The 69,648-nt window shown below is 48.5% G+C and overlaps 3 protein-coding genes across 19 annotated transcripts in view; all 3 read left to right on the forward strand.

Moving 5' to 3' along the window:
* Nucleotides 1-3,752: 3,752 nt before the first annotated feature.
* On the forward strand, nt 3,753-16,491 carry PIANP (PILR alpha associated neural protein). 6 transcript variants are annotated; one of them, XM_088052263.1, is made up of 7 exons: nt 3,753-3,852; nt 4,173-4,331; nt 10,658-10,754; nt 10,867-11,456; nt 11,603-11,684; nt 11,924-12,151; nt 12,302-16,491. In XM_088052263.1, the coding sequence occupies exons 4-7, from the start codon at nt 10,871-10,873 to the stop codon at nt 12,321-12,323; spliced, it is 918 nt and encodes a 305-aa protein (XP_087908389.1). In that variant the 5' UTR covers nt 3,753-3,852; nt 4,173-4,331; nt 10,658-10,754; nt 10,867-10,870; the 3' UTR covers nt 12,324-16,491. The 6 variants fall into 6 exon arrangements, with proteins under 6 accessions (XP_087908389.1, XP_087908390.1, XP_087908387.1 ...); XM_088052264.1 differs by having other exon boundaries at nt 10,870-11,456; XM_088052261.1 differs by having other exon boundaries at nt 10,658-10,726.
* Nucleotides 16,492-34,974: 18,483 nt separating this feature from the next.
* On the forward strand, nt 34,975-58,968 carry ZNF384 (zinc finger protein 384). 9 transcript variants are annotated; one of them, XM_088050978.1, is made up of 11 exons: nt 35,288-35,341; nt 35,674-35,722; nt 36,638-36,827; nt 39,485-39,555; nt 39,701-39,941; nt 40,268-40,583; nt 52,580-52,804; nt 53,453-53,635; nt 54,434-54,512; nt 55,337-55,495; nt 55,662-58,967. In XM_088050978.1, exons 4-11 carry the CDS (start codon nt 39,490-39,492, stop codon nt 55,935-55,937), a joined length of 1,545 nt encoding a protein of 514 aa, XP_087907104.1. In that variant the 5' UTR covers nt 35,288-35,341; nt 35,674-35,722; nt 36,638-36,827; nt 39,485-39,489; the 3' UTR covers nt 55,938-58,967. The 9 variants fall into 9 exon arrangements, with proteins under 9 accessions (XP_014108904.1, XP_014108907.1, XP_014108903.1 ...); XM_088050977.1 differs by having other exon boundaries at nt 39,489-39,555; XM_014253429.2 differs by lacking the exons at nt 35,288-35,341; nt 36,638-36,827 and adding an exon at nt 34,975-35,064.
* Nucleotides 58,969-65,246: 6,278 nt separating this feature from the next.
* The window catches only part of ING4 (inhibitor of growth family member 4), a 14,300-nt gene continuing 9,898 nt past the window's right edge, over nt 65,247-69,648 (forward strand). For all 4 annotated transcript variants that reach the window (XR_001331526.2, XR_015771961.1, XR_001331527.2 and 1 more), the window contains exon 1: nt 65,247-65,322. Coding sequence is in view for 1 of the 4 variants with exons in the window: in XM_005523842.2 (XP_005523899.1) it covers nt 65,286-65,322 (37 nt within the window). In the remaining 3 variants the exon portion in view is untranslated. The remainder of the gene's footprint in view (nt 65,323-69,648) is intronic.

Here is a 69,648-nt window from a genome sequence, read left to right on the forward strand (position 1 = left end):
TCTGTGATTAATCACTCTCCAGTGACTGGCTCTTGTTATTCTCTGCCAGAATATTTGGTAGACTTTTCTCCAGGAAAGAACTGATACTGCAAGCAAGTCATGTCTCATTCTGCTTTTTGATATATTAAACAGGTTGACCTCTTTAAATTACTGAGATCTCCAGTCTTCAGATCACCTTTGATTCAAAGTTATTTTTAAAATATGGAGCATAAAGCACTGTGCGGTTTTCCAGCATGAGAGTTACTCAGACACAGAGAGAGGTTTAATCGTCTCCTCGCTTCCCATCCTTACTTCTGTCTTTACACAGACAGGGATCACTTCAGACTCATTGCTGCAGCCTGGACCACTGAGTCTGTGTTCAGTTTTCTGCCTGTTATAATCCCCACATTTTTTCCAGAGCACCTCTTTTCAGGACTGGAAGTTGTTTCCTGTAGACACAGGCATTTTTTCCTGTTTGTAGCTGTACAATTTGCTCTCAACAGTCTTATAAGAAGTTTTATGAGAATGACCACCTTAATGAAAGGGGCAGGTCACTCTGTACTGGTCCTATCCTCATTATTTTTAACACTCTAACAATATTTGTGCCCTCAGTAAACTGTGTCAGAATGAACTATATCTGCTCACCAAGCACTGAATAAAATGGTGAGTCATACCTGACCCGGGACTCATTCCTGGGCATCCACGTAAGAAACACTGCCACTCAATGGTGGGCTTCCAGGGATGACCTCCTTTGTGTTTACAGGGCGTTAAATGGAGTTAACCAGCTCACTTAACCTCCTGCTCTGTTAATGTTGCATAATGCTTTTTTTTCTTATCAGCATGCTTTGGGAAATTAACACTTCCAGAAGCCTGGATAGATCTAAGCCATCACCTTTCCCAAACAAACCTGTAGTCACATCAAAGACTGACAAGAACAAAACAAGTTTATGCAGCAAGATCAGTTTCCTCCAAACCAGGCTGATTGGCATTAACTGGAAAATCTCATATCAGCTCTTTGTTGCTTTGCCTAGAATTTTTCAGGTCTTCTGTTTGCTCTTTACAAATATTCACAGGGCACAGTTCTCTTCCAGTCTTCTGGGATGTCTCTGATATTCCAAAGCTTATTAACCCCTTGTTTGGTGAGCAATAGGGCAGAGGAAACTGGCTTCCTTGTGGACTTCTTTCCTGTATGTTCTGTACTTTCCACTACCATACCTTCAGCCGGGGTCTCTTGATGGCACCCTTTCCACAGCTTGCCACATCTGTGAGGGGCAATTTCTCCTACAGTCTACATCACAGGGCTCCCCCACTCTCTAACATTACATAGCTCATAGCTTTTTGTTATGTTTCTAAAATAACACAGCTTTCCCAATATTTTCTGCTCAATTCTTTTGGCCTGCTGAATGGACTGCTCTGACCTGTGGGGCTTTGCCCAGCAGCATGGCTACAGGCTCTGTTCCAGCACAGGCATCTCTTTCCTCTGTCAGGCTGCTGGTTTTCATACAATTTGTTGGAGCTTATGTACCTTTTAGAATCTGGTCATTTTGTCAAATCCATGGCAACTAACAGACAGACAGACAGGATTCTGCAGGTAGCAAGGCAACAACATGGGTCTCTCTTCTCTTAGGAAACAACAGTAAAACCAGTAGCAGTGGCCTGCCTGGGCTCAGGACTCATGGGTGTAAATGATCTGTACGTGATCACTGCCAGACAGAAATAACAGCCAGTAACCCCTGATTCCATCTCTCCCCTCAAAATTCCATGTAGTTTTACATTAGCTTTCCTAAGAAAAGGAAACCAAACAAGCCACTCCATTTATATCACGTCAGAGCGAGGTACAAGTGACATCAGCCCTTGAGCTCCCTGTTCCCATCATCTCGACGGCTTTCCTGACTCCCCACACCACATCTTCCAAGGTTTCCTTGGTCCCTACAAAATCCTGCTCCTTGTCCTCTCTCATATTTCTGACTCCTTTTGCTGCCTTCTGTAGTTTTACTCTTCAGGGGGATTTTCAGTGTTTGCGTCATTTGGATTTTCACCCTTTAGCTGACCTTTCCCTGGTTGAAATTTCTCCTCTGTTTTGTGCTTCCCAATTATACTAAACACATTCGTCAGGATTTGAAAAGGTCAGAGAGAGCCTGTGTGCCTGATGTAGCCCCTTCCAGAGCTTTCTACCCTCTGCTACTCTCAGGTGAGAAAGCAGGAAAAGAAGCACAGAAAGCGAGACAAGCTGAACGCTGACTTGTGCTGCTCCACCATGTCGGTACAGGGGGTTTCTTGGGATGAGAGTGTGAAGGATCACTGAGCAAGGTTTGCGCAGATGATTTGTACAAGTCCTGTGAGAGCTAGAGATGAAAAGGCTGGAGTGTGACAGGAGCCTGGATAATCTCTGACATAAAGCCCCATGTACATGAAAGGGACAAAAGCCGGGGGGGTTCAGCGTGTGCATGGCCGATGACACGCAGTGGCGCAGCATCTCACACACACACACCCCAGCTGTGACACCGCTGCCTGCAGTGCCCTCCTCCCACACCACGACCCCCTGGTGACAGTAAGCCTTAACACAACCCCATCCCCGTGCTGATCCTCCAAACACACACCGACATCACTGCCAAACATGTGAAAAACCTGTTGACTCTCCTAAAGATGCTCACAAATGTACACACAAGACTCAAATATCCTGGCATGGCAAAGCTTGGAGCAGCCTGGTTCTTTAGCACGGGAGCTCGCAGGAGCCCTGCTGAAGAACAGACTCAGACCCTTCAGATATCTGTCCAAAGTTGGCACGACCTGTTCTGGCCAGCCTGCCGTGCTCAGGCTTGGTACTGTGTGTCCATTTGTCACCTGCGTCCATCCCTGATGCAGTGGCAGGTTGCCTTATGGCTCAGTGCTGTCTCTACTATTTCTTTCTGGTATTTTTTTTTTCTCCCAGGGTCAGTCACAGTCTTTCCTCATCGCTTTATGATGAAAAGTTTGATTGTTTTTGAGGATCTGAGGAAATTACTTTCTTGCTTCCTCATATTTCAGGCCCTGGAGTGGAAACTGTCTCTCTGTCATTGACTTTCTTCTCTCGCCCGTTGGTTGTTCAGCTGCTCCCTTCTGATTTGGTCTGTGCTTTCTGTTTGGTTCTTGATGGTGGAGGGAGATGTTCCCTGTGAAACACTCGGCCCCTCAAAGGCACATCAGCTCCTTTCTTTAATTTTGCTGTCACATCCCTACCATTTCCAGACGCATCCCATCGATCCCTGGCAGAAACGCGCTTGGGGACACGCTCAAAAGACCTGGGTGATCCCTCAACGGGTAAAACCCACCTCGGACGGATCCCCCTCCTCCCCCCACCCTCCCTTCCCCATCGCTCCTACCTCTCCCATGTGTCCCACGGGCTCTGCCCGTGGGGCTCGACCGAACCCCGCCGCCTGCCCCGCCGGGGCTGCGCCTCGCCGGGGCCGCCCGTCTGCAGCTCCCCCCCGCCCGGTACCGCGGCGGCCACGGGGTCCCGGGGGGCCGAAGCCCAGGGATGATGGATGCGGGAACGGGGGACGGGGGGCGGGACCGAGGGGTGGCATCTCCCCGAGGGCACTGCTGCGGGGCGGAAAGGCGAGGGTCGGCGGGGATGAGCCCCGGGGGGCGGCCCGGGGGAGGGGGATCCCGGGGGGCCTCCGCCCGCCCCCAAGGACGGACCGGTCCGGGGGTGGCATTCGCCGGAGCGAGCTGGAGCGACGGGTCCCTTGGAGACACCTCTCTCCATGGCAACCTAATCGCTTCCTGTGAAGATCCCGAAATAACCGACGAGACGGGGGAGCGGAGCCGAGCGGAGCGGAGCCGAGCGGAGCCGAGCCGTGCGGGCAGCGGCGGGGAGGCGGCGGGGGGCAGGTCCGGCGGGCGCGGGGCTGCGGGAGCGCGGCGCGGGCGGGCAGGGAGCGGGAGGAGCCTTCGCGCCCGGCCGCCGGGGCAGGGGGCTCCGGGCCGGGGGGACGCGCCGCCCCCCCCCGGCCGCTGCCCTCGCCCGGCCGCCCCGGCGCCCCCCGGGGGCTGCAGAAGGGGCCACGGTGCCGGGCGCGCCCGAGCCAGCAGCCATGGGGTTAACGGGAGGCAGCGAGCGAGAGAGACAGAGACAGAGAGAGAGAAAGAGGGGCTGGACCAGTCCTCGGCAGCTGTTTATTTCAAGGCATCTCTCGCTCCCTCTCCCTCAGCCAAGGCTCAGCCTCAGCAAACCTTCCTCCTCCTCTTCCTCCTCCTCCTCCTCCTCTCCTTCCTTCGTCCTGGCCATGAGAGGCACGGGCAGCAGCAGCTGTGCTCCCCCAGCCCTCTGCTCCGCCGCCCCGGCTGCGCCCCACTCGTCTCCCCGCAAGGTAAGTTCATCCTCTCGGCCCGGGCTTGGGGGACAGAGTGGGGACGGGGCTGCAGGGGCGGGGGGGAGGGGGGCTGCACGCCCGTCTCCAAGTCATCTCTCCCCGTCTCCTTCCCTGTGTCCTTTCTTCCCCCTTTTTCTTTTCCCTTTCCCGATCTAGTTGCTCTGTCTTCTTCTAGCCGGCTGTCTCCTTCCTCCCCCCTCCTTTTCCTCCTCTTTTCGTCAGGGGCAGGGGATGCCTGAGGGGCCGGGAGGGAGAGGGCACAGCCGAGGGATCGCTGCCTCTTACCCTCCAGCTCCGGGCTCCATCACAGACCTGTTGTGCTGGAGCGCTGGAGCCTGCGCTGAGGAAGGCGACTTCAGCCAAATTGGCGCAGCTGGAGAAAGGAAACAGAGGGGTCAGTCCCACCTCCTGCCTGGCCAAGGGTGCACCATGCAAGAGAGAGCAATTCAGATGTGGAGACTCAGCACTTGAAGCACTTGGATGCCCGGGAACAGTAGGAAACTGGGAGGCAGAAGATTGTCAGACTCATGACATGTATTGCAGGCAGGCACTAGATGGCAGGGGACCAGCATCCTAGAGTGCTGCTTGGAATGGGGCCACACTCACAGTTCCCAAATGCAGGGAGACTTAAGCTCAGAGGACCATTGATGGGCTTCACACGCCCATTCCCCTGCTATGAAAACGTCCAAATGCAGCATCACCCTTCCGAGCCCTGCATTCTGCCCCAGCCTAGGATTGCCATACCCAGCCCATAAGTACTCACCCTGGCAGCCTGGCACTGGAATTCCTATCGGCAAGTCACTGAACGCTGCAGGACTTGCACTGACTCAGGGCGAGCAGTGTCAGCCCCTCTGGGATCCTGCTGGATCCTCCTGGGTGCTGCCACCAACCCTCAGCCTCAGATATCAGGTAGAGCAGCCTGACGTGAGCCACTGCATTCCAACTGCCAGCCCCCAAATCCAGCCAGCTTTGGGAGGTGCTGCCCCCAGCCCCAGGCTTAGCAGGAACTCTTTCCCTGGATGGGCTTGGCATCACCACCCCCGGGCGCCGGCATTGGGATTCACAGTCCCAGCTGCCAAAACTCCTCCGAGTGCAGCAGAATTGTCACCCTGGAGCATCTGCTCTGGGATTCCTCCCTTTCCCTGTCCCCACCCAGCCGAATACAGCAGGGCATATACATAACCCCTTTCCACCAACACCCGGGGTTCGTGCTTCCTGCTGCCAAACCAGTAATGACTGCATCTCTGCCTCTTGGACCGTGAACTCTGGGGTGTTCATGGCCACTGAGAAAAATACAGGTGTGGTGTGCCCAGGGCATCACGCAGTGGGGAGGCGAGGGGGAAGGGGACTCTCGCTTCCAGTGCCTGAACTCGCTCTGCTCAGTGCTTGGAGATAGCTGCTAGCTAGTTCCGTGGTCCCAGATCACAGTCTCGTATCAGTAGCTGTCACCACAGCCCTTAGTGCTGGCTGGGAGATTAAAAAATGACAGCAAACCTAGCATTCCTTCTCTGCAAGGAGGGCTGGGTCCTCCTCGGGTTTGTTTTGATTTTTTCATCACTATTTCGAGTGGAATTGTTGCAGTGGGGGAGCTGGGCGAAGCAAGGATTTGCATGAAGCTCTCGGTGCTGCGGGGTTGCTAATGGTGAGCGTTATTTCAGCCAGCAGTAAGTTTCATAATCTTGGCCCAGCTCTTGTGAATGTTCCATTTTTCAGGGTCATGAGCCTCTTTACCCTTCTTCCATCCCTTCCCCCTCTCCCCAAACTGGTTGGCAATTTCATTGTTCCAGTGGAATATATCCGTCATGTGAGGTCATCGCTGCATAAGGAGAGGTGATTGATTGCTTAGGTCACTGGGGCCTGTCCCATGCTGGGCTTTGAATGCTGTTTTGGAGACCTTGAACCGGACTGTGTGCTCAAAGGCGAGGCGATGTGGGGTGCAGAGGGGCACGGTGATGCATTCCCGGCAGCTTGAGTCGCCGAGCAAACAGACTGCTGCATTCTGAACTAGCTGGAGCGCTCTGAGAGCAGACAGCTTCATTCCTAGAGGCACAGTATCACAGCAGTCAAGCTCTAGATGTTACAAAAATACAGATAGATCATCATCTGCCAGCTGAGCCAGACAGAATCGGGTGCAACTCTTTTCCCATCCCCGAATGGAAGGAGCCTCTACCCGCTCCTCGCTAACACGGCTTGTGTGCACTTGGCTTCATCCAACTGCTCTCCAGTCAGAGCTGATCTCGGCTAGGCATTGAGAAAGCTGTGAGATTCTCAGATTTTAGGGCCAGAGGGACCATTTTGATCATCGAGACTGACCTACAGCAGAGCACAGGCCAGAGAATTTCACCAATTTAATTTCCTGTGCCAAGCCCATAACTTCTGATTGAACTGTAGCATCTCTTTCAGGAATACAGCCAGGCAATGGCTGCAGGCAGTAGGGAACACACCACCTGCCTAGGTGAATTGTGCTGGTGTGTGACCCTCTTTATTAATAGTATTGTTCCTCATTTGAATTTGTCAAACTTCAGCATTTTGTAACAGAAGGTTACAGATTGCACTTGATGCGAGGCAGCTACGGCACACGGCTTGCACCTTGATTCTTTTATTCCTGTGATGCCTTTTTTATTTGGATAGGATTTATCTATGGCATTAAGGTATACAAGAATCCTGAACACGGAGAAGGAGTTATCGTAAGTGAATCCTAGGGCTTTCCTGGGGCACAGTATCTGAACTCCAGAGCTCAGGGTGTCACATTCAGGGTTTAGTCAGAGCTCCCTGCTCTGAGCAGGAGTGCAGCAGGCTCTGCTCCTTAGCCATTAGGTAGGATGTCAATTCCCAGCTGCCCTTGGTGAAACGCTACATATGCTTTGGGGCATGGCTACTGAGATCTGCTCTCTCATGTCCCAGCAGCGGCGGGTCCGTGCTGCAGGAGACTTACAAAGAGGGAAGAAGCACAGATGGGTGTGGGGAACAGCAGCAGGATTCCTGCTTCCAGTCTGCAAATGCATGAGAGCAGCTCCTAACAGATTAGCCCCAGTCTGGAGTGATGGTGGGGTCCATATGCAGTAGCAAAGAACAGTGTAATTCTTACTTGCTGCTTTCGAGCACCAAGATTCACAAACTGAGCTCAATGAAGTGCCCCAGGGAAATAGCTTTGTCATTCACACTCTGTCATCTGTGCATCACAGGACTGGAACGCTGAGATGAAGGCTCTGTACCTAGAGTGAAAGTATGCAGGTTTCTTGATCAGACTCTGGGAGCAGCCCTGTCCAGTTTTATTGCCATTAGACCTGGGAAACACGTATGAAAGCAAGAGCCTTGCCATGAGGTACTGGTACAGAAATCCAGTCTCCCTGCTCTGGCACACAATGGCTTCTTGAATGGTATGAGGTGGGATTTATACTCCCAAGTAGTAAGAGCACTGGCATCCCCTCCTCTGCTCTGAAGGTCTACCAGTTTATTCAGGATCCACACTGGGACCTGCATCCAGAGCTGAACGAAGGGCATGTGTTACTCCTGCCCTCCAACACAGCAGGGTCGGTTCCCAGGACACAATCCCGCTGCTGGTGGCTGACCACAGAGTGCCCAAGATATGCTTTGTCTGCTGTTTAGTCAATAATCCACAGGGATATTTCAAACATAAACACTCCAAGCATGGTGGAATTCAGCCTGCACTGCCTGGTATTTTCACTGGAGACCATCCTTTGGCCTCACACCTTCCATGCCGTGGGAGATACCTCTGTCCTGCTCCCAGCTGCTCCACAATCAGTCCTGGGTGTGCCAGTGCAGGACACATTCTCAGTCTTTGGCCACGATCTCATTAACAAATCAGTATCTGTTTATGGAGACCAACCAACTTTGCATCATTCCTGCACTCACCTGGAGCCACCTTTGGAGTGGGGGCATCCAGAATCACCAGCTCTTCACTCTGGGCAGCAGAACCCATGCACAACAGTGTCCTCAGTCCAAGGCTTGCACCCTCATGTATGGGCTGTCCTCTCCTCAGCACCATGTGCACGTGAGGCGGTCGGTGCTGCAGCTCACCCTTCCTCAGCTCATTCCATACGTTATCTGCTCCATAGGGCTGAAATTTAGACTACCGTGTGTGAAAGCCATCCAGGATTTGGCTCTGTAGGGTTTCTTATTCCCAGGTTTTCAACCCTGGATGTCCATAGACCAGGATGTCATTCCCGAAGCTCACAATCTCAGCTTAGAAGAACAGTGATGTCTCCATTATGAGACCTCCCAACAAGCGAGGAGAGCACAGCAACCCCACATTCCTACCCCCAGGCACACTTCTGAGGGTAGAGCCATTGCAGTTAGGAGTGCTAGAGGTTATACGTGCACCACTGCTGTACCACACTTCACCTTGGGACTGGCACTGAGGTCTACCTGTACCTGGAGAAGGCTGCCCCTGCTGGCATGGCACAGTCCAGCCCCACATCTCTCCTGCTTCCCAATGCAGAACAGCCCCCAGCCCCCGAAGACTTGTGCTGACTGAGAGTGCCATGCCACAAGCAGGCTCTTCATCCCAGGGAACTGCTGTCCCTGTGGTGAGTCCTAGGCATGGCCCCAGGCACTCCAAGCCACCTTGAAACCTCTCCTGCAACTTGTGTGTGCTCTAGCCTGGGGATTCACACGCGGAGGTCCTCCATGCTTGGAATTCTCTCCCTTTCAAAGTCCAGAATAAATTCTGTCATGGATTTGTGTTGCCAGACATGATCTTCCACGGCATCGTGATCATAATCCAGATGGCCAAGATCTCGCCAGTATCTGGCTTCAGAAGAAACTTGCTCCATTCTGCTGCCTCTCTGCAGAGCCGCATTTTAATACTGAGTCCCCTCCAAGGCTTAGAGGTTCAGGAGCAAAGAACAAAGAAATGCTGAGAATAGCTGCTCTTTTCTCCTCATCTTCGTCTCAGGATCCCTCCAGAGACTGATCTTGCCCCGGAGGGAGGGGCAGGGCACATTAGCCAACAATTCTTTTTTTTCCTGTGAACTTTGTTTAAATATTTAACAGAAGGAAACTAAAAATATCCCCAGTTAATGCAGCAGGAGCTAGATAGCTACTTAGTCTTGGGTGCCCTTCCTCCTGGCCCCTCTTCTTAGGTGTACATCACAGCAAGCCCTGGGCTCTTCCCTCAGGAAGAGGAAGCCTCCCACCCAGGAGGGGCTGCAGTTTTTGTTCGGGATGGGGCGCACAGGGTTGGATGGTGGAAGCCGGGAGGTGCAGCACAGCTGGCTCGGGGCTGGAGGGGCAGGGTTGGCCTCTGCATTCACTCTCTCAGCCAAGCATCCCTGTTTCTCCATCCCGGCAGCCACGGGAGGGCATAATTGTGGGTTGTTGGCATTCACGCTTTCCCCTTCACGATGAAGGAGCAGGCTGAACATCTCGCATGATTTTTTTTTTTTTGTCCTGTGTGTGCGTGCGGCTGCAGAGAGGATCCGGGGTCAGGCACATAAGAGCTCACCGGGGAAGGGCAGGCACGGTGCCGTGCCCAGCCGAGGGAAGGGGTGGGCAGCGTGAAGGGCAGCCGTGCCGCCACCGGGCTGGTGCTGGAGGGTGCTGAGCGTCCAGGGCAGAAATCCAGCTGAGAGGACCTGACCTCACTCCGTGCTTTTGTTGCTCAGCCGTGGGAGGTGGGAGAGAAAAAGGAGGAATAGGGGAGAAAGGGAAGTATGGGACAGTGCAGAGGACGTTAAGACAAGGAGTGTGGGAAGGTAATTTCGTGTTAGCTAAGAGAAAAGTAAATACTAAATATTTGATAGGCATATTTTTTCTCTTAAATTCTTTAGTGAGGCTGGACTTTTTCTCGCTGATTCACTCTTTCTCAGTCGTCTTGGTTTACCATTCCCGTGCTTCCCCTCTCGCTCCCTCGCTCTGGCACACAATGAAGAGGCTCTTTTTTAATAAATGGATTACACACTCCACACTATAAATAAACACAGGAATTAAGACTCCAACTTGTTCCAGTGATAAGCAAACAAAGATGCTGAATTCCACTCTCGGCCCTCAGACAGGAGAGTCCCTGGGGAAGCTGCGCATGTGCCCGGGCACGTGTGCTCGAGAGATCACTCCTTGCTTTTGTGAGCATATGCTAACGCACGTGTTTCGGGGTGGACTTGGCATCGGGGCGGGGGATGACGATGCACCTCCATGCATGGAGGGCAAGGGAGCAGGAGAGGGTGCACATGTGTGTGCATGGACTCCCCTTATCCTGCCAGCCGGGGCTGGGAGCTCACCTGGGGTGGCAAACGCCGCCTGCAAGGAGAGAGCCGTCACCACTGTGTGAGGGGACACTGACACCCCTCCCTTTTGGTTGCCAGTGAAGAAGATGAGACAAGATCCTGACTGAGCGAAGACACTGTTGCATCTGAGATGGAGCCCAGTGCCTGGTAGGTTCACAGCTTCCCACACTGGCAGGTGAGGCGGGAAGAAAACAGGAGTGTGGGTGGTGGCTGCTCCCGGCACCTTGGCCTTTCAACGGGAGAAATGTTTAGATCAGGCTCTCTTCTTCTTCCCCCCCACCCCACAGCAGGATGCCTCCACTCCTCTCCCGCATCCACTCCCTGCAGCTGTGGCATCTCCTCCTCGTCGTCCTGGCCGTCCCTCCTCCTGCCACATGGTCTCTTCGCTCTCGGGGCCCAGCAGCCCCTCGGCCTCTTTGCACCCGCCGGAACCCCTCGGCCCCACGCTCCATTTGCATCTGGGAAAGGACCTCGCAGCCGGAGCGGGATTCCCGCTCGGATTCCCGCTCGGATTCCCGCTCGGGCCTGCCGCGCCAGCGTGGCCTGCCCGCGCGAGGAGCAGAGCTGCGGCACGTGGTGCGGCTGAGGCGCCAGGCCGCGGGGGCCCGGCCCGCCACCCCCTCCGGATTCGAGGATGGCATGCCCTCCTCCCAGTACCCCTGGGCCATCGTGTGGGGTCCCACGGTGTCGGATGAGGATGGAGGGGACACAAACTCGGCCAACCCAGGCTTCCCACCGCTGGGATACACCTTTGTCTCGCCGCACGGCATGGCGACGGCGCAGCCCAACTCCCACTCGCTCCTGCACAACGCGGGGCTCAACCTGCGCGAGACCCCAGCCACCCTCCGGCCCTTCTTGTTCGGGCCCCGGGGAGAAGGTAAATCTGCCCTTTGCTTCTTTCAGCCCTGGTCCCCTGCAGGAGCAGCTGCTTCTGCAAAAGTCGTCAGGAACCTCCCCTTTCCCTGCTGCTCTCTGGGGACCGGAGGGAGTGACCATCACAACCCCCACTCCTTTGTCTCGCAGGTGTGGATCCCCAGCTGTACGTCACCATCACCATCTCCATAATCATTGTCCTGGTTGCCACTGGAATCATATTCAAGTTCTGGTGAGTGGGGTTTGGGCCAATGGAGGCTCTCACTCCATTGGGCCGGTGTCTACAGGAGGACTGTGGGCTTGGGATCCATTTGTCCCAGGGGTGCAGATCTGGTGCTGCAATCCCTTGCAAGGTTTGGCACTCGGCCACGCTGGGCTCTAATGCTGTGTGTAGCAGGGTCCATCCCACAAACCTCTCTGTCATCAAGGGCTGGGGCTTGTCTCTTTCCTCACACTTTGCTCTCTCCACAGCTGGGACCGAAATCAGAAACGCCGGCGTCACTCGGGGCAGCAGAGCACTGGGAGGCAGCAAGAGAGCCAGCAGCCCCTCACAGACCTCTCCCCCACCACCGTCAGCATCCTGGGGCCCTATGGAGACCCCCTGACCCCCACACCTGAGGCAGAGGAGTCCAGGCAGGGCCAGGAGGGTGCAGAGAAGCTGGGCGGCCACGGGAAGAATGCAGCCTTCCAGCTCAACCGGTGAGTGGCCAGTGAGCTGGGGCAGGAGGGGCTGGCAGGGGACACAGGGACAGGCACAGTGAGGCAGGGTGAAGGTGACATTAGCTAGCGGGAGTCAGGGGTTGGGGCAGTGTAAGCGCTAATTAATTTCCAATTCCCTCTTTCTCCCAGAATCCCACTGGTGAACCTGTGAAGCTCCCAGGAGAGGCTGAGCTGGCTCCCCCACCCTCCTGTCACAGCTGGCGAGTGCGGACTCTCGCCACCTCTGCTACCCCAGGAAAAAAACAACCTCCTTGTGCCACGGCCCACCACCACCACCATTATTAACTAACCGCACCGGGATGTGCCTGGGCAAATGGACGAGCTGGGCCTCCTCAGCCTCCTGCTGGGGGAAGGTTGGGGACCCGCCCTGCCCACGCAGGACAGGGTGACCAGAGAGCAGGATGGTGGGAGGGAACCACAGCTGGTGATGGTGTAACACCTTGACCTCCCCAGCCCCTCTTCTAGCATATGTGCACAGACACACTTGGATCTCCATGACTCTCTCACCAGTGCATGCCTGACATTGGGGGTAGGCAAGGTGGAAAGGCGTACCCCTGTCCCCGTGGGCCCTCACCCTCCGTGTGTCCCTTCCCATGTTGTGTGCTTTGCAGTGAACGTCTGGAGTTCAGTGGCTGCAGGATTGCCCGCCAGGTGACTCGGATGGTGGCAACTTTGTCTGTTCCTGAGACCTGAGAGTCCCAAGGGTGGGTGAAGCTTGGGCAGAAGAGGCTCACTGAGCACCTGGGCCCTCTCAACAACCCATTTCCTTGAAGGAAACATTATCTTCCCCCTAGACAGAAGATATTCACATCTTTCCAGTTTCTTTCTGCCTAACACTCCTTTGGGTTTTTTCCTCTTCAGCTTATATCTTTCTTCCTCTCTCCATCCACAGTTTTTTCCCCTCAGTTCCCACCCCCATGCCACTTCTCCTGCCAGTTAAAGTTGGAAAAGATTCCTCTAGCTTTCCAAATGTTTTGATATGTTGAAAGCATCCTTGCTGTCCCTCTCCACCCCTTCAGCCTCCTTCAGCAAGGTTTTTCTGAATAACACCAGTCCATGAATAACAAGAGTAACACCTTTCCAGAGGTGAAGCCCTCTGCTCACCATGTTATTTAGCAAGTGTCCTGTACACAGCTAAAGCGTGGAATGCAGACATTGCTGGGCATGAGGAACTTGAATTTTTCTGAGCTCTGAAAGAGATTTGCTTTCAGATACTCCTGGCACAGGCAATGAGGCAGCAGACAGGACTCTGCGCTTGGGATGACCAGGAGCAATTTAGAGTTGATCTTGGCAACATTGGAAGGGTTGCCACGTCCTGCTGGTAGGTCTCTCCTGGATTGCAAGGTGACTGGAAGCCCACAAGGCAGTGCTCACCAAGGGCATGAGAGAGAGAGGTGTCTGGGCTCCCAGGTGAAGCTTCATTCAGTTCCCCAGCTGGTCAGAAACTGAAAGCAATGGCACAGGTATCTGTCCAGATTGGTTGCCTGCACACGTCCTTCGGAGCTGTGGTGGTCTATGGGGCTGGCAGCCACACTGTCACTTCCCTGTGTGAGCAAGATCCGTGCATCTCCACCTCTTCAGAGGCATAGACCCATGGGTGTCACTTTGAGGACGTGTGAGATGGCAAATTTCATCTTAATGACAATAGTTCCTCTTAGCTTTTATGGACACCTTCAAATTAATTAAAACCCCACACTGACAACTGCTGAGGTGAAAAGATGCACATTTAGATCAGGTTGCCCCTACAGTGTACAAACACCTTCTGGGTGTCAGCTGCTGGGCTGATGTGGCCAGAGGCAGGAAAATCACCCACAATTTGAAGGCCCTAATTCACCATACAAGGTCTCTGACAAAAGTCATCTTGGAGAGAGGGAAGTGGCCTTTCATCCTTTATCTCTGCATTAAAAGTCTGTTCTTTATAGGACAAAGCACAGGGAATCTCATAAGAGGCCTGGTTCTGCCTGTTTACCCAGCTGAACCATTAGGTGTTCTCGGGTCCCTTCTGACTCACTGTGAAGGGCATTTAAATGAGAGTGTAAATTACAATAAGCTTCCCAAAAACAGTAGAGATTTGGAGAAAATGACAGGTCAAATAAAATTACTGGCTTATTAAAAGCACAGAGTGGCTGAAAGATGTAGGTGGAAAAGGACTCTGGAGATATCTAGTCTAAGCACAGGTTGAGTCTGTGCTTACAGCAGGGGATATTAGTGCTTTACCGTAGATCGATCTGTTACTGAGCCTGTTCCTATTTAGGATCCATGCAAGGCTTTGGTGGACATTTAAGCTGCAGATGGACAGGGAAGGACCAGGTGGCGGTTCCTGCTTGCTGCCCCATTCATTGCTGCCCCTGTTCCCCCTCTCCCTGGCACCTCCCTGCTGGGGAAGGACATCTGCAGGAGGCTGCACCGATGATTGCTGGCAATTTACAATACCTTGAACTGGCTGAAGTAATCTTCCAGACCAGATTAATTAGATTGTTCTTTGATCAACAGCGTTTGTTGAAACAAGGCCAGAGTTTAGACCCTTTTACTTCAAGGGCTGTCCTTGGACTTTCTCTTTCCACATGCTGCATGGAGAGAAGGTTTGTAAGAAAGTGGCAGGGGTCCAGAGGAAGCATAGTGAAAACATTTTCTAGCACTTGATGTGGGGAAGCCCTGTGCTCTCCTGGGAAGGCTTTTGTAAATTCGGCAAACAAAACAGATTTTGGTTTAGGTTTTTTTCCTCCCCCTTTTACATGTCTCTGGTTTTGGTAAAAGTATCTCTGGGGAGTCAAACCTTTCATGGATACTGTGGAAAGGGGAAAGCTGGTGAAGCTGTGTAGAAAAAACTTACAACAACAGAGGCTTGGGTATAATGAATATCTTTTCTAAGAACAATTTTCCTAGCCAAATACATTTTTATGATAGTCATTCAATCTCTCACACAAAACAGGTTAGATACAGGGAAACAACTTCATTGTCCTGCCCAAACATTCATTGCTGTGCTTTGTCCCTGGAACAAAACACTCAGAACACATGTGGACACACAAGCTTCTTCCAGTCAATAAATAAATCTCACTGGATCTGTTTTCTCCATGACTGGAGCCTTATAAACCATCTTCCCCTACACAGACTGGAGTCAGAGCACGCCACGGGTCTCTACCCTGGCCCAGGGTAATACTTTGTAGCATGTGCAGTTGGATGGGTTGACAGCACTGAGTACCAAGCCAGGGCAGAGGACAGCACCTTATTAGTCACAGCCCATCAGGTTTCCCTGTCTTCTAGGTGAATGGAGGTGAAAGATTTTTTCTTCTTTCCATTAGAAATGGAAAGGCTTTTTCTTTAAATGAGAGAGAAGAGTGTGCAGGGAAACCAACTGGAAGTGTTCAGAATCTTGGGTTAATTCTGCCCAACATCTCTATGCTATTTAAAGGGACCATCTAGGTGGGCCGAGTGAGATGAAGTAACTGTGTCTCTGCTGAGCTCCTGGAGAGCCCTGGCTTTTTGAACACAAGGGTGGTCTCTCTGTGAACACAGTGGAAGGGAGGGAAGTTCCTGCTTTGAAGTAGCAACCGGAGTCTCCTTCTCTTTACCCAAGAGAGTGGTATGACCACAAGGCTAAATCCTGCTTGGGCTTTGCCATCTGGTTGGTTGCAACTGGTGGGCAGCAAGCAGACTTCTGGTGTGTGCTTCCACACCTCTCCTCCAGTCTAGTTTCCTGGGACTCACATCCAGCATCCCAAAATTCAGAGAGGGCTATCTACCTCTTCCTCAATGGCACCCAAGTGCCCTTGCAAATCTGGTCCCTTCATTTCTCACTCCAGTTCCCAATGAAGAAAAATATTCGGAAAGGAGTGGTTCGTTCATTCCCTGCAAGTTCTCAAACAGGACCACCTTGAGACTGTTCTGAATTAAACTGTGGTTTTGTTTTTTCACTCTGACAAACCACATCTGTGGCACAGCCTTAGAGCTGAGACCTGCAGCACAAAAATCCTGAGTCAAACTCCAGCTCCCCAGCTGCATCCCTGCTAACGTCCCACTGTAGTCCTGGCCCTACCCTGGCAGGACCATAGAGAGAGGCCCCTTCCTTCACCAGCTGCTGGCTCTCTACTCCTCTTTTCCTGTTGTTTTCCCTCTCCCACTGTTTTCCCTCTTCCCACTCTTGTCCTGTACCATGGTCTCCCTCCTGGTTCTCTCTCCCCTCCTATTGTTTCGCTCTCCCTACTCCTCTCTTGCTCTCCCTTTGCCACTCGGTCTCGTTCTGCCGCGGCTTCCATCCTCCCCTCCAGCCTCCCTCCTGCTCCTCTGCTCAGTCTCGCTCTTCCCCCTCCCCTGCCCTTGTGCGCTGTGATATATATTTTTGTAGGATTTCTCTTCTCCTTGTGGTGAAATATTCAAATCTTGTGGGATGTTAGTTTCAACATTTTTAAATAAAACTTTGCAAAATATTGAAAGCAGACCTCTTGCTTCTGTGGAAGGTGTCACACTGGAAAAGTCAGGGTGGGATGAGAGGGACTGCACCCTGGGCAGACCCCTTTGGGATGGGGGCTCAGACTGTTGGCATCCCACATTCTCTTTTTGGGAGTAGAGGGGGCAATTTGGCCCCGTGTCCATCTTACCTTGGTCTCTGCCGACCAAAGGGGCCCTTTGACCACCCTCACGCATTTCCATGGGAGGTGGCTCCCGGTGGAGGAGAAGCCCTTCTTCATCCACTTCCCCAGCCAAAGCTGCTGTCCTGCGTCTGGAGCTGCTGCCTGCCAGGCACGCCTGTCACGCTGGGGGCCAGCCTGTCCTGGAGAGGTGACAGGAGCCGAGGGGAAGGGAGGGACATGGAGCGCTGCAGGCGCAGAAGCCTCCCTCACTTTGTTCCCCGCGGCTGCCTCCGCAATTTCTATTTACAGCCCTGCTGCCTCCCCTCCTGGCCACAGTGCTGCTGCTGTTGCTGGTTTCCAGGGCTGCTCTGTAATTAAGCATCCTTGTCTCCTTCAACTCCTCCACTTCACAAGCCCAGCGGCAATCGGGGCTGGGGGCACACCAGGCTTGATGGCCACTCCAAAGGGCTGCTCCCTGGTAATGGTCGGAAGACTGCTGGGGATGGGGATGATTCCCAGCCCCTACTCCCTCTGCCCTGAATCCTTTGGGTATTGGAGCTGTCCCTGATCCTCTGCTTTGTTGGAGGAAGAAGCAGGCTTTGCAGACCAGACCTGACCTCAGGCTCTGGGGTTTTTGCCCATGGGAAGGACCCTTCCTGCTGCAGGGCCAGGCCCCTCCACATGGCACCCTGTGCCCTGGACAGGATCTCTGTGGGCTGAGGTGCCCTGGGCAGGATTGCTGTGGGTTGGTGGTGGCCCCAGGCCCATCAGAGAGCAGACACACTCCTGTGGTGGCTGTCCCGGGGTACAGACACACAAAAGGCTGAACAGCACCTCTTCCTCCCCTGTGCTGAGTGTGGGAGGGCAGAGACTTTCAGCCCTGTTGCTTTAGGTGGAAGATCATCTCTAGTCAACAGCTTTGGGGCTGGGCAAGCCAGAGAGACTTGACAGAGGTGGCAATAGGTTCTCATTGTGCTGAAATTACACTCATGTACTCATTGGTGCGGTGAGATGTTTTGCACAAACCTCATCTGCTTCCAGCCAGAGCTTCAGCCCTTCCTGCTGACCTCTCTCTGTCATCAGATGCTTTTCCTCTGGTGCCCTCTCTGCACGGGCTGGGGCTGCAGACACTCAGCCAAACATACCCTTTTTCACCAGGACTCACTCACTCTGACTCACAGGAGAAGCTCCACAAGCTACCCCTCATTCTTGTGGCTTCCTGAAACACTGACTCCCTAGTCTAGTTCCCTCCCCCTCTCATCACCACTCCCCACTACATCACTTTTACCCCCCTGCCCATGTTGACTTCACACCCTTCCAGTCTGGTCCTAGCCCTGTCTCCTTTTCCAGCATCTCCATTCCTTTCCAGTTTACAGCCTTGCCTCCTTCCCTAGCATCTCCCCCACATCCTGTTCTCCAGCAGGGAGCTAGCACAGGGAGTTGCATTCTGAACGAGGACAGCAGAGATGGGAGGAATGAATGCAATCATTTAAATCAAAGAAGAATATACAAAACCTGTACAATGACTTCAAGACACATAAAAATCACCCTAACGAGTGGTCAAAAAACAAGCATGAGGTGTTGCTGACCTCTGTGATTACCTGGGAAAGAAAGTAGTTCAGAAAAACATTTTGAAAACATCTCCAAAATCTGGGATTCCCTCCAACTGAATGCCTTCTATAACCTGCTATAAATTATCCCATTACAGGAAAAAAATCAGGCAACTATCAGCTGGAAGAGTCTGGATTGCAGGCATGTGGCAGCAACCAACAACGCTTGCTTACCTCCCCTGCTCAGGGACCTTCTCCAGAGCTGGAAGTTAGGACTTCATGGCTCTGCCCTCCTCCCCAGGCCTGTGCTGCTGGATATCATTCCTTTGTGCTCCTTTGCAGCGCACCTCGCGAGAGAGCCATCCCGACACTGTGGGCACGAGGGGAGTGGTGGGAAAGCACCTGTGGAGCTGTGGGCATCCCTGTGCTCCTCGAGGAGGGTGTGGAGTGGGCATGGCAGCACGCAAAAGCTGTGCTAACTCAAATGTGAGCCTTTGTGCAGGGGGACTCGAGAGCTTCAATCACAGGTAGCTCTGCACTCTACTAAAGGGACCTGGCTCTGTGGATGGCCATTTAATTAGGAGAAATGCACAACTTGAAACTGCCATAAAGAGTCGCCCTGAAACAAGCAACCTCTCATTTCAGCATCATGTAAAAGAGTTGAGTAGTTCCCTTGGTTCATTCCTGCTTTGATCCTTAGAGGCAGAATTGAATCTTTATTGAGGGCTGCTGTGTCTCCGAGTGCACATTGCACTCAGTGAATAATAGGCCATTCAGTGACGCATTCCACATTGATCCAAAGCCCAGCTTTCGCTGGGAGTGACCAGAATACAAGCAAAACCATCTTCAGCCTCAGATCAATCCTCACAAGGGATATGGCAGGGAAGCAAATGCCAGTCTCTGCTCCAGGGCCCTGTCCTGCCTCTCTGTGGCTTCTAGTTAGCGCTCCAGTGGCAGGAGAGCAGACGCTCTAGGGCAGCCAGTCTTGTTTGAAGCTCAGACTTTGTCGACAGCTGGACATACCACAAGGGTTGAACAAGCAAGCAAACAAACAAGCCTGGGGTGACTTGTTTTCTATCAGAGGAACATGGTGTGGTGCCTACAGCATGCGCTGGTCAAATCTGAGTTACAGCCTGGCCTGGCTAGGGAGCCAGTTGGTTTCCTTGTTAGTTTGCCTATGAAAGGATGCACCAGAATCACAGGCATCGTGATTCTCTCAGGTGCTCTCTAAGCCTTGGTAAAGTGACACCGACTGCAGAAGCTTTCTGAGCTCTTCTCAAACCAAAGGGTGCCTCTGCTGTGCCAGGGGAGACAATCTAGCCAGGTTAAGACACAGTTTTGCCTGAATGAGTTCATTCACCAAAACATGAATGAAGTGGTTAAATACACCTACAGTGGAGGTTTGTGCCCATCTTATTATGTTGATTCAGACACATTTGGCAATACCAGGATGAGTTATCTAAGCGTGAAGTGGTTTCTCTCCCATGCTTTTTCTGCTTTGCCAATTCTTTTCTTATGTGACACACTACACAAATCACAAACATCACACAAATGAGATCCGACGCTCTGTGTACCCTGCGTTGGCTGGATACACAGCAGGAACCCTAAGAGGTTTCCTTATAATGAGATTTCTCTTATACCAAGCATCAGGGCCTCCATGAAAAAACTGAAGACCAAAAATATTGTCCTGAATAAATGTGGGTTTCTTGTATCTACTCACACTGGCCAGCTTACATGTAGCTCCGTATGCAGTGCAGTAATTTTCAGCACAGGATATGGGGAAAGGACAAATTGTCCCCTTGTACCTGCAAGTTAGAGGAGGGCTGGGACAAAAGAATAACACTGCCTCTTCCAGGGTTTTGGTGACAGTTCTTTGTTGATACCCAGGCAGTCCTGCAGAGAGAAACAAGTTGCCTAACTAAAATATAAGGAGCTGAGGCTGTCAAGCAAAGGCCTAAAGAGAGGTATGAGGGAGCAGGAATATGAAGGTGGACAGGAAAAGGCAGGGTGCGGAGAGAGTGGGCAGAACCAGAAATTGTGGTTGGGATTAAATGATGGGGCTGGAAGGAGAAGTAGGATGAAAGGCAGGGATCAGAATAGAAATTTAGAGCTAGGGGGCATTAAAAGCATTGGGTAAATGAAGACAAGGTGGGTGAAGCAGGGCTCTGGGAGCTCACTGGGAGCAGGATTATGTCAGAAGTGAAGCCCCAGTTTAGCCTGAGCACTTACTCAGCTCTCCTGATCCTTCCAGCTGTTTCAGGAGCAGCAGTTGAATCCTCCCCTGCCTGCCTGCCTCCTGGGGTGGGGAGGAAAGGGAAAGCACATGCTCATGGGTCATCCCTCAGAGCTCAGCCTCATTGCTGCAGTGCTGACCCAACCCATGTGTGAGAGCTGCAGGACTGTCACAAAATGTAGGTCAGGGGCTGAAAGTCCCTTTTGCAGGTTTAAAGATCTCAGCCCTCTGATGTTTGCTCCAAAGGATGATACATTCCCACTTAAGGGACGTTGTTCCCTTTTCTTCCTTCCTTGTCTATGTTAGTTGTCCGGCCATCATTTTCCAGGAGCTGAGAAGTGTCCACTTCATGTGACCTACAGAGGCACCAAGAACTGAGCCACAGGGATCGTGCTCTGAACACTCACACCACTGAGACCACCAAAAATGAGGCTGTCAGAGTCTGCTCTTGTGTTCCCAGAGCCAGTCTTTTGGCCTCTAGCCTTTACCACTAAAGGGCAAGGACAGAGCCACCTGGAACAGGTACTGGAGCACAGCCTGGTGAGGGAAGAGTCCCTCAGACCTGGGAATGTATGCACTGGAAAGCCCAGAAAGAATGATGCATGAAGAAAGTGCTTAGCAAAGTTGAAGCCAAGGATGCAAATGTGAAGGAAGGAGGGAGTAGTGGTATGAAACAGAGAGCACCATCCTCTGCACCAGAAGGGCCTGCTGGCAAAGAAGTGCATGATAACCTGACTCAAAGATTCTATCAGGATGGTGAATGAAGGAAGAAGCTGGTGTTTCACAACTTCTGAGCTCACTTTGCATCCTGGGTGGTTGCTGCCATTTGTTTTCTTCTTTGGTGATAATTGTACGTCGTTTCTCTGCATGGTTCACTGCACAAATGATTTCACATACCCGCCCGAGCTGTGCTTTATTGTACTTTGTTTAAATATGCAAAATTGTATGCAACTCCATGTGACGTCTTATGCAAATTGCTTCTTGTGTTACTGTGCATATTTGAAATTAATTTGAGTATGATCACAGCCCTGACTCTGAAGCCATTGTTTAGACTGAGCGCTCGCCCAGCTCCCCTGATCCTTCCAGTTATCTCAGGAGCAGCAGCCTGAGCCTCCCCCGCCTGCCTCAGCCTTGATCCACCAGCAACATGCACTGGAGGTGACACAGCTTAGATGAAGGTCATGTTCCAGGCCTCTGCTGAGTTTGCCAGTTAGTGCAGCCAGAAACTGAGTATTTAATGGGGAAGCTGGAGCACCAGCCTCATGTCTCAGAAGGGTCTGCAGACATGCACTCATGGGGAGCAAATTTTAATCCATACAGGGGCAGGCTAGACTCTGGACAAGGACATGCCATCCAGTGGTTCAACAGCTCACCAAGATAACCAAAGGCATCTAGGCTTAGAAGAAAGCACTGGTTTTACAATGTCAGGAATTAGAGATGTTTCATGGAGAAGCTTGTTAACAATCTGCCCTTTCTGGCGGTGAATCTACAGATATAAGGCAAATGCTTTACACACAAGTGTTCCATATTTTTAAAAATATCAGATTCCATTAAAAACATCTACTAAACACACCAGCCATAACACAGGCAGCAATATATTGTCTACGCTAATCTCTGAGCACATTCAAGCCATTTCAGCAACACTCTTCATGCTAATTTTCCCTTTTCTCCTCTTCTTGGTTATGAGTCAGCAGCTAGGCTTGAAACCCCTAACCTTCATCACTGAGGCACGATGTAGACGTCACTCTGGAAAGGCCTTAATCATCTGTTAAAGAACAGAAAAGAGACAGTCAGCCACCGAGTTTGCTGTTACTCCCGTTTTATCCCTGTCTCCTATAATCCACTGCAACCCAGCAGTGAAGTGTTTCATGAAGTGTTTCATTTCTGCGTTGGGCAGTTGTGTGCAGGTGGGTGCCGGGAGGCTGGAGCTGTGTGCCGCATCCAGGGCTGCTGGTGTCCAGGACTGGCAGCAGAAAGGAGCGAGGCAGGCGGTGCTCCCAGGCAGGTGCAGCTGGTTCACTGCAGCACCCAGCCTGAGGCTGCCCTGGGAGAGCTGCTGTCATCTTTCCCCTTGACAGATGCTCCTGGGGCATCCCCATGTCTCATCCCCTTTCACTATCCTGTGCCTAGGTGGTCTCTGGGAAAGGGGTGATGGATGGACCCTGGCCACTAACCCATACCCAGGATGGGCACTAAGCCAGTGGGGGAGCTGGTCTTAAAGCCCCTGAGTGCCCAGCTCACTCCCCCTGGGCTGCAGTGTGGAGGAGCCCTCTTCTGCTCATCAGAAATCCTCTCAGATCTGCAAGACACCCAGCCACCACCTGAAGCAACTGGACTTGGGCCTGCCTGTCACACACTGTCCCCTCCAATTTCCGTGCTGAGCTCTCTGCACGCTGGAGGCAGGAGGACGCACATCCTGCACTCCCTGGGTAATTACAGCCCTACAGCACTCTGCAGCATCCCCAGGACACCATCCACAACCCCACACAGCCCCACTTCCAGGCCAGCCCCAGGCACCCAGCTTGGCTTGAGCTGCTTTGAGGGCAAAATCATTACGAAAATGTCCTGCAATTACATAAGAAGAGAGGACTGGCAGAGACCTCCTGGCCTGTGGCAAACAGCCCCATTGCATCCTCTTGCTTAGAGACTTCCAGTCCCACAACAAGTCATCTCCTGGCCTCACTGCTGCTGTTGAAAGGCTGTTCCAGATCCTTGCACTGGCAGGTGGGAAGCTCCTTTTAATTTCCATCCTCAGTGTACCCATGGCCCAGCCTGTGATAACTCATTCTTGTGCCAGCATTGTCCTCAGGCTTAAATTCAATGTCAAAACCCTTTGTTAACACAGAGTTAATGTTGCTTGGTGATAGCTCATTCATTCCCAGAACATTATGTTCATCAAAACGCAAACTTGTGGAAAAACAGGGCATTTAGAGCTAAAGTACATGCCCAGGCAACCTCACTTGTGCACCTTCCGAGCTGGCAGCTGCCAGAGGGACTGTCAGCTCTCTGTCTGCATTCACTGCATCGGGTATAAAGTGTTCTGGGATGATCAGTGGGAGCATTACCTGGGACCGGAGTGGGTGAGCAAGGAGGGGAGAGACAGTCCCTTGGGGACAGGTGAGGGGGGGTTCTGGCTGCCAGCTCTGGGATGAAAGGCAAAGTGTTTCTGCCCATGGGATGCCCAGGTTCTTTCAGTGCACCACTTTCAAGAACAGAAGGCGATTGATTACGTGTGATTAGGACATCCTGGGGTAAAGATTTCACCAGGCACTCCACTCTGCAACAACACCGAAGGCAACACTCTCTGGCAAGTGTCAGCTCATAAAAATGCAGCCGTGTGGCATCAGTGCTTTGGGAAGAGCACTCCAGTGCTCACCAAGAGAGCAGGTCCTGACCCACTGCACTGCAGAGTCACTGGGGTGGGGGAGAGCCATCTCCAGCAGCAAGTTTAGCTAGCCCAGCAGGTTTGGCACAGCCACAGCTGGGGAGGACTCCTGCCATTTCTGGCAGCATTAGGCTGTTTGCCCTTTTGTGCAGTTGCAGTCACGCACAAAAGTGCGTGTTTCTACCACAGAGGCTGCTGTGTCTAAGGTGAAGGATGCTAGGAGGCTGCCATGAGCTTCAGCCCCATCCCAGGCTCCATATTAAGGGAATTCAGACCAGGATTGCCAGCAGGGTTCAGAGATGTACAGTGCTCAAGAGCCAGGGCTGAAAAGTTTGAAAATTTTAATACACGGTGATTGCAGAAGGTTCAAGAACAGAAGCAAAGAACGGCCTGAGGGACTCCCTCTGTACACCCCTGCCCTGTTACCCATGCTGTAGCCATTTCCAGTTCACTTTTTTCACTGCATTAAAACATTAGTGCTTTAGAAACTGCTACTGTTTAAAACAAATTTTCTTACAGTGTTTGCTGCTGGGTATGTATTTTCTAAAGGGTGACTTATAGGAAGATCAATATGAAGGACAGCTACAAATCCTGCCCTAGACAGACTGCTCAGCATCCTTCTGTCCAGCCAGGCTTTGTGCTCAGCTCCTGATCTCCAGAAGTTTTGGGGGAGCAAGTAGCATTTCTCAAATTTTTTTCTCTACTTTCTGTAGTTTTTTGCATGTGTAGTGTGTGCAGTACCTGCCCTCTTGCTGACCCAAAAGGGCAGCTGGCCATACTTGCCACAGCAAGGATGTGCAGATGTTGGGAGCTGATCTGGGGGGAAGCTGGGCTGTCAGCTGGCAGGCCTGGAGGGCTCCATTCCTGAAAAAGGAGACAGGGAATGAGCAAAGAGTGATTTCTCAGGTGGCAGCTGCTCCTCAGACAGAGCCAAGGCTTCTGCGACAGAAGAATGCTCACTCTGCCTGCAAGGCTGGAGGAAACGAAACCCCAGGTGACCGTGGTGCTGAGGGAGTTCCTGGAAAACACAAGCATCCTTGCTAAAATGAGGCCCGGCAATGATGCAAAAGATTTTCTAGGAAATCTTGAGTATCTAGGTGAGACTGAGAACTGCCCTGAGGATGTGATCATTATGCCAGCCTGTCTGGGAGGAGGAGCTCAGCCAGCCGAGTGGGAAGGAAGCACTTGAACCTGCAGAATGCTACTTGCTCCATCTCTGGACTCACCTGCCCTGATCCAAGGACTTGCTGCTTCCAGTGAGACACTGGGCAGGAAACTTGTGCCCTTGGGTCCCACATTCCTGCAGGCAGAACACCTGGCCACAGCTGGATTCCCTAAAGCCCTGTCTAGAAAAGGTTCCATGTGGAGAATCAATAAATAATCCAGGAGCCTTTGGGTCTAGTAGGAGGGCCCAGGAACAAGTTCACAACTCTTTTTCACTCAGCTCGAATAGTGGAAAACTACCCAGAAAGCAGACAGCACTGTGGAGTGTGAGGAACATAAAGATGGAGAGTAGAAAATGAGAAAAGGACAGTGCTCTGTCAAACAGGCAGGACACGCTTATGGATACAGGCAGTTGGATCTGCTTGCCTCTGAAAGAGAAGGAATACATCAAATCCTGATGGGATGCACCCACAAGTGCTGAGTGAGCCAGCAGAAATCATTGAGAGGCCACTCTCAATAATTCCTGACTGGTCATAGCACTTGGGAGAAGTACCTGAAGACCTGGGGAAAGCAAACATCTCTCCTGTCTTCAAGAAGGGCAAGAAGGAGGATCTATGGTCAGTCAGCTTCACCTTGATCCCTGAGAAGATAATGGAACAGGTAATCCTGGAAATTATTTCCAGGCATGTGGGTGACAAGAAAATCATCAGGACTAGTCAGCATGGATTCACCCAGGGGAAGTCATGCTTGACCAACTTGATAACCTGCTATGATGAAACGCCTCACTTTCAACAGGGCCTTTGACACTGTCTCCCACAAAATCCTCACGGACAAGTTGCTGATGTATGGGCTGGATGAGCAAACAGTGAGGTGGCTGAAACCTGGCTGAATGGCCAGGCACAGAGGGTGGTGAGCAGTGGCACAAAGTCTAGCAGGAGGCCAGTACACAGTATTGACCCCTGGCTGATAAAGAGGTCCTCTGGGTGATTCCTCAGCAGCGGCAGGCTGGAACAGACAACCTCCAGAGCTCCATTTTAACCTCAGCCACACTGTGATTCTGTGAAACCGCTTACTGGGAATGGTCTCTGATGAGTGCCATCCCAAGCCATGCCTGGGCTTTGTCTCAGGCAACAATAGCTGAATTGGGCTAAAACTGCAGCAGCTGTGTGACAGAACGGGTGACTGCAGGTCCCCAGTCTGCCCTGTGTCCCAGGGCTGAGTACACTGGCACAAATACAGTCATGGCTTCAGAAGATGGCAGGTTTAGCATCTAACAAAGACAGGATGACTTCCTCATCCCAGGAAGAGGTGGAATGAGGGAAGGATGAAGCTGGTATGGGAGAAAAGGACATGATGGACAGGAGAACTGTCTGCAACTTGCTTTGCTTCTCATCAGGAGCTGTTCCCTCCTGCCACACAACTATGTGCCTTCCTTGCCTGCTGGAAAAAAAGGAGTGTCCAGGTATGTGATATGGAGGAGAAGCAGTGGCAAGCTTGCAAGATGTGCTGTGACTAGCTAACACCACTGCTGCTGAGCTTAGCTCTTTGGGAACTACAGCACAAGGAGGACGATGAAGTAACCCTGGGAGATAAGCTGTCTGCAGTACAGTGAGAGGAAGCAAGGCAGCTGGTGAGTTCTCCCTGCTGATGTTGTAAACACATCTAGAAAAGTACTTCCCTGAACGTGATGTTTACCTGAAACTTGGGAGCCTTGCCCAGAGGGATCTGCTCCAGATGCTGTGAATACTCTGGGATACAATAAAGGCGCAAGCACTGCTGAAATCTGAAGAGCCACCCAGAGTGATGCAGCCCAAGCCTGTTAACTCTGAAAACCTCTCAGCATGTTTTAGTTTGTGATGAATTCCAGAGGGGTTCACAGTGCAGAGACTTGATGCATCTCTGATGTTACACACTGTTAAAACACTTGTAGCAGACTGTCCTTCCACACTTTGCAGTGCTTACCCACGAGGCTCCTGGCAGACTCTGTTATCCCCAGAAACCAAACAGCAGACTACTTGTCCAGCACTGCATTTTATCCTGACTGGATTTTCCTCCTTCCCCTTCGGCTGGCCACAGCCCCAAGCCCCTCTCCCCCAGCCTCTTTCTCATCCCTGTCAGGCAGCAGCTGCACGTATGAATTAGCTTCCCCTCCAATGTGCACTTCAAACCTGAAAAAAGCCCTCCGACTTCAATTCATCAGGAAGATCACATTAAGCCCATCTAACCTCGCTGTCTGACAGGGTAACTGCACTAGCAGACCGGGGGGGTGTAGTAGATGTGATACGTCTTGACTCCAAAGCTTTTGATAGAGTGAAAGGCATAAACAGTGGGGAAAAAAAACACAGTTGGAATTGCCAAAAGATGCACACAATTGCCAAAAAAGTATATACAGCTGGTCTGGGGAGATTGCACTGTCAGGGTGGAAAGGCACTTTTCAACAGGGCTCTGGAAATCGGTAGATTCATTTTCATCACTGAGAGCTGAAGCTGTGTGGTAGAAAAAGCTCTTTAACTATCGAGCAATAAAACGCTGGACTAGATTGGCCAGGGAGCCTTGTCACTGTAGGCTGTTGAGAGCGGGTTCAACAAATATCTGTCAGGAATGAGTTGTGCTTACTTAATCTTGTCGTCGGGTCAGGAGGCTGAATTACATGATTGCCCGAGGTCTCGTCCCAATTTCATTTCCCCCAATTAAATTAAATAAACCTCAGAAATCATTGTCAGAAGCAAGCTGCAGCAAGCTATAACTTACTGCATCCCCCCCACCCTTAGTCAAGTGTTAGATCAGCACTAATCCTATCCAGGTGTAAACCAGGCTCAAGACCTACCACTCTTTCCCCACCGTGAAAACCAGCACGATGAAACCCTTTCAGTTCTGCTGCACAGGCATGTGGCACATTTAGTTCAGACTGGCTTTTGTGTATTTCTCCAAAGAACCGAGCCTTTTCTGGGATGTTAGGTTTTAAACTTCCTTTCTGAGACAGCTTATGGGAGCAGGCACTGTGTGGGAGAAACACCAAGAAGTCACTTGCACAAAGAGCACAAGACTTTGGATTGATCTCTTACCCTTGAAGGGAAAACTCTTTGGGGGATGGAGCAGAAAAATGTGGGCTTGTGGGCCTGTGTTCAGCACATCTTTTCTTATAATGCTGTGCTTGTCGTGCTAACCTGCTCTGCCTGCCAAGGAAGCACAGCAAATTGCAGGGAGAGGTAAATCTGTGCAGCCTTAAAAAGAGCCAAACTCAGAAGAGAAAGGGACTGCCCAACTAAATCATGGCTGAGCTCCTTCCCTTCTATAATGGCTCATTTCTCTGTTCACATCTCTGTGCATGAAATGGATTTTTAGAGAGAAGTTCATCCATTCCAGCCTTTTGCTAAGCTAAGGAAGGCTCCATATCTGCTCACATGGAGAGCAGGGGCAGGCATGGAGACAGACTGTTATTCCAGCTCCCCCACACTGCTGCCAGCCCCAAGCCCACTTCTGAATATGAGTGACAAATTGTATATAGCATCCTAAATAAGATTAACGTAATGATCTCTTTAAGGCTGTTGTCTTTGTGATCACGTCACATCGGGGCCTCATAATCATCTCGTGAATGATGAATGCACCCAGATCTGTCTCTTCTTCTGTCATTTCTAACCAGTGAATCTCTGTGTGTGAAAGACATTCCTGTTAGCAGGAGCAAAGAACAGGACCTCGCACTTCTCTGCTTCAGATTGTGAGTAATTCTCCTAAATGCATTTAATCAGCAAACTTCCTTTTCAAACTGCTTTTTGCTGAGCTAGAGCCATTACTGCAAGCAGAATTATTCCCAAAGCCAGTGACATTCCTCCGTGGTGGCAGTTCCTTTTTGACTCCACACATCATCTGCCTCTCCCCAGCATTTTACCCACCTAAAATTCTCCTACTAATTCCTTTCACTTCAGCTTATCTAGCTGCCTTCCAGCCCTTACTGCATCAAATGCCCTACTGAAATCCAACTAGATTACATTTACCAATTTCTTTTTTCACCCAGGTAAGGGAAAGGAGGTAAAGAAAAGGATCAAGTTAAGGGCACACAGTGCTTTTGTTGATAAACCCATTTTGTATTTGATTCCATTTTCCACTTACTGCTGTAGCTTTAATTCTGTTTTCCTTCTGTAATTTGTTCTTAACCTTATACTCTGTTGAGACTAGACTAATGGGTTTGCAGCTGCCCAGAGTACTTTGTTTTCTCTCTTCCTGAAATATTGCTCTTTTTTCCCAGCCCTGACATGCTTACTCTGAAGTTGATGGATATGCTGCAAATCCTTGCTCCCAAAACTGCTGCTTCCTCAGACGGCTTTGAAAAAAAAACCCCACAAATATCAAGGTAAGGTGGTGAGCTCCAGTCTTGCTTCTACAGAGCTTCTCGAGATTTGCTTTTGCCTTAATACACCAAGTTACTGTTCTCCATCCTTTCTTCTATCCTCTTTTCCTACCTCTTTCAGCATCATCCTTCTTACTGAGAAATGACACGAGGCAGCTGTAAAGACCCAGAGGTGTTTTAGCAGCACTGTGGAGAGCACTGAAGGTGGTGTGAAGAGTGCATCAGCTGAGCACCCATCCCTCTGCTCTCCTGGTGAGCTGAAAGCCACAGTTTAGGCTATCACAGAGGCACGTTTTTCAAAAAGAGGGGGGTTTAACTTCTGAAAGGGAACAGAGATCCCCTGAAACTCATCACAGATTCTCTGACTGCAAAGAAACATGCAGACACCTAAACCAAGAATTTAAAGGAGGTATTAAAATCTTTCTGCTTCTGAAGGGGTGAAGGTTTTGTGTAGGGAGGGAACTCTTACATGCTGCAATATAGTTTTGAATGACATTTCAGTGATTGCTGCTGTTCAGAAAAACATGGGTGCTAAAGCTTAAGGAGTCACCCCCAAATCCTGCTGTTAGGAGATTCATCTGTAGTATAAAATGGGACAAGTTGTGCTAAAGAGGGTGGCGAGCCAGCTGGAGAAGAGACATTCGTGCAGAAAGGCTTTACAGATGCTAATGCTGCTGTCAGCACAGATGTATTTCCACGGGGCCAAACAAGCATACTGCCCTTCTGGCTCCCAGCTTTGTGAAGACGCTGAACATCGGCTCATGGCAGATCAGCAGCACAAAAACACTGACCCACACAAAAAGGTGGGAAGGGATTTCTACAAGTCTCTAGTCCAATTCCCTGCTTACAGCAGGGTAACTCCAAGGCTAGACCAACTTGCTTAGGGCCTTGCTCACACAACTTCTGAACATCTCCAAGGATGGAGATACCCCAGTCTTTTTAGGCACCTCTTCCCCTACTGACCTGCTCTCAAAGGGAAGATATTTTTTCTTATACATATTTAGAATATCATTGTTTCAACATTTGTCCCTTGTTTCTTGTCCTTTGTTTGCTGCCTTCTCAAGGTCTGACTTCCTCTTCTCTACAGCTTTCCTTTAGGTAGGAGCAGACAACTAGACACCCCCTTGTTCTTCTCTGTTCAACAGACCCAGCTCTCCCAGCCCTGTGCATTGTGAGCTCTGGCCCTGCACTGTGGGGGCCTTCTGCTGGCCATGCTGCAGGTTGTCAACATCCCTCTTGTACTGAGGAGCCAGTCCTGGCTGTAATCTTCCAGGTGGGGCCTCACACCACTCCGGTGGATAGGAATAATTTCCCTTGATCTGCTGACTACACCTTTGCTAATGCAGCCTAGGCTTCAGGGAACCTTCATTGCTTGAAGGGCTCGCTGCTGGATCATATTTAAAATGCTTCTTGAGAACTTTTGTGGGGATCTAGTAAAACACAGGTGTTACTGCCACAGAGAACTTGCTGCCCTACTGGAGCAGGCTTTGCCTGTGCATGTGTGGTGTGCTGTGGCTGTGCTCACCCAAGAGAGACCCTCTCAGGCACTTCTGATACAACTGTGATTTTTGCTCTGTGCTGAAGGTCCTCAGCCACTCTTGCTGTCCGGACACATCCAGCAAGTGATATTTTTATCTCCTTCAAAATGATGGGATTTGTATTCATGGCACATTGGCAAGAAGTTTCAGTAACCAACTGCCCTTACTACACTACAGTGGCCAAATGAACTCAGCCTGGAGCCACGGCTGATCCAATCACAGGCTGTTACATTCCTGCCCAACAGGGACCCACCTCCAAGTTCTCGGTCCCAGAGAAACCTACTTCTTTCAGTGAAAAAGGGATTGGATTGTTGCTGCATGTGCTTCAAATTCCAGAGTGTATCCCAGGTGTCTGCTCTTTGCCCTTAAGAGAGCAAGATGCCACTGTAATGAAATGATTCAGGCAACCAAGCATGTGCAGGATAACAAGTATCTATAACTCTCCATTACCATGTATTTCTAAAAGCTTAAACAACACTAAGCAGAAAAGTTATCAAGCAGGGGAAAATGCAATCTATTTCCATGCAGCAGAAAAAAAGAAAAAAAACCAAAAAACAAACCCCAACAACAAAAAAAAAGCAACCAAGAATGACGTGCTGAAATGCTCTCTGCTGTGTGCTGCCAGGGGATTTAATCAGCCGATTGCCAAAGAGATGTCAGTTCCCTGAAAAGAGTGAGGACAGCACGCCTTGCTGAGAAATGTACTCTCAAGATTAAAATACCAGCTGCAGGATAAACCAAATATTGTCCTACAAGCAGCTAAAAATTTGGGTGAGAATGAACAGCTGCCATCCTTAAAATGTGTGTCACTACATCATCACACTTTCCAAGTCCATCTGTCCATCTCTGCCTACTGGTCAATACCCTCAACAAATTCAGGTACCACTTGAACCAGCTTAATGAACACGTCCAGTCAGGTTTACCAGCCCTAGAAGCCAGCCACGCAGGATCCTATGACACAAAATACCACCTATATTACTGGGACAGCCACAGTGAGCAGCGCAGTTTACACCCAGACAGCAAACAAAAGGTGTTTAAGCACAGAGAGTACAGTGGCACCACAGGAGGACTGTCTGTAATCACAACTGAAAAGCATGGGGTGGGTGCTTTGTGTTGGGGTGGTGAAAAAAAGAGAGAAATGGAGAAATCAGGAGAGTAGATAAAGAAGGAAAGCGCTGAGGTGGGAACGTGACAGTCAGATGTGATTGTGGAGGAGGCAACAAGGATGGGAGATGGAACAGGCAGCCAGCGTGGAGGTGTGTGTTTGCCACCCTCCCGGGCCAAAGCTGCACAGCAGAAGTTGTTCCAAAGGTTGTGAGAGAGCAACTGTCGTGGTAACTGGCTGGCTTTCTCCACACATTTTCTTTTCTGAGCTTGTCAGGAGCTGGTGCCCTCAGCAGGAGGTGGGAACCCGGCTGTGTTATTCACATGATTCTGCTCCCAGAAGGGAGGCCCCACTAACCTCCACCTACCACCTGCTCCAGGGCTGTTACCTCCTGCAGTCACTTTGCATTGCTGCTGGCTTATTTCACTGCTGCGGAGTTGTGAACCGCTCTGTCACCCCCTCCCCAGCTCCCAACCTGGGCTGGCTGTGCCGCTGGGTGAACCCCATGGCTGGTGCAGCCTGACCACCCCTCCTCACACAGCTCAGAGGAAGCTGGGTAGATGGAGGCTGTAGCAAAGCTGGCCTCTCTAAAGAAATGAGCTGGTCTGGAGACTGGCCTGGGGTCTCCACTACACACATCTTGTTACTTGCTGTGGGGCCAGCCCTCAGCCAAGCCTGTCTCCACGCATCAGCATGGAGATGTAAGGTGTAAGGAGGGCACCTCTTCACCCCACACTGCTGCTCCTGCCCCAGCACCAGCCGTTTTACACAGGTTTTTACTCACCACACTCCTTAGCTGAGCCCAGCTGGCCAGTGTTATGAAATCCTAGAAGCCCTAAACACACACACACACGTGGGATGTGGGCATTTCTCACCAGGGAGAAACCCGCAGTGGCAACCAAGATGCTCTTCCCTGATGTGGAAAGGAGCAAGGGCTGCCAAGTAAAGGGAGGCAACAGAGAGCTGGGAAAGAAGGTAAAGAGATCAGCTGTACTCTCCAGAGACACACACCCGTGTTTCTCTGACTTTGCCTCCTCTGAAGGAAAGGAGATAAGACAAATCAAGTATCTGTGGCAGATGTTAGTCACGCTGCCTCACGTGCTGCTGAAGGGTGCTCGGCAGTGTGGGGTGGGAGGGGGAGCAGAAAACTCCAGGCACCCTAAGGAAAATTAACCACTTTGTCCCAATCCTCAAGTGACAATTTCCCTTGCCAGGTATAGGGCATTCTGACAAGCACTCCCAGTTATCAAGTCCAGGCCAGTCCTCTTCGAGGAGACTCGGTCCTGTTTCTTCCTAGGCAGCATGCAGGGAGGAAGGAGGCTATAAAGGACTCTGGCAAAGAAGAGAGAAGTAAAAGAGGTGTCAGTGCCAGGCTGTAGTTCCTCTTCCAAGGCACAAGATTGAATACATTTGCTGCGTTGCAGAATGACGAGAGAAATGTCACCTTCAGAGGTGATCTAACAATCACAAAAATAAATTAGAGGAGAGAAAAAAAAAAAAAAAACAAACCACAACAAGACGAGCATTTGTGAATATTCATGAGCAAGTCAAAACCCCCAAATTAACAAGGAAATTAATTTCCAAACTGATTAGGCTGCCAACTCCTTTTATTTAAATAAATCAACAATTGCCTTCATGTGACTCCTGCTGAAGAACGCAGAGCTAATCCTGACTCCTCCCAGGAGGAAGTTTGGTGCCGCCTGCGATGACCAATACCCCAGCACGTTGTGGGCACAGGCAGGCGCTGTGGCTGGAGCCGCCGGGAGGTTTTCCTCTGCCCACTGCTCCGGATGTTGCGGTTTCACGATCGCCCGAGCCCATCTAACCGCTGGCTGCTGTGCTTGTGCTCTCCTTGGTCCCACCCTCTTACTCATGCTGGCTCGCTAAAGCTGTTCCAGCATGCCAAGCTGGCAGAAAACTCACGCAACAATTAAAAAAAGAGGTTTCTCTCAAGTCAGAGCACTGAAACAGCTCAGCCAAACGCCCGGCACGCAACACCGCAGGTGAGGAAGGTAACCTGACCTGACCTGGGAGGTGGGCCCGGCGCCAAAGTTAACCCTGCTACGAGTAGCGGAACGAAGCCTACATTATCCTAATAAAGTCTCTTTCCGCACGAAGTGTCTAAGACAGAGCAGAGCAGCAACAGCCAGAGCGCTTGGTGATTTTTGTGGGGTGTCTGCAGTTCGGTGCGGGGCTGCCCAGGGCTCAGCGATGCTCCGTGATGTGTCCTGCAGGAGCAGCCCGGCTGTGCGCGGGGCTCCAGGCACCGAGCGCCGGCTGCTCCTCCCGCTGCGCGCCCGGGAGCCAGCGGGAACCGCCAGACCAACCTTGGGTGGGCTGAATCCGTGAAACCGAGCTCTCAGTGACTGGGAACGAGGGTGAGCTGCAGCCCCCTCCGGGGTCACGTTGTGCACGGTGACAAATACAAAACCGACTGGGCTTTGGGTGAGGTTACACGGAGCCGCCGGCTGCGGGCTCCCCTCCACGCCCGGCCTCGCCCTCCTGCTCCCGGCAGGGAATAAGATGGTCCAGTTTGCCCATTCTGGCACAAAACCAGCTCGCGGGAAGCCCCTTCTGTTGGCTTAGCATGACAGACACGTTCAACAGCGTGCCAGGAAACGCTCGAGCCAGCGCGGGCTGGGACCGTCCCCGGCGCTGGCAGCCAAACTTAGGGACAACTCCTCTGGAGCATCGCGGCGGGCCGGGACCGTCCCAGGCGCTGGCAGGCACAGCGTCCAGGAAAACTCCTCTGGACCAGCCCCATGCCGCGCCGACCGAGAGGCGGCGGCCGAATTACTGCTCCCGGTGGCTCATGAATATTCATGAGGGCGGCCTCATCTCCCCCCCATCCCCGGTCCGCCCGCGTCACGTGACGCCGCGAGGCCGGAAGCGGCCCTGCCGGCCGGGCTCGGGGACGCCGCGCGCCCGCCCGCCACAGCCACTTCCGCCCTTCCGCCAGCACGGGATTCCCCGCGCGCCGGCGCCCTCCGCGCTTCCGGTAAGCGCGCGCGCGTGCCCGGCCCCCGCCCCGACCTCCGGCCGCGCCCACCTCGCCGGTGCCCCCGCCCCGGGGAGCTTCCCCCAGGCCGCCGCCGCCGCTCCGCCGCCCCGTTTTCAAGCGAAACCGCTGATGACGCCGTTCCGCTCCTCTTGGCGACTCGGAAGCGCCGGGGCGCGCCCCGCCCCCTGACCCGGAAGCTCCTCCCCGCTGTCTTTCCGGTGAGGAGGCCGCCGCCGCCGGAGCCGGGCCGGGGCCGCCGCTGGGGGGGAGCCCGGTAACGTGCGGGGCGGCGGGACCGCAGGCGGGGGGCCGGGCGGTGGGACTTCCGGGGCCGGGGCGATCCGGAAGCGGAAATGGAGGAGGGCGGGCTGTCTGTCTGTCCGTCCGCCCGCCTGTCTGTCCGGGTGTCGGGGGCTCCGCCACGGGGGAGCCGCACTCCGGGCCGGCCCCGCCCTCGGCCGCCGCGGGGGGAGGTGGGTCCGGGCCCCACGGGGAGCGCCTGGCCCGCGTATGGCCGGGGTGCCCCGGCCCGCGGGCCCCGCGGAGCGCCGCCCGCTGCCATGCGGGGCCCCGGGCGCCCCGGTAACCGAGGCGGTTTATTTGCAGAGCCGGCCCTGGAAGGAGGAGAAATGCAAGAGGAGGGAGAGTGAGAGGGGTAAGGAGCTCTCGGAGCTGCGTGAGTGACCCCCGCCCCTGCCCCGGGGACTGCCGCGGGGTGGGAGGAGATGGGATGGGCCGCGGGTCCCGGAGTTGGGGGCGTGAAGGCATTTGAGCTCCAGGGTGCGGGAGAAGGGATTGACCGCCTGGAAGGAGCTGAGGCGCAGGGTATGCTCTCTGCCAGGCACCTGTTCCAACAGAGGCTCGCTCGGTCGGGGTGGAGGCTACACAAGTGTCGAGGAACGGCACCAAAGTTCTGTCTCTAGCGTGCGGGTTTGGGATCCAGGACTCTGTCCGGTTCATTTGGGATATTCCCGATGAGTGTTCAAATGTGCTTGTTCTAAAGGTGTAACAGCATTTGAACTTTGTGGTGCTTATGACTTCCGTGGAAGCATTTTTGCTTTTGATCTAACAGCCTGCGTGGCTTTCAGCATCCTCAGTATTTTGCAGTAATTAAGCCTAAAAGCTCCTTGTCACTGAACAAAGATCTTGGGCAGATATAAAATAACAGTCTAAATTGCTCCCGAGCGTTACACTCAGGGCTTTTTGTTGACTGAAAACTCCGTGCCGAATAGGAGAAAAAAGCCAGGCATCTGGAGAATAAAAAAACCCGTGTTAAAAGTCAACCTCTGATTAAATACCTGCGTATCCAACCTTGATTGTGCCTTCCAGAAACACAGCCTCTACCTCAGCGTATACTTGCACGTGCTTTTATCTGTCTGTTTATGATTAAAGTGGTGACCTGCCAAGAAGTATAAATCCAGCACGTTAAGTATGTGATTCTGTGAAGTACTCTGTGAGATCTAAACTCCAGATCCCTTGTCCCTTGTGAGTTCTCTGGTTCACTCGGTTGTTTATTTGGTGCATGTACATTTGTGGTCTGTACATAGAAAGTGTTTTTGGTTTATATCAGGAGGGTACGTTGACATCTGTCTGATACTAGACTGGTGAATAGGAAGAAGGTCCCATCTCTGGCCTGTTTGTGGAAGCTGGGATGATGAAGGCCCTGCAGTGGGAGCGTGCTGTGGTACAGGGTTGAAGCTCCAGCCCATGTCTGGTAGTTATAGAGCAATTGGAAGGGTTACGTGCAGAGTTCTGGTAAAGTAAGTGTGAGCAGCATCTAAGTGGGGGCTGCCAATAGGGGTGCATGTTTTCAAAATACTCTTTTTAGCCTAAAAATGGGGTAGGGGAGGGACAGCTCTGGGCACTAGGATAGTAGGTTGGTGGAGGAATCTTACCTTTGTTTTCTGCCTTTGGAAGACCGGCTTGCTAGTGAAATTGCATGAAAGCTTCAACTTTTACACCATTTCTCCTTTTCCTCCACATTCTTATAACTCCATCACACTTCAGCCTTTCAAGCCAGAAGTTTGAGGCCTGATAAATAATATGCTCAAGCATGAAGATTTTTGGATGGGGAGGTGGATTCTGAGGGAGTCTCATGAAATCAGCGTAGCCATCCTTTGAAGAATCAGTAAGAGCTGTATTTGACTTGCACAGTTTGCAAACTGAGCAAACAAAAGTTAGATTCTCTGTGAAGTTCTGATGGAAGACAAGATGGAGACAAGCAGCCACTGAGTGCCCTGGCCTCTTCTAGGCTGGATTTTGGAATCTGAAAATGTACTTGCCTTTTATTATTTTTAAATAAGAAAGCTGTTGTGAGGGTTTTTTGGTTGTTTTTTTGGTTTTTTTTTGCTTAAATTGGCATCTTTCTGTTTAACTCCTGAAGTTTGCAGTTGTGTCCAAGGGAGTTTTGAACTATTACAAAGTTTCTGTGGAAAACGTATCTGATTATTATATGAGACTTTATATGTTTTTGGAGAGTCCAGTTCACTTCAGTGTTTTTGACGTAGAAGCTAAGCAAATAAGGGCTTATTTATTTTACAAATAAAACCAAACCTAAGGAAAAAAACTCCAAACCTGGAAATTCCAAACAAAATGCCCCTCTGGGTTCAGGTGGTGCTTAATTGCCAAGGATGTGTTATCTCCTCATATGTGCCCATCCTGTGGAAGAAAAAAGCCATGTAATTAGGCACTAAATGCATAGGGCTGTACTGTGGGCAGTGAACTTAATAATTAATTTTGCTCAGAAAAGAAAGCAGAGGAAGGAAGGTAAAGAGTCTTGCCCCATCAGCCTCTGATTGAATCACAGCAGTGTAAATCCAGAGTAATTCAGTCAGGCAGCGAGCAGTCTGACTGCATGCCACCAACGTAAGGTAAATAATTTATCCTTAAGTGTGTTTATTGGTTGATTTGCAGTGAGTGAGTGAGGCAGGAGTACTTGGCCTTGCTGTTGCATGAGCAATTCATACAAACAAAATTATCGGGTAATTTGGTTCATTTAAATATTGCTTCTCCACATAGAGGAAAATTATCTTTACATTTTGGCTCACACACAGCAATTCCACATGTATTTATTCTGTCCTGATACACTTCTGTAATGTAAGTGTTTCATGCTACTGGGGCTATGCCTCTGAGCTCCCCTGATGATTGAGATAGACTTTTCAGAAACAATATTGTTTAACTATTAGACCACTGACAGACCATAACAGAAATAGGAGTGGGGCAGTTTGCAGGTAGCTGCATGAAAACCTACAGTGGTTGCACTCTCTGCCAGATGTATTCTGAGCATAGTTTTTACCTACCACTTTTGCCATATTTGTTTAGGAATAGATGTATCTTCTATTTCAGAAAATACTCTTTTGTTAATTTCTTCAGGTTTTGAGTAGTGTGTTTGCAAGTGTAACAAACTTCGTCCACTAATGGTATTACACAGACGAATGTAAGGATTAGAAAAGAAAGTGCTTCTTCTGTCAGGTATTCCCAAAGAGATTATACTTCAGTGTTCAGGAGACTCTCTTTTGGTGTCCGACTGGTCCTCTGAATGCAGGGAGAGTTGAGATCGAGCAGTGGGCACTTGGCTGGGGGCAGAGTCCTATAGAATCTTGTCCCAAAGATGGTAAGGAAATGGGCAGTGGAGAGCTGAGACATGGTCTCACTTGGAAATAGGGTATCTCAGGAGCAGGGGAATAAGGCTGTTTTCCTACTGCTTAGTCTCATTGGAGGAGAGCAGGAATATTGAATGATATTTTTCTGTTTCTTTCAAGAGTGGGGCTGGGGTGGGCAGCAAGAAGTTAGGAGCCCTGAGTTTGACTTCTTGGTCTGCTGTGGCTGTCTTGTTAACTTAGGCAAGTCTGTTTCCCTCTCTCTGCCTGTCTTTCTTCCTGTGTAACATAATGCTAATGTCCCTTTCCTGCATCTGGGTCCTTAGTGCTGAGCTGGGGTGGAGGGACAGGCAAGGTCCAGAATTTTCACTGCCTGTGGGGTCAGGCTGTCTAATGGTGAAAAACGGTTTTCATCTGTATTTGCCTGGTTGCAGATGCACAGACTTAATTTATTCCATATACTTGGGTGGATGACAACTGGGAAAATTTGGATGTGTTCTGGGTTTCTAGTCAGTCCTGTTTTTTGCATGGAGGACTACCGGGCAAGCGGGCATTTCAGGTGGACCCAAGCCCATGGGAATAATAGGCACCTTTTCCCCCTGAAAATAAATTTTTCATTTGGGCAGATAGCTCAAAACAGGGGAGAAGTTGCTCAAGAAAGACTGGGGAGATTAAGGAACTGTCACAGCATTAGACTGAGTCAGTTCCATGTTGGAGTCTCTTTGGGTTTAATGGGTTTTTTGTGTGTGTGTGTCTGTCTGTCTTCCTTGTCCTTCATTCCTCTTCCCTTCCCCCTTCTTCCTGCCCCCTGTGCCCAGCTAGGATGGAAGAATCTCATTTCAACTCCTCCCCGTACTTCTGGCCAGCAGTGCCCACCGTCTCGGGACAGGTAAGATCTTCCAACCTGTTATGCTGGTCTTGCTTCCTGTTAGAAGTTTATGCACAATGAGTGTTTCTCTTGCGCTTCTTGCTCAGCCAAATGCTGGGCAAAGCTGTGCCAGGATATGCTAAAACCTGTCCTTCCCCCCATGTAGATTGAGAACACCATGTTCATTAACAAGATGAAGGAGCAGCTATTGCCCACAGAGAAGGGCTGCAGCCTGGCTCCCCCCCACTACCCTGCCTTGCTGACAGTCCCCACCTCTGTGGCCCTGCCCACTGGTATCTCCATGGACTCGGACACCAAGCCAGAGCAGCTGACACCACACAGCCAAGCCCCTGTGACTCAGAACATCACCGTGGTACCAGTGCAGTCTGCTGGGCTCATGACAGCAGGTAGGGCACTCCAAAGGCTTTGGCAGCGTACCAAGGGGGATGTGGGATGGGGAAAAAAGAGGTCCTGGAGAAGCTTTATTGGCCTGTACGTTATTCCTAGCCTTACTGATGATGTGGACTGTCTTGGTGTGGTTTCACTGTGAATCTCTAGGCACTCCATACATCCACGTCTTTATGGAAGTTTGACTTGCAGCAGAGGAGCTTTGGGAGGGGAAGTTACCCTTGTGTTTGTGTTGTAGTCAAAAGTGGGTGCTCCTGTGGGATAAGGAGGTTGGGCGTAATTGGAGATGTAATAACTGACTTCCTCCACCTTCCTTTGTTTGCAGGTCCTGGTCTGGTGATAACTTCCCCGTCAGGTTCTCTGGTGACCACAGCCGCCTCTGCCCAAACCTTTCCCATCTCAGCTCCCATGATTGTCTCTGCGCTACCCCCTGGCTCCCAGGCAGCCCTGCAGGTGGTTCCAGACCTGTCCAAGAAAGGGACAACCACCCTCACTGAAGGGGCTGGGGGAGTTGCCCCCAAACCACCCCGGGGCCGGAAGAAGAAACGATTGCAGGAGTCAGGGCTGCCAGAGATGAGCGACCCCTTTGTGCTGACAAACGAAGATGATGAGGACCAGCACAAGGATGGCAAGACATACAGGTGGGGAGTGGGGTTAAACCTTGACTGTAACGTTGCATGGGGATGGGGGTGTACTTAACCCTTCAGAGGGTTACATGGGGAAGAAGAGATCTCTGCCTTGTACCTAGAGGGTCCCTGAGTAGAGAATCTTTGAGCTGCAGAAGGAGTTGAGTTTTCTTTCTGGTAAGGAATATTCACAAGCCGATGGGTTAACCCAAAACTAAGGATTTCCTTTTAGTGGACAGTCTTGATTTCCTGAATATGTAGTTGTTGACGTTACTAGGTTAGTTAATGACCAGGATGTTATGGAGGCTAAACTGTATCCCTGATGGCACAGCCAGGTAGTTTGGCTCCTGTACTGCAGAGTGCAGTGCTGTCTGGTACAGCTGGAGCACTTCTGGTGTAGCTGGGAGCCCTGGTATACCTGGGTGCTCCCCAGTTAAAACTCCAGTCTGTCCAGTGTAAAGACTACAAACTGGAGACACACAGAGCAGGAAGTGAACTGTGGTGATAGTGTCTGCTCCTATGTGTATCGCCCCATGTGATCTATCTCAGCACTCCAAAGAAAACAAGGGGAAAAAAATGTGTTTCTGAATTAAATATAAGGGTGTTTATGAACCCTAAGTGTATCAGATAAGAGGGAGGAGAGTTCTGAGCCCTGAGGTTGGGTTTCTGAGCTTGGAGGGATGTGGCTTGAGTTTACAAGTGATGGTGAGGAGAGAGATAAGGTAGGAGGGAATACTTGAACCAGAGGATAAGCCGTGTGGGTGTTTCAGAAAAGGTGGGAACCAGACAGAGCAGAAAGCGGTAGGGAATAAATGTGGTGGTCTGTCTTAGGCGGGAAGCAGGAGCACTTACGGGTGATTCAGTGATAAGTGTTTCTGACAGATGATTAAGATAAATAAGAGGCGAAGTAGTAGCCAAATTGAAACAGAAATAGAAGATGATCCCTAGGACTTCTCACTTTCCTATAATGTGCCCAGCATCCCATATCAAACAGTTTTTCTTTTATCATCCTAGATGCTCTTTGTTTTGGTACAGATTTAGTTTCTTTCTGGAATTAAGCCATAGGAATATGAAGGCATCTACACAGAATCTGTGCACCCACCTCAGGCATTTTTTCACTTTTAGCTATAGCATTTTTTTAACACTTATGTTTTTTAATCAAAATAGTTAAATGGGTACAAAACTAGAGCTAAATGGGTACAAAACTAGCCTTTTTACTTTAGCCAATGTTCCAGTTCTTCTGCTTTGAAAATATAATCAGCATATGGTGAGGAAGGGTGGGAGTGTTAGGTAGGTAGCTTGCTGTTTGTAATCCCACCATTTATTTTGGGCCATAGCCACAGTTCCACACTACTCAAGCTGCTTATAGTTTGGGTTGCTAATTAGGTTGTTAAATATGTATTTACAGGGGACACAATTGGCAGTGAACACTAGAATTAAAGCTGATCCAGGGCTTTAATTATAGCTCCTTGTTTACTTGTAAGTTTGAAAAAAAAATGCCCAAGACCAGGTGGAGTGACTCAGCAGAAACTTTATGAACACGCATAGTCTGTATACCAGCTCATGAAAAAGGCTTTGCAGGGAAAAAAACAGATGACTGTATATGTGGGAACATGTAATATCTTTATGTTTTAAGATTTCTTTATGTTTAGTCAGAGTGTGGTACCTCTTCCACTAGCCCCTACCCCAAGTAGGCCTTCCTCTGAGCAGTGCTTAGGTGTGAGAGAGCTAAATTGAGATTTATTGCCACCAAGGAGTACTTCTGCCCTCCTTGAGATCTGCTCCTTGGATGATGCATTCCCTGTGCAAGTTTGGAACTAAAAATGATTGTTGGAAAAATAAAGGAGAGCGCTATCTTCTCTTGGAGCTGTGGGAGAGAAAACCTTTGTGAAACATAGTAAAATCATTTCTCTATAATATGCATATGAATAGACTCACAAGTTAAAACTTTGAGAAATACTGGGATCCTTCTGTGTTCTAGAGCATGATTTCAGTAGTTCCCGTCACTACAGTATGCAGACATATGCTCGCTAAATTAAGACTGTGGGTGAGGTTCATCTACTCCTGCTTCTTTCTCAGGCTGGAGGAGGAGTTGGTTTTGGCATTCAGATGACTATGTTTGTATGATTTCACTGATTCCCATGATGAGACACTGAGAATAATGTACTCAGATTCCTGGAAGGAGTTGTACTACATGGATCAGTGTGATTTTTTATTTTTTTTTTAATTTCCTAAAGCCTGGGATTATTTTGTCAAATTTAATTATTTTTTTAAGCTTTGTTTTTTAGCCCTTTGAGCTCTCTTGTCACAGGTGTCTGGGCAGGTGGCTAATAATTTGTAATTCCTGACTCCTAGTGTGGTGATGAAGACAGAGCAAGGCCTTGAGTGAGCAGCACAGCCAGGCAGATCTGGAAGGTGTTGGAGCATAAACCTTGATGTGTATACTCCAGCTCATCCCGTTCTCTGCTAAATGTAGAGGTGCCTGCTCCAGCAAATGGCAGCTGTTTTAGTGCTGTATCTTCTCCAGAAGTGAATTAGTGGTGCAAGAATCTCTGTGACTAGGGGTTTTTTTGTAAGCAAAGGTGTTGAGGCTTTTGCTAGTGATGGCAATATTTTGCAGATCTTTGATGTCTGTCCTTAGGATTAGTCTGGCAGAGTCCTTGGTACTTTGTGTTGTGCTGCTGGAAGAATGCTTGCACCTGCAGGGGACAGCATCTAACCTAGTCCTGTGAAGAATTTTCCTTCATGAGTAATGTCACTTCAGTCTTGTCTGGATTCATCGCCAGCTCTTTGTTAATCTTCCCTGACATCTTTGTAGAATTCGCTTTTTCTTTGGAAAATGAGATCAGCATCAAGAGTCCTTCTAGAAAGATGAAAAAAGACTTCTAGAAAGACATGGCTTCTTCCCAGTGCTTTATAAGTGCTGAGGAAAAGGTAGCAAATGGGTCCTGGATACAGGAGGATTGTTTTTTAGTCCTGGTGTGGTGCCTGTACCTGTGCACTTTTAGAAGTCTGGGCTGTGATGTGATCGGTAGACAAGACTGATGAAGTGGTTCAGCCACTCTGGGCCAGATCATCAATTCTCTTTCTCTTGACAGCTCTCTAAGTAGTTTCTTTGTAAGAGGAAGAGAGCTCTGTATAGGCATTACTAGGCTCTGGTATTAAGTAAAATCTAGGATGAATACCAGTTCAGTCTGGAATGGTTTTGCAAGCTGTGCTCTGGAGCCTCAGATACCAACAGAAAGGTTGTCAGCTTGAGAAGGGCCTCACTGTCATAGTGTAATCAACAAGCTCTGTCTTCTCCACTTCTAGTTTTGAGTTTTCCTTCCTTTCACTGGGGAACAGCAGGGAGGTTGGGAGACAATAATCAGCTGAGGGACATAAGAAATTTCTGAGATGAGTCTAAGGTGCAAAAGCATACAGAAGCTTTAGTAAACTGAGCTGTAGGAGATGAGGAAGCTGGATGGAGACCCTCATTAAGGAACAAATTATGGACACAAGTGGAACCAGTGGTTTGAATACAAAGCAGGTGGGCATCTTCTCAGACACGTCTTGTTTTTAGCCTGTTTTTTCTTCCCTTTACCGGATTTAGCGTTACTGTTTGGTGAACTTCCCATAGTTTTGAATCAATTTGTATGTAAGTGGCTATGGGTTTTGTAAGCCACAAATGTCTGTGACAATATTGTTGAATTGGGCCAGTTTTAAGCTTGGAAAATATCTGTTAAGCATGCGCTGAAATGATTTATAGTTTGGTGGCTGAAATATGTGAAGGTTATATTCTCTTTGCTGCTTCTTGAGTCTTGCATGACTCCAGGCACTCAGGAGACAGTCCATCTCCACAGAGAAGACAAATACAGCCTAACTTCTCTCAGTTTCTGTGTGAGGCTGGACTATATATCTACTTTTTCTGCAGCTCTAAGCATCTTCTAGAGTTGCACTGAAGGGCCAGACATGCTTTTCCTTCAAGGTCAGCTGTTTCTCCTGCTTCAGAAGGAGTCTTTAGTGCTCCATGTGGACAGTAACCTCTCCCTCTGATGGGCACAAAGGCAAGGCTTAACAAGACCCTGCTTGGTTCAAATGTGGTAGGGATGAGAATGAGGTATGAGCAGGGACTGGACCTGTTTGTGTTGAGGAAATCTGGAAACTTGGTAGAGATGGGAATCAAAAAGGAGGAGAGAAAAGACAAGAGCCTACAAACTAGGGAATGCAGCAGAGGATGTGATGGGAAGCCTCTTTGCAAGGGAGAGATGGGAGAAGCTAGTACAGGAATAAGCTATAAACAGCCAAGACTGAGGGGTGGAGGAAAGAACCAGACCTGCTAGGTGCTGGAAAATGAGATACCTAGAACTGGCAGAACAGAGAGGGACAAGAGTATGGGATGTGGACAGACAAACAGAAGCATGAGAGAGAGGAGATAAGTGTTAGGTAATTGAGGGAATGAAATAGCGAAGAGCCCCTGCAGTAGAGCATCAAGAGGCTGGGGCTTGTGGATAAAGAGCTTGGGTCTGGGCCTTGGTGCAGGAGCGGGGATTGCTCTGGGCTAGAAGGCTAAGGGCAAAGGGGGAATTAAGTTTGAAGTGTCAGGCAGAAAGTTTGACCACATTCCCTCCAAAGCCTAGAAATATTAAACCCAATGTTTCTAAATTTTGCCATGTCTTTGATGTCAGCATAAGAATGTGACCTCCTCCGGCAAAGAACCTCATCTCCCTCTTAGGCTAGAAAAAGGTGACAAAGTATTGTTGCTGTCATTTATCATCTTAGCTGCAGTGGCAGAGGTCTGTGCAATGGATTTTAAGATTGCTGATGACCAACGTGGGTGTCAGTATGATGCCACACGTTGGAATTTCTGTTTGCTTTTTTTAACAAGTAGTTCCGTGAGCAGCGGAACTAATGATGCCTGGTTTCCAGCGGCTCTCTCCTGTGTGGATTCTCTGATGTCTAATCAAGGGTGAGCTTATTAGCCTTTCCCTCAGCAGAGGACTCCAAGAGAGTCTCTCTTCTTTCCTCAGCTGCATATTTTTGAGACTTGTGTTGACTTTTAAGATCCTTACCCCTTTTCCAGATTGGTTGGAATTGGCTTATGATCTCAGAACTCTTAAGGAAGACTTGCATATGCACATTTACATATACACATGCAGTTTGTACACATAATCCTTGCTTTGTATATAAATGCAGTGCTTGGAGCTTAGAAAATGACAATTTGACTGGCCACATGCCTGAGGGTATAATGAGGTAAAACCTTGTGTCATGGTAAGTTCTCTCCCTTCTGCGGAGATACTGTAACTGTGTGTGTGTGCACCTCTGTAGGTGCTTTCCCTTGGCTGTTCCTCATAGTGCCAAACAAGGAATTGACAGGAGAAGTTCTGCAGTCACAAGTTCTAATTTTGGTGTGTTACTTGTCAATGGAATGAGTGTGTGCAGGGTAATAAGGACAATCACAATTTCAGCTTGGGGGAGAGGGAACTTTAAAACTGTATTTTGTGCCTCTTACCTGGTTACACCTTAATTTGGCCCTATTGAGTCAATGCATTTTGATACCATCCTTGATTAGTTATTGGTGCGTGACAGCCTGTCTGAGTCCTGCATGTTTGCTCAAACTGAAAGGAATGCTCTGTTAAAAAAAGTCATTGAGATGGAATTGTGGAATTGAGGAGGAGGGTCTGGGGAAGGCATTTGCTAGTGTGAAGAACTGTTGATTACACTTGCCTCTGCCACAGTTTGCTGTGGTATCCTACAACCCTACAGATAATCTTGCCTTCAAGTGTGTGCAAGTATGAGTTAGGTCCAGTCTTCAGTGGATTTGCATTTGTCTCAAATTACCATAGAGTTATCCTGAAATAATTAACATTTGGTGTTCCCAAAACCGTAACCTCCACTATCATTGAACACTCTTCTGTTACAGGTCAGACCCTGTTTTGCTTTGCAGAGGTGCTGAATCTCATAGTAGTAGCATAGAAATCTATAGGGGCAGTGATATAAACATATGTAATAGGACTTCTCCTTTAAAAGAAAAAAAGGGGTCACAGATACCAGTTTGGCCACTTGGAATTAGTGGGTATGTCTCTCTTACTGCGTTTCACTGTGTCTTTTGTGATTCCCTTCCCTTACAAAAAGTAGAACAGGGACATTGTGGGTGTAAATGAGTGCTTATGGAGCACTGATATTTCTGTGGTGGGTACAGGAGATGAGTGATCTGCTTCAGAAGGTTGGAATTGCATGTAGTCGACGAGGCTTAAGGCTGTCCAGAGTAGTGATACAGAAAACTGAATGCCTGGTTGTTAAGTATTTGTCTGTGCAACATAATAAGAGTGCAGTTCTGTGGAAACAGTCAGTAAGGCTGTATCAGAACGCACCTGCATTGCGGAGCCAAATTATGGTGACATGGATGACCTTAATCCTGGTGTTTCCAAATTTCCTAGTGCTTTCTAATGGGCCTTTTGTATTCTTTTAATTTTAGCTCTTGCATGTTATCACTATACTAGGAAGCACATTATTGTGTCTTATTGTTTTGTTGGTCTTTTATGCTAATGGTGACTGATTTCAAAAATTGGTAGACAGTGTCTTAGGCTTGATGTTCAATGATTTGGAGGTCAACAGAAAGTCATGGCTGATAACCTAAAGATGAAAGCAATACTAGTGGATAGCTGCAAAAAAAAAAAAAAAAAAATCTTTATGTGGCTGTTAATTGTTCAGACAAAATATTTTTTAATACAGTCCCATGGAAGACTTAGCCTTTTGGGACAGCATGATGTCTTCAGCAGCCAGGGATTGCAGTCCAGATGTTTGGACACAATAGAAAACAGTATCACACGGAAGTGTCTTGTTGGAGTATTGAATGTGTCTGATCTAAAGATAAGGAGTATGGAGGAGCAGTATACTGGAAAGCAATGACTGAAAAAGACTTTTAGGAATTAAGTGACATCATGAAAGCTCCCAGTGTGAGACCGTGACAGAAAAGGTTTAAGGTGCACCTGTTTAAAGCATAAATGATTGAGTCATTAAAAGAAGACAGGCAACTTGTGAAGTATGCTGAAATACCACAAAACTCTGGGTCAGGTATTTTTAGGGTCACTTGGAAAAATGGACAAAATGCAGGAATGTCTTCAAATCTGAGAACTGGGAAAGTGCCATATGATGAGAGCATTTTAAACTCCTGTATAGACTTATGTATGAGAGTATGCTTTTCTGCAGCCTTTCCAAGCCACCAGGTGCCTAAAGGACTGTGGAAGCAAGTTGACCAAGATCTCTGAGCATAGCTGATAGATTTGTTAGGCACACCAGCAGCGTAAACTGTTCAGTGGAAGCACAGCATTGGCTTTTGAATCAGAGCAGATGCTGGGTGTGCCGGTGTGAAGCAGAGATACAATTCCTGTGCCTTTATTTGGCATCTTCATGCTTGCTGGCTTTATTTGTGTGTTGCCCAACTGTACTGTACCTGTGTATCTTGGATGTTGGTTTTGTTTCCTCTCCTCGCCTCTTACAAAATATTAATAAGAAAGTGTTTAACTTCAGCTTAAAAAAAAAGGGGAAGGGAGTGTGATGGTCAAGTTAGCATTTATCATGAATTGTGCATCCATTATTGTGCTGTGCTTGCATTAATTACTTCATTAACTCTGCATTGGAAAGGCAGGACGTTTCCTTCCCTGCTGAATGAACTGCTGACTCTGACAGCCTAAACTTACTCGTATCATCTAGTCTAATTTCAGACTTTCCTGTTCCAATTTTTATTTTAACTGATGGTCTAACTTGTATTTGTAGCCTAACAGAAGGAGCAAGGACTCAATTAACTTGTAAGACTACTCTCAGTAGATACTAGGAATTTGAATTCTCAGAGCCATATAAAAGCTTACATAGTTTTCACAACTATGATACTGATCAATTAAGCACTTGATTGAAAAAGGCTGTTAAACCATGTTAGGCAAATTTTACTATGAGCTGGTATTTCAGATGGTATTTTATCTTCTAACAGCATCTGATGAATGAGGCGGAACATTCCATGAAAAGTGGAAAAAAATGCAGCATTCTGTGCTACAGAGTTGTAGTCTAGTTGCTATAAGCATCGTTTTGTTTATGACTCATTTTGATGACTTTCATACATCCACCTTTTACTGGCATTTCATGATTTTTGAGAGTGTCTCTGTCTAACATGAACATATTCTGAATGTCTTTATTTCCTATAAAAAAGAAAGCATTGTAAACATTGGAAGGGGTTACTTTTGATCCCTGGCATATGGCTGAGTGCTAATTTAACTGTTGATATGAACCTCTGTGTTATTAAGGATATTTTCTCCAAGGCTGTCTGAATTTTCAGAGCCATAACAAGCAGCTGCAGGGAATGTTGTGTCACACCATCAATGGGAATGCTGCAGTCATTTCTGTTTCTTGCTGTCAGAAAGAATACAGCCAAAGGAGGGGTAGTTTAGAAGCACAGTGGGGATACTATTAAAAATGGATATTAAACAGAGGGGGGGTAGAAATCAGTTACTTCATATAGAGTTTCATTCATGCTTAGCAAGGAGCACTCCCTATTTTTCCTCTCCCCAGCCAGAATTTCACTGAAGTAGAATACTGAAAAGCTGCTAGTGTCAGATGGGATGTTCTCATTATCCATATAGATTTAACATTTTTTTTAATCCATATTTGCCCACTAGAGGGCTGATTGCATCTTCCCCTTTAATATTTGATGTTGTCTGAGGCAGAATGCGAAGCCCTTAATTAAATGGATCATTTGTTCCCTTGAAAAAGCCTGATACCACACAATATAAAATTCTGAAATGCAGCTTTCTGTTATATTCCATGGCTTTTTTTAACTCATAAGGCTCATGAATTTGTTAATGCTGCATAACATTCTTGCTCTCTCAGGGTTGATGCTAATTAGATGATTAGAAAATGAGTTCTTGCAAGATTTTCATTCTAAGTGTTGTTTGAAAAACAATATCAGAATGTCTATAGCTGCTAAATTCAGTCAACAGGGGTTGGTTGGTTTGTTTGTTCGTTTGAGGGTTTTGTTTTGGGTTTGGGGTTTTTAGGTAGGTTAGGGTTTTAGGGGGTTTTGTTATTGTTGTTGAGGCCTGTTTTTGCTAATAATCAAGTTTATCATTGTCATGCAAGTGCCAGTGAGGTTTTGAAACAACTTCTTTTTATTTTGAAAATAGAAAAGGACACGCAGTCTGTTTCTCTTCATTAAAGTTTATTTTAGAAAATTTCTGACCTGAAGGCAGATACCTGGCAAAGCAATACGGGTGCACAGAAGTTATGGAAGATAAAGTTGATGGCTTTATGGCACTATAGATTTAATGCATGGGACTACTTAGACTTGATGGCATGGTAAAGTTCATTAATTTTTCAGAACAGAATAGACTATTTAAAATATAAAATCCTGCGTACAGCACAGAAGAGATTAGTGCCCAGCATTCTCTTTAAACTAGAGCAAAGCCCTTAGAAGGGTATTTCTCTCAGGAAGGTACCTGGATTCTCAGAATACTGATTGTAGGGGCCAAGTGATTTGGGCCATGTTGTAGGCTCTGAGCCTTGTTCCAAAGATGCATTATTTTCATGGTTGGAAAAGGCCTATTTCCCCTTTTTTTCACTTTTAGTGTCAGTTGTTGTTCCTTGTTATATCTTACTTGTTCATAAAATAACCCCCTAGTAATTGATATTTTTCTCCCTATGTAGATTTATTTGGATATTGACCAGGTTTATCTTTTAATCTTTAGTCCAAACCTATATTGACTGGAGTTAGTGAATCTTTCCTGCAAAGCCAGTTTTCCACATGCCATCATTCTTTAAGTTTGCTGAGTCTGTGTGAGTTTTTCAGTAATTGTTGAGGACATGGACTTCAGAATTAGACATGCTGTTGGCAAGAACAGTCGCTGCCCTCCTGTATACAAGAAAGATACCTGCTATTCCCCTTTGTTTTGGTGAGCCCTATTATCACAGCATCACACTGGGAGCTTGTTCTCAATTGAACAGTTCCTTATCAGAGGGCCAATGCTGTGGAACAGGGTTCAATTGAGAGTAATGGGAGTCAGCATCTGCTGAGAGGGAGCTTGCTGAAAGTCAAGCATGGGATTATGCTATAATTGCTTGCATTAGCAGGGAACTGGACTTGGGGGCTCAGAGGTATTTTTCAGTTCAGTTTTCACCTCAAAGTTATTTCTAAGGTTGGTGCTTTCAAGGATACAAGAGTCGTCATCCTGTAAGTATGACTTGATTACTGCAAAATACATTTGCTCTATTCAAGTCTAGGATTTTGGGAAGTCTGGAACAAACTGTGCAACTTGAGATAGTTTGGTTCATAAACCAAGAGCTACTTTTTTTAAAAAGACAATGCCGATGTTCCTTTTTACTCCTTATATTCTTTAATAGATGTAAGGATAAACAGCCAAATTGCATCTGTTTGTTGAATCCAGAAGGGATTGGGGGGGTGTGTGTGTGTGTATGAGGAAGGATTTATGTAAGGATGTACTTAGTTTGCATGTTCTGTTAGGGCTTGCAATTAAAATGGATTAAGATAAAGATGAAGGTAGGACACATGGGAACAACTGTTAGAGATGATAATGAATGTAAAAGAGCAAAAGTGGAGAGGAGGGAAATGTTACGACAGGTGTGTGTGCGAGTGCTTGCTAGGGAGGCATGGCTTCCAGCTAAATGGCTTGGAATCAAGCTGTGGCTCGGAAGGGCCTGTGAAAGTTAAGGTAGGTGCTGGATAAATACTGCTTACATGACATACGCTAATCAGACTGCACACGTCATAAAGCTTCTGGCTCCAACAGAGCCACAACAGTAGATGTAATGAAATATCCTCCTGAGGAGAGATGGATATGGGGAGGAGCAGGATCAGCTCTCTGTGGCTTGTAATACCTGCGGACTTTTGTTGCCAAGCAGTTTTGTAAACACTATAAAGCTTAAGGAAATTCCCAGACAAAGTCACTGTGAAAGCTGAATTAATGTTACCCAGACTTCCTCGGGATGGTACATCTCTCAGATGTGACCTGAGAAGTTACATGTGGAGATTGTATTTTGTCTTTAATGTAAATGAAAAACCTAAATTCAGATAAGCCTTAACTCTGCCCCTTGTTTGACACACATTGTGGGGGTGGGGAAGAAGTGAGTAACTTGGATGCAGCTTTTATCTCTCTGTCAAATTATCAACCACAAAAGCTTTTACCATCTTGAATTGTAAAACAGTATGAGCTTCTCTTAACAGCCTGGTGTCGTGGTGGAGGAAGAGTTTTTAACAGCAGCATCCATAGCAGAGCAATACCAACTGCTTCTTCTTGTTCAGAGTCTGTGTGTTAACAAATACATTTCTGATCATTATGGGAACAGATGGATCCAAACACCCAGACAAAACATTTTGCATCACATCAGTGAGACTGAAATGATGAAAGCCAACTAGACCAATGAAGTACCACATTTGAGATCCAGAGTATCTGTGTGAGGCCCACTAGGAAAGCAGCAGCACTGCTGGTACTCTCTGCATTTTGTATCCTAAATATATGAGTGTCTTCTCTAAAAATGGGAGCAGAGTTAAGTGGATTTGGCCATTACTACTCTCACAGACTTCACAGTACATGGAATTAACTTCTAATACAAACTATAACCTGGGATTTCCAGGTATTCCAAGGTTTTTTTGACTGAAATAAATCATAGATTTACAAAGTGGGGGTTTTGTCTGGGAATTATTCCTATCCCCTTAGGATTGCTGATGGAAAATTTCCAAAGTGCTGCCCTGTCTCTCATGCAAGCCAGTTGGTTTCTTCCAACGCCTTTACTTGTCTGGCTGTGTGAAGTATTGTTTGTTCTATTACACCAGTTCCCAGTTTAAATTTGTCCCCCTGGGACTGGAGCACTCACAGCCAAGCAGTGTCCCGGATGAAACCTCCCCAGTACCACATAGTGGGAAAAAGCCCCTTCACTCAGTGTGGAAGATCCCATCCAGTTTGAGTTGATCCATACTGGGGCTTACCCCCATGTGACACTGTCTCTTCCCCTCGCCCCGGTCCCAGGTGCCGGATGTGTTCGCTGACCTTCTACTCCAAGTCGGAGATGCAGATCCACTCCAAGTCCCATACGGAGACAAAGCCACACAAGTGTCCTCACTGCTCCAAGAGCTTCGCCAACAGCTCCTACCTGGCCCAGCACATTCGTATCCACTCAGGGGCCAAGCCCTACACGTGCAGCTACTGCCAGAAGGCCTTCCGCCAGCTCTCCCACCTGCAGCAGCACACACGGTAAGGGCCAGAGGAGGCTGGGGCCCTCCGCACTGCATGTTGCCGTCATCCCAGCATGCTGTGAGCACCTCAGTGGGCGCCTGCCTGGGGAGACCCGGCTGCTTGTCACTGGCTGGTCAGGTCTTGGGCACGTCAGGCCGGCAGTAGCGGTATCGGACACGTGAGATCAGTCCCTGGCTGTGAGGGGCTGGGTGCGCTCAGGTTAGCGCTGCTCTGCCGGAGAGGTGTCAGCAGCCGAGTGACGCTTTCTGACAGGAGGTAGGGCTGGTTGTGTCAGTGTGAGAGTAGAGTGGGCGTAGGAGGACTGTTCCCTGTCACCCCAGCATAGTTCTGCCAAACATCTCAAGTCCAGGCTTGCAGCCCCCCTGCTATTTCAGCCGTAGGCTTCCCACACACAGCTCTGCCAATGCCCCTCAGTCCAAGCTCTATAGTTCCTCTCTCTGGATCCTCCCCCGGTGCGGACAGACCATGGTCTCTTGAATCCAAGGGGAGCACGGTTTGAGACCAAGAGAGCTCATGCTGTGTTTGGAGTTCCTTCATGTAGCAGATAGCGTGGTGCTGTCCCACCCCCTTTGTGCCCTCATTCCATCAGCACTAGCCAGATGGCGGTCATGTCCAACTGCTGCTGCTCCTCCTCCTCTTCGGCAGGATCCACTCCAAGCTCCACACGGCGATTGTCAAGCCGCACAAGTGTCCTCACTGCTCCAAGAGCTTCGCCAACACATCCTACCTGGCCCAGCACCTCCGCATCCACTCGGGGGCCAAGCCCTACACCTGCCGCTACTGCCAGAAGGCCTTCCGCCAGCTCTCCCACCTGCAGCAGCACACACGGTAAGGGCCAGAGGAGGCTGGGGGCCTGGCCCTGGTCCCCCCGCGCTGCCGGCATGCACCTCTGGAGCACGCGCGCCAAGCATGCGGGGGGCGGGCGGGGAATGCGGCCGGCTGCACCCCCAGAAGGAGGTGACCCACCTGAGTGGACGGAGTGGAGGCTGCGCAGGAGACACTGACCACGACAGGGCTGAGGTGGGCACGTGCTGTCCCTGGGGATCCTTGGTCTTGCACCGCGGGCGGCACAGAGAGAGAGCGATAGAGAGAGAGGCATTGGCTGTAGGGGATCCCAGCCTGGCACCACGGGGGTTGGCCTGAGTGTGTGGAAGCTGCTCCTGGCATTGCAGGGGGACAGGGACAGATTAACACTGTAGGTAAACTCAGCCTGTTACTTAAAAGGAAAAGCGTTGGTGTGTCTGTCCTGGAGGAAACAGAGCTGCTTTCTTGGTACTGTGGAAGCAAGAGAACAGATTCCTCTCGGTTGGTCATTTGGGATTTCTGAGCTTGGAGCAGGGGGTCTAGACCTCCTGACCCCTTCCTAATACATTTTTAGGTAGCTCACATGCTGAGCTGTCCAGCTATTCATAAGCTCTTGCTCCTCAATCCTAGTCACTCTGAAATCTGCTTGACTGCCTGTCTTCTCCAACTTCTAACTGGACATGGGAGCTGGGCAGAGCTCTCTTTGTCCAGCTAGAGCAGCATCTGGAGGCAACATCTTCCCCTTCACACAGCAGCAGCAGGCCCTGGCAGTCTGCTCTGTCTGCCTGCTCACTGCCTCCCGTTTGTGCTCTTCCTCAACAGTATCCACACCGGGGACCGACCCTACAAATGTGCTCACCCTGGGTGTGAAAAGGCTTTCACCCAGCTTTCCAACTTGCAGGTAAGGGGCTGGGTGTGTCCTACTAGCCAGCAGGGGTTGGCAGGTGCTTGTAGTAAAGGAGGTGGAACCAAGTGGGGCAGGTGGGAGGAGAATAAAAGAATACAGAAAGCTATGGAAGCTCTGGGCAGGGAAGAGATTCCTGACTTGTGGCACTAGTGGCCCAAAGAAGTCACATAAACAGTTGCACCATGTGAAATTGTTAACTTGACTTGAAAGCAGTGAGACCTTAGTGAAGTTCCTCCCATCTGTCTTGCAGTTTTCTAACTTAGCTGGGGCAAGACTTTTGCAGAATGTTACACCCAATGAAGTCTGTGTATCTGGGTGGGTTTTTTGTTTGTTTTACAATGAAATGGAGGGCGTAAGGGTAGGGATATAGGGAAGATGGTGTGTCCTGTTGCAGTACCCTGGAGGAGGGGGACTGTAGAGTGTGCCAAAGAGCAAAGAGCTGTAAACACCTGCAAGGAGTTAAAGCAAATCCTGCCCTGAAGGTGTTGGATGCAGGGAGCAGATGTATAGGGGGCAGAAAAGGAGAGACCAGGAAAAGACTGGGAGTTGCATGGAAGCTGAGGAGATGGGGGTTGTGGAGCATTAAGAGTCTCTGCTCTTCAATGCCTAATATGCATGACAGGAAAGGGCATGTGTGGGGAAGGTGTGGTGGGCTGGAGGGAGAAGTTCTGTCCCTATGCTAGAAGCCAGGTGTACTTTCTTCAGGAGCTTGGGGCCTGGCTTGAAGGGAGTGTTTGAGGTAAAGCTGTCTCCAGTATTAACACTTTATTCCTTCGTCACGCTTGCTTTCTCTGCTCCCTGCTGCTGCCGCCCTCCAGTCCCACAGACGGCAGCACAACAAAGACAAACCTTTCAAGTGCCACAACTGCCACCGTGCGTACACGGATGCTGCCTCGTTGGAGGTACACCTGGCTACGCACACGGTGAAACACGCCAAGGTCTACACCTGCTCCATCTGCAGCCGGGCCTACACCTCGGTGAGTGTTTGCTGCCCTGGGGGTGTAGCAGAAGTGGTCAAACTTCCAAGGGAGCAGCTCCTCTAGATCCAACGGGAGCAGTCCCCCGAGTTGCCGTGTCCCTCCCTGTTGGCTTCGTCTTTCACGAGCGTCGTTCCCTCCTCTCACGCGGTTCTTCCCGTTGCAGGAGACGTACCTGATGAAGCACATGCGGAAACACAACATCCCTGACCCACAGCAGCAGGTGGTTCAGGCGCAAGCCCAGGCCTCGCAGCAGCAGCAGCACTTCCAGCCGCAGGGCGGGGGGGCAGCAGGGGGCCCTTCTGGAGACACTAACCAACCCAACCCTCCCCCCCAATGCTCCTTTGACCTGACTCCTTACAAGACTTCAGAGCATCACAAGGACATCTGCCTCACTGTCAGCACCAGCGCCATCCAGGTGGAGCACCTCTCCAGCTCCTAGAGAGACCTCAACCCAGGGAGCAGAACGCCTCTTGTGCATAGCCTGTGCCAGGGGCACCGCTTATGCAGCGGCCCTCCTCGTGCAACAGTTTCCGGCCTCTCCTCCTGCAACAGCCTCTTCTGGCCGTTTAACCCTGTTCATGGCAGCCCCTTGAACAACAGCCTGTCTCAAGGGGGTGCTCCTTCTGTGCAACAGCCTGCCTGGTAGGAGGATGCTTCCTTGTGCAAGAGCCCCTTTCCTGTGCTGGGATCACTTCCTCATGCAAGAGCCCCTCCTTTGAAACCCAAAGAAAGGCCCCTGTTTTGCCTTCTCTCTCACTGTAGGATGTGTACGAAGCGGGGTTGCGTGTTGAGATACGCATGGTGGATGGGATGGAGAGATGGCCCTTGTATTCACAGGGGCTTGGACACATGTTTTTAGCAGGCCACAGAAGAATGTGGCAGGGTTGACAGCTGGATGGGGTTCTTTGAGGATTGCCTTGAGTGTCTGAGAGAGAAATATCCATTCCTGTCCCTCCTGCTTGTGAAAGGGAGGAGGGGTCGCTCGTCCTGCCCCAAGGACTGGATGGGAGAAACCTCCTCCCCAGTGGAAGGTGAGACCAGTGGAGGGGGGAAAGGTGAGGCATGTTCTCTGGGATGGACAGGTGCCTACACTGCCTAAGGGCTGTGGAGTATTGCGTTCTTTCTCCTCCCCTGGTGGAGAGCAATAGAGAGGAGTCTGTCTGAACTGACTGCTGCCTCTCTCTCCCAGCTGTCTGAGCAGCACGATGGCCCCGTAGGAATGTGGGTTCCTGCTCATTGCTCTTCCTGCCTGTTGTGGATGATATCCTAGCAGCTTGTACTCCTCCTCCTCTCCCTCCTGCTTTTCCCCCCACCTCCTCAGAAAAGCCTGCAGGCATCAACAACAAACCAAAAAGCAACTGGAGGGAGGGTAAGAGACTGCCAAAATAATCATCACCCTTCTCTCTACTCCCTTTCCTGAAAGGTGGAATGACAGCAGTTCTGACACTCACATACCTGTCCTGCCCCCAGTTTCCCAAAGGGAAAGAGGAGGAGGAAGAGGAAGAGGAGGAGGAGGAGGAATAGACCAGTCTTTTCAAGGAGCTGGCAGGAGGCAGGGAAAGGCTAGCTTCTCCTGCTCATCTCCTGCCAGAGTGCTCTCCCAGGCTCCCTCTTGCCAAGACGGGCTGGACTCACATGGCAGTGGTGGCCTCTTCTGGACCCTGGTAATGGGAGAGAATCCCCAAAAGGTGGACAGTGGAGAGAAGGGGATGAAGATCCCCACAGAGAGACCAATCTAATGAGAAGGGGGAGCCAACAAGAATAAACTGAAGGCCCCTTGAATTTATATATATATATATATATAAATATCTATTCCCCACCCCTGGCCCGCTCTGTCCTTGCTGTAACTGTTTCTATCTCTGTGTTTATAAAACGCATTATCCTGGCGAATTTTTATTTTCAATCTTCGTTTGTTTTTCCCTTTCTCTTCGTCTTCAATTCTCCTTCCTCTTTTTTTTTTTTTTCTTTTTTTTTTAATTGGTCCACATGACTGCTAGTCTTGTGTGTTACTTGTTAGTTTCTTTGGATCATGGAGGCTGACTTGGAAGAGAATGAGAAGGCAAGGGAAAAAGCATGTGTTGTTGGGTTTTAAAATCAGTCACCCACCCAAAGCCTATAGAATCCCAGACTTCTGTATGAACAACCAATAGGGGCTTCTATTTTATTTTTTTTAACCACCCTGTATAGAAATAAATTGGTGTAAAAGGCTCCTTGAAGGTGCTGCTGCAAGCACCCTGCCCCTGTGACGTGTGTTCCTTCCCCCTGCACCCGACCCCTGCAGGAGCCTCTGGCTGCCCTGAGTCCCGAGGGGCCGTGCAGGCAGGCGCAAGAGCAGCACATCCCTGCCTTTGGCACTTTGGCGTTTGCACAAGGAAAGTGAGGAGCTCTGCACCTGGGGAGCCTGTGGCAGAAACCTTTTTCTCTGTTCAGTCACCAGGGTTGGCTGCAAACGGGTGGAGTGTTTGGTAGGTGCATAGGTTAGGCTAGATGGAGCTGTCTGGTTTGACTCCTGCATTTCATAGGTGACATTTCAATGTATTTAGGCTGTATTGAGCCCCAAGAACTCATTTGTATTTGTACTGCGTTGACAAAATGCATTGGCTTGATTTTGAGGCACTGGGACACAAAATCCATTGGTAGCCTGCTGCAAGGGCTTCATGTTTTCACTGTTTAAATATTTAAGCCAGATTTCTCCTTGCTTTGGCTTCTGGTTACTAGTTCTGGAAATATTCATCCTTCTGATTCTGAGAGCCTGAATGGGACTTCTCCCCCCCAGACTTGTATTTAAACCCTCTAATGTCCCTTCTCAATCCACTTTTTGACAAGGTAAACAGATAGAATTCTGTAAATCTTCCACTGTAAGGGATTTCTTCCAGCCCACAAATTATTCTTGTCTTTTCTCTCTACATCTTGTCAAATTTTTCAGTATCTTATAAACATGTTCACTTCGGGACTGAGTGTTGAAGCCCCAGTGCCATGGATGAGGTCCCTCAGCCCTTTGCCTTAAGTCTGCAGAGGATTATGTTTTACCTCTTCTCATGGTGTTATACAGGAGCACACAGGCTGCTTGTCTGGTCAAGTGTGATCATCCAAAGTCTCAGCTTTCCATGATAAGTGTTTTCTCTACAGGTATGCTCTGGGTTCTTGTTTCCTGGATGCCTCACATGGGGCTGTGTCCAAGTCCAGCCTATGTGAATGGACCTGGCTGACTGATGGACCAGGTTACTCACAGCTTTCATAGTTCTGTCACCCGCAAACTGTATCAGTTGTTATTTTTATTTTCAGATCCAGGTTGAAATGCAATATTGCATCTGACCTATGCTAACTTGAAAAGCATCATTGAGTGCAGCTTCTCATTAGCTTCTTTTTGAGACTTGCAGGCTGGGCATTTCGTAATCCTCTTAGTATTTGATTATGTACAGTTTATATTTCTGACTTATGGTGCTCGGTCAATGCCTTATAAAAATTTAAGTATGTTGCACCTATGCAGTCCCCTTTGTTAAACCAAATGTATAATGATATCATCTAAGAATGAAATTAGGGTTTTTTCTTTTTCTTCTATTCTTTTTTTTTTTTTTTTTTTACTACAGAATCTGTATTTCATAAAACCTTTGTGTTACAGGTTTTATTTTTTCATTCACTAATTCTTCCTCTCTACAGGTTTTCCATAATTTTGAATTTTGTCATTGAACTGTTTAATTTGCCTTTTGGGAGTACTGTCATGAGTGTCTTAAGGTGTTTCTCTAATATCCCAAGTTTAATTAAGATCAGAATGACTGGGCTAAAGAGCTTGTTACTGAACTCTTTCAGGACTCCTGTTTCTTTGCTGATTTCAAAATATACATCCCTAGTAGGTGTTGTCTCATCTCCTACTATGATACTATGGTACTAGATAGAAGTTGCTGTTTTCATATGACTGCTAAATTCTGTTCCTTTCTTTAGATGGAACTGGAAGTATTTGTTGACTGGTTTCCCCTGTTCTGTGTCACTAGCATTTTCACCATTTTTATCTAGCATGGATGAGTACTATTAGTAAGATTTCTTTTTTTATTTTGTGATTGAAAGGAGTAAAAGAGAAAAATACTCCTTTCCTTTTACCACTAGTTTTGCTAGTCACAAAGCTTTTCTTAAGAGTTTTCTCTATTTTTATAGTGTCTAATTTATATTGGTTGCTGTCTTGTTGTCTTCACCTTTTTCATCTGTTATGTTTCTCCTTACAGGAGAGTTTGATTCATATTCCTCTGCCTTCTTCCTTTTTCTCGTGTGGACAACTGAGTTTATAGTTTTGCTCCCCTTGGAAGTTACGAGACTCAGCAGAGTATTATTACTACTTGAGGCTCTCCTCTGCATGTCCATGATCCACATGGACAGGACAAAACTGCCAGCTTCACTCAAGTTGTTCTCTCATCTTGAATGCATCATCTTGAAGTCTAAAAAATGACTTGGTTTGGCTGCAGTGTTTTGAATTAAACTGGGATGGCTTTAAAAGTCAGAATAATACTTTGCTGACTGGTTGAATTCCCTGGGGAATGGCTCACACATTAAAATTCTTTGCAGTGATTTTTCATTTTCTATGTTAAAGATGCTTGAAATCGCCTTTCCTGGTCCCTATTTTGAGGTGGTGTTTTCTGATGTCTGCTACCCCTTCCCTTCTTGGAATCTGCTACCCAGCATGGGCATCCATGTGTATTTAAGGCTGTACAATTCTTGTTACCAGTCATTTCAAAGGTGTTACTGTTTGTGCAGTTTGCTGCTGAGCCTATAGCTTTCACTGTTGCCCAGGAGGAAACTAATTATTTCTTACTAAGGGACGTTCCCACTGAGCTTCAGAAATGCCACTTTATTTCAGGCCTCCTTTTCTTTCTTATGAATGAGAATTTCTCTGTTTACCCAGTCCTGTTGCGCATGTGGCAATAATTGAAGATACCTTACCCTCATTATCTTTGTCACTTATTTGAGTTTGGATTAGGTCTTCCTCTTTGGGTTCCCAAGGTTGTTTAACATGTTCAGTGTGCTCCAGATGGTTTAAAAAGTACAGTAGCTACCTGTGAGACACAAATTGTAACAACTTGTACAAAAATCTTCCCTCTTCAGGTGAAACCTGAGGTTCTGCAGTCTGCAGCTTTGTGCACTCAAGCCAACAACGGTTCAGTTATTTACCTCCCACTCACAAGAGTGGAATTTTCTCTTAACAAGATCCCATGGTCCTTCTTCTTCAGCTCCATGAATTCTTTGACCCTGCATTTTCATTGTGATGCAAATCCATTTGTTTCTATATGTTTGCACCCAAGAAGACTTGACAATGACTCCGGAGTTCTGTATTAGGTTGCATCTTGTATCTTTGCTGAAAGGCAATAGCACTTTTTCATCTTGTCCTTTTCCAAGCTGATTTTCTGTTCTTAGTTGCATTTTACAAATTATCATTGCTTTAAAAGGAGACATCATGTAGGCTGGAAATCATTTAGAAAAGTCACCCACAAACAGTAACAGAATCTCAGCTGTGACTAATGATAGTATTGCTGGTCTATAATTCAGTTAAGTCTTCAAGAAAGATTTAAGACTTTTATAATTTAAAGCCTTATGGTTAATCAACCATGTCCCTTATTACCGTTTTTTTGTTAGTTATCACTGCTATTGAAACTGCCGCTCTATTACTACTTTTTTTTTTTTAATCCATAGGGTCTTGCTGTTCCTTTGTTGAGTACATTGAAGTCTTCTGCTATAAAAAGTCTTTCTTCTTGTATAATGAATTACAGACCATGATCAAGTCACTGTATTCATCTTTCCAAACAGCTAAATTGAATTGAGCTGGTTTAGGTGTCTCACAGTAAGGCTTGGCTCCATCATATAGTTCTTATCTGTTGCCTTTCTTTTCCCTTTCAGTGACCCAGCTGTGTAGTGTTCAGCTAAAGTCTTGCTACATTAGGCCTAGATGGCTATCTAGAAGGATATCCACTTCTTTTAATTAGGTCTTTTTCTTCAAATTAAAACAAGCAGCAGTACGTTTCTTTCCTTAGCTGAGTGCAACCCCAGTCAGTGCCACTGAGATTTTGCCACATCAGTGTTGGGTTAACTGCCTTACAGCAACCTGGATGAACCCACTTGCTTTGCAAATACATTTTAGTAAAAGTATTTGCTGGTCTCCTGTAACACATTCAGAACTTCAAAGTTGTTTGGAAAAGAAAGCCCATCGCTTCCATCTGCTTGCCAGATAATTCTTTTCAAATTACTGATTGTCAGTTTCTAGCTATGCAACTTCTAGGATGTTTTATTTAATGGGTAGAACTAAACATCTTCCTAAATCTCATTGGCAATAGGTAATATTTCATTACCTCACAGATGTGTCTACATCATCCAACTTTCTTCCTAATATAGAATATAATTATGAGATTCTGTCTGTCTTCTATATTTTTATTGATTATTTTATCATCTTTATATCAACTAAAGGATATATATCATGTTTAGGATTTTCATCTAATATTTTGCAGGTAATGTACCTGAAAGCTGCCCAAGTTTACTAGTGCAGTTTCAGAACACAGAATGAAATTGCTCTGTACACTTCCTTAACTACAAGATAGGTACCTGTTCAATCGTCCTTTCAGGTACAACAGATTAAATTTGTGTGCATGGTTTCTTGTTTCTGTATAGTAGAACACCAAAGTACTAGAGAGATGTAGTAACTTGGTCCAACAAACATTTCGATTTCATGTAGTGTCTGTGTAATGAATGGAAAAAAAAAACTGCAAGAAAAGAAATCGTGACACCAAAGAACTAGAGTCTACGCCTAGTTTTGCTACTGAAGTAGGATTTGCTTTTGAAACATGGACTCAGCTATAATTTGTGGCCTTTGGCATCCTCTTTCATTTGTAAAGCTAATTAACTCCCCTGGGGCCAAGTGCTGCAGATCAATCATTTGCCATTTGTGAGAATGAAGTGTGGGTACCTCTGGTGTTTCCTGAAGACAGGAAATGGAAAGTTCAGGGACCTCTGAACTTAGAATGTTAAAGAGTTGAAGAGAAGAGCTGAACGTACGTCAACAGCAAAAAGGTAACTGAACAAGAGTCCAGAGTTACAGCTGACCTGCTGGCTTCTGCATGAGGATCCCTCTCAAGCACTGGCCTTCACCTCACACTCCTTGGACAACACTTAAGAAGTCTATAAGGTAACTAAAATCTGGAGGCTTCAGTTTGGTATACAGATGTTTACATTTCCAAGGGAAAACACACAGGCATCTGTACATCAATAAAGGATGAGAACCACCCCTGCAGACTGCTTCCGTAGGCCATGCAGCTTCCCTGTGGGAGGTGCCGAGGCCTGGGCAGCAGCGCTCATCCTGCAGATCCTCTCGAGCCAGGAGCTACCTACAGGATTGGCTGCAGCGTGGAGCTGTAGTAGCAAACGGGTGAGGGGGAGGAATGTGATAAGCACAGGGGTTAGTGTGTGAGGTTTTGTTACTGCAGCACTTGCCAAAGGATCAGCGCTTGAGGCTGGGTGAGGGTTAGACATAAAAGGTCCTGGGTCTCTAGAGCTTATTTCAGCTGGGAATGCATCTTCCTGCACACTCGTCTGCACCCGTGCTCGGACTTCAGCGTGCAGAAGTGTTTAAAAAAATATTCCACCTCTCAACAAATAACTACCATGGTGACTCTTTCTCTGTGGGTGAGAATGCTGCTGGAGCCGTGAGCAATGCAAATACTTATTTGACTTTGTAAAGAAAGCAAAAATAACAAGCTTTCCCGGACTCAGAGCTCAGGAACTAGTTTTTGCTGGAATGGTAGAATTTCTACTGCTGTGAGACCACACAGGCACACAGAACTCCCTCTGCCTTTTATTTTGCAAATTCACGGTGGCAGATCATGCAGTTAGAGACACATTTGTACACTTTATCAAGATTTGCCATTTAGATTTTAGGCAACTGCTGCTTCTTTGCCCTGTCATTTGTATCTGCAGTGGCAAGAAGTCCAGAGGGAGATTGTCTCTCCATTTAAGTGACCTAGAATTCTGACATCTTCCTAGACTTGGCTTGAAGGATAAGATGGGGTTCCCAGGTGGTCTCTTAAACAAATTAGTGATGTCTAAGAATGTCTAATTTTTAACATCAGCTCCATTCAGCTTGGTAGCCCCAAGCAGAACATGCTGGGGAGATTCTGGTTTAGGACTGTGACATGGTTATAGGGAGCAGATTTTTTTTTTTTTTTTTTTTAACAGCCACATCCTTCCCCTTAATTAAGAGTGTAAGGCAATTTATACAAGAATTTTGAAGTACTTTAAAGAGGCTTAACAATAACGTTCAGCTAACTGAAGCCAGCTGCTCCGCATGGGAACTGAAAAGACTAAGAAATGTGTTTTGAATAATTAAAAATATGTCATAAATAACTTAAATGACTGTAGGAAGAGGAATGGAAAACTCCATCATCAGAACACAGAGGATCTCTGAATTAACCAAGTACTTTAACAGCAAGATGGTTCATAGTTCAAACAGCTGCAGTTCCTTTATGTAACAGCTCCTCAGTCTTGCAGTCCAGGCTGCTCAAAGACTTAATCCTAGTGTATCCATATAAATAAAGGCATGGTGTCTAGGAAGATCTTTGGGAGGAAAAGAGAGGAAAAGAAATGTAATCACTTCTCCTTGTGGCTAGAATCCGGGAGCATTCAGTCCTGAGCAATGGCTGTCATTATATAGACTGGCAGGAAAAAACAGGACGGTGTAGGGGGAGTAGGCAGGAGAAAGGTGGTTGAAATGTAGTATTTACCAAACCTAGTGCCTCCTAAACTATAGGATGCTAAATTAACTCTGACCTCTTGAAAAAACAATCCTGCATATCTTGGAACCTAAGGCTGAACAGAAGTGTGAGAATTTTGCCTCAGTTCCTCCATAATCACATGTGACTTCGCATCACCACACCGTGCGTGTAGCAAAGGATGGCTGGGGCAGGGCTCCTGAGCTCCGCAGGGCTCTAAACCTTCAAGTGGCTCGTGGTGTAGGGTCACGAAAGTGCTTCTGGCATGATGAAGAGAAAGAGCACGGTCACATGTATAACTTAATTCCCTTTGTTAGTCTGTTATTAGTGTTAAGTTGTACCAGTCCTGTTGCAGCAGAGACCATCCATCTCCGCTTAGGACACAGCAGCAGCTGCTCGGCACTGGTGGATGAGGAGGTGAAGGGGAAACCATAGTAACGAGTCGCATCACTTCCTCAGCCAGATCACAGAATGGGCCAGGTTGGAAGGGACCTCTGGAGGTTACTGCTCCAAGCTCCCTGCTCCAGCAGGGTCATCCCAGAGCACACGGCACAGGATTGAGTCCAGACAGTTCTGGAATATCTCCAGTGAGAGAGACTCCACAACCTCTCCGGGCAATCCGTCCCAGCGCTCAGTCACCCGCACAGTAAGGAAGTTCTTCCTCATGTTCAGGTGGAACTTCCCGTGCATCAGTTTCTGCCCGTTGCCTCTTCTAGTGCTCGGCACCGCCGAGAAGAGTCACGCTCTCCTTTTAGATGATTAGAGAGATGGATGGGGTCCCCTGTCGGTCGTCTGAGCCTCTCGGGCTGAAGCGCCCCATCTCCGTCAGCCTTTCCCCGCAGAAGCGATGCCCCAATGCCCCGGCCACCTTCGATACCCTCGTCCCGGACCGCCCGGGGCAGCCCCGCAGAGCCCGAAATGGCGGCGGGAGCGGGGCGGAAGTGCCGGGACAGGCGGGCGGAAGCGGCTTCCCGTCCGGGCAGCGCCGCTTCCGGGGGGCGCGCGCGTCCGCTTCCCGCCGGAGGCGCCGCTGTGTGGGGCCCAAGATGGCGGCGGGGATGTACCTGGAGCACTACCTGGACAGTAAGAGCCGCCGGGGCGGGGCCGAGGCCGCAGCTGAGCCGGCCCGGGGGGCACGGACGGGCCGAGGGGCGGGGGCCGAGCGCTGCGCAGGGCGTCTGCGGGCTCTCCCAGCCCCTCGGGCGCAGCCCGGCCCGGCTGTCGGGCGCCCGGTCCCCGGGCCGTGCGGAGAGGCCCCGTCCCTGGGGCAAGGCTCGGCTGCAGCTGCTGCGGGAGCCGTGACATCGCAGCCCCGCGACTGGTTTGTCCCATGAGAAAGGAGCCCGGTGCTGCTCCAGCCGCTTCTCGGGAGGGGGAGCTTGGCTGTCAGTGGTTTCCCGGGATAGACATCGAGACAGAGAGAACTTTTGGATCTGTGGGGCGGTAGTTATGGTAGCTTTCTACGCTGTCAACTTACAAATGCAGCCCTGCTTTTCTGGCCGAAGAGGAGCTCTGTAAATGCTAATGGAGTTGGTAACGTTATCAGAGCCCTCCCATGGTACCTCCCATTTTACCATCCTGCCTTAAGGTGCTTAAAACTCCGTCAGACTCTGCCCTTTGGGGATGAGACTTTCAGTGCATGTTTTACCCACGCGTTCCTAAAATAGCCAGGCAGATCCATCAGAGGAGCTGTTTCTCAATGAATAGGTTAACGAGTTAAGATTGAATGACCTGTTCTTTGAGTAATGCTGTTCTCACATTTTCCTGCTGGTCTGGTGCTGGCACTGGAGACAGGGGAGGAGGTTCACGGGGTGGTGTGTTTAAAGCTGGGTAGTTCTGGTTATGTGTCTTCTGCTTCACTGTACCAGGCCAGTTAAATCTCTCACTATCTGCATATGCATGGAGAAAAATGGAATTTGGCTCTTCAGATGTCTTACCACACCAGCTTTCTTTCAGCACAGAAGTGATAAGGTGCTGATATTGACACAGATGTCAAGGGTGTGTTGTTCCCTGTGTCTTCAGTTCTCCTTTGGTCATTATGAAAGGAAATGTCTCTGAGAATGTTCAAGAACCATAATAAATTTCAGTGAAAGCTGAAAAGAAGCTGCAGTTGGACAGGCAAGGATCTAAGAGCTTGAAGGAAGGAAGGAAGGAGGATGCAGAAGCCAGGAAGAAGAGTTGAATAAAGAGGCAGGTTGGAGAGGAGCAAAGATTCTTGGGCAGTTTTCACTCCATTGTAGAAGGCTGCAATTGACTGAGGCTCCTCAGCTGGGAGGACAAAGGCTGGGAAAGAGGAGAAAAGAGCAAATGGACAAGGAGTAAGTGCATAGGGAAAATGCAGGGGTTTCCTGCTGGGAGGACAGAGTGTATTTTGGGTAAGAGCTGCAGAGCAAAGATAAAGGAGTGAAAGCCTGGGATCTGTAGCTGGTAAGCAGAGATGAGCAGGATGCAGCAGTGGGTGTGGAGAGGTACAGTAGAGGTACCCAGCTGCAGAGAAGGGGAGGTTGGTGGCTGGAGAATGCTCCTGCCAAAGTCAGACACTTCTGGATCATGTCATCACAGTCAATTAAAATCAGCCAGCTTGGGAACTCCTCTTCCTCTCTAGTACAGGCATGCAGCTGAGATTTGTGGTCCTGCGATTGGATTAGAGATTCTCATCCTGTTGAAGTATGAAAGTGATGTGCACAATCTAAAAATCCTTAAAAGTACCTGTTTACAAAGATTTTAGGAAGAATAAAACATTCTTTGCTGTGATGGTTTAGCCTTTTTTTCTTACTCTTAGATCTTTAAGGCCTTTTTCAATTTTGCCTGGTGCAATACTACTTGCTGTTATTAGCTAATCATAAGACACTTGCTATCCTTATTCTGGATGTCTTTCAGGAAAGCATATATGAATTGTGATCCTTAGAGTCCAAGAGCACCCATCACAGTATTTAGTAAGTTAGGCTGCTGATAGGTAGTAGCATCTATTTCTAATTACCCATATTGTTTTTCTCTGAGCCTGCTCTCCTCTCCTGATGTTCTGCCTGAACTCCTGACTCTGTGAAAACGCATACAGTATTTTAGACATGAGTCATCTTTTTGATGCTGACTGATGGACAGCATTCAGTTTCCTACTTGCTGCTCCCCTTTTTTCCCCACATTATTTCAGTGTTTTAAAAACATCCAGTTCCATTCTAAATCCTATCCTAAAACTTCCTAAAATTTGATAGAAATAAATCATCCAGAACTTTTGGTCATCTCTTATAAAAAGTGTCTAATTCTTAATTTACATCTGTGTCTTGTAACAGAATTCTTTTAGTATTATATTGCTCTTGCAGACACGGCGACACAGTTTTCAATTGAATGTCTTCTTTCCTCCCACAGAGATTCTCTTTCATATGGTTTTCTGTATGGATCTGCTCAGGGAATGAATGAGGAGTGTGTGATGAAAGGGTAGTTACTTGTAGGACCTTTTCATATCTTTGAATAAAGGAAGGTGTATAAGGAATAAAGTGAAAATTGTAGGAAGAAAAAAGGTGGCCTCCTGTTTGAAGGAACTGAATATCACTCTGACTAAGTGAGCTTGATGTTTTTATTTACGTTGTGAGTCCCACTTTATACAGGTTTTCCTTGCTTGGATTGTGCTTCCTTCAGATTATGAGTGGAAATTTTTAGTCAGAGGAGCAGATGTGTAGAATGCTTATAACTGCAGCTGGAGTCTGCCTTGAACAGATAATTCTGAAAAGTCATGCTATGAAGCATTTTTGCGCATTTCAGGAGGATAGTTTGGCTGGCCTTCTTGGCTTTAATCTCTTGGCCTCAGTAAATCTCTTGGCCTTCTTTCTGTTTGTGAGGGAAATGGGCCACTCCACTGCAGCATTGTGAAAACACTTTGGTGTCACAATAGTGAACACCTTGAAAAGCTGATTACAAAGTCAGTTTTCAGATTGAGCTCTCAGCCTGAGCATGTGACTCTGTATTGAGCAAAGAGAATAAAATAAAACTTTGAATTAATGCTCAGTCACTGGGAATGAGAAACACCTTGTATGAAACTTCATGTGAAAGGTAATTAAAAACTGTATGTTAAAATGCATGAGCAGTCTGACAAACCCAGGCATACAGTCCCAGTTGCTTCAGTTCACGTATTTTGAGCCCTCTGCTTTAGACATCTCAAGTTCTTTTCCTTTTTTTTTTTGTGGAATAGCCAAGTTAAAAAAAGTTCTTTGTAAAAGGTGTCTAGAATCTTCTTGGGTATTTCAGCAGCTTTCAAGTCCTTTCTGTAATTTGAAACTGGGTTTAGACCTAGGATTAGGCATGCTCTTTCCTTAGCTTTAAGTTGTTAATTACAAAGTAGATCTGTCTGAAATGTGTTATGCAGATGTTTTTGCAGCAGAAAAATATGCACATTCCTTCTGTGCTGAGCCTCCTGACAGAGAAACTTCGTATTTTGTCTACTCTGATCACCTTCATTCCTTCATCCTACTTACTGAGCCAAAGGATTCAGGGAATGGGAGAAGAGGAATGTGTCTTGTTCCACTTTTCTTCCTGGATGTTTTTCTCCAGTGGCTGAATTTAAACATAAAAAGATTTCCATCTCTTCAGATTTGTCATACTGTCCTCGTTCTGGTTTCTAAACCCTTTTATGCCTGTTTTTGAGGGGAGAAAGCAAGATTAAAAAGTGCTTTCCCTCAAGCAGTAACAAAGTGCAGCTTAAGTAAGGGAAAACCTGTGGGTGCAAAGGAGTTAGAGGTGTATAAAGGAATGGAGGAGGAAGAAGGAAGAAAACAATGTTTTGTGATTAAAAGATGGAATGTGCATAAAGACTCATGAGAAGAATTTGTGCTTGCTTGAGCTTGAGTTACTGTGCTTGGCTCAGTGCTGGCCCTTGTATGGTCTTAGAAATACTGTTGTGGAGGCTTTGAGGGGCAGAAAAGGGATAATGTGATGAATACAGCTTTTTCCAGAAGGTGAGATGCAAACCCTGAGTTTTCTTCATGTTTGGAAGTTTCAAGAGCTCCTTTGTGAAAGACATCATTCAAGCACTCATACCCAGAAAACAGTCCCAAATCAAGTCTCTGTTTATATGTGAGCGTGCCATGAGTGCAGAGATTGTCTTTATAGTAGAGGAAGCTGCTGTGCAACCACATGTGTTTTCTGCCATCAGTGCTTCCCTGTTTAGCCACCCAGTGGGTGCCAGAATAAAGTACATGTACTTAGTGACAACACAAGAATAATCTTTCATGGCAGCATACCAAGGCATGTACCTCCCCTCAACAACAAGAACTTTTTCCATCTTCCCTGAGGAACTAAAGCCATCATTTCATCTAAATTAGACCTAAACATTTGGGAGAGTCATGAGTAGCAGGTAACCTTGGTGAGAGGCAGGAGGATGTCACAGACTGGGCTGTTCAGACAGCTCCAATATAT

This window comes from Pseudopodoces humilis, chromosome 2 (genome assembly GCF_049639895.1).
Source record: "Pseudopodoces humilis isolate 2021_Gansu_Grassland_sample_001 chromosome 2, ASM4963989v1, whole genome shotgun sequence".
Classification (NCBI taxonomy): domain Eukaryota; kingdom Metazoa; phylum Chordata; class Aves; order Passeriformes; family Paridae; genus Pseudopodoces; species Pseudopodoces humilis.

Bases quoted from the DNA above. Each gene is read 5' to 3' on its own strand.
- ZNF384 (XM_088050977.1), top strand. From the start codon at position 36,775: ATGTCTGGTAGTTATAGAGCAATTGGAAGGGTTACGTGCAGAGTTCTG. The intron at 36,828-39,488 runs GTAAGTGTGAGC...GTGCCCAGCTAG, and splicing joins ACGTGCAGAGTTCTGGTAAA to GATGGAAGAATCTCATTTCA. The intron at 55,496-55,661 runs GTGAGTGTTTGC...TTCCCGTTGCAG, and splicing joins GCAGCCGGGCCTACACCTCG to GAGACGTACCTGATGAAGCA.
- PIANP (XM_088052261.1), top strand. The intron at 11,685-11,923 runs GTGAGTGGGGTT...CTCTCTCCACAG, and splicing joins GGAATCATATTCAAGTTCTG to CTGGGACCGAAATCAGAAAC. The intron at 12,152-12,301 runs GTGAGTGGCCAG...TCTTTCTCCCAG, and splicing joins GCAGCCTTCCAGCTCAACCG to AATCCCACTGGTGAACCTGT.